Genomic DNA, 72,089 nt, shown 5'->3' with positions numbered 1-72,089 from the left:
TCAGTCTAGGGTGTTTAGCACCATTCACCCTTAATTTGATTGATTATTAGCTAATAATCCCCATGCACATAAATTCCTTTTGATCCTAATATCTTTAAAATTTGTAGCCCTAAGATTAGTGCTTCATATTCAGCTATGTTATTAGTGCACTGAAAATTAAGTTTGTAACCATGTCCTTTTTCCATATTTGTGGATGAGTTTACAATGAAAACACCTGCCCCTGCTCCATCCTTACTAAAAACTCCATCGAAATTCATATTCCAAAGAGCCTCTCACTCTACATATTTTTCTTTAGTATCCAATTTTATTCCCACTGTATCAATGGTTTTAGCTTCTAAGGGTGAAACTTCATTTTCTACACATTCATTATTATACAAAATAAATGAATCTATGTTTGAATGTACTGAATAGAAGGGGTAATTATTGGGTTTGTCTTCAATACTAACCATGTACTACATTAGTGTTTCCTTGTATAATCTTCTTGGCTGACCAAGTACTGGAATTTTAGCATAAGTCATATCCATTTGTAAAGTACCTTGTAATTTTTCTCCCCAGGATCTAGAGAGAAACATTCCATACTTAGGAGGTATGTCTGCTACTACAATGTCCATGACCAAGCTCTTTGCTAGTATTTATTAGAGTAACACATAAATATTTGATTAATCCTAAGCATTTGACATTACTTGATTCAAATGAATATAAATCTTTGTAAGGCCTAGTTATGTATAAAACTAATTTCTCCATAATAGCTCTAGGCATTAGCTTATGTGAGGCTCCAGAATCAAGCATAAGATTGTGTAGAATTTTATCATGAATGTTTAAGCTAATGTAGAAAGGGGGTACACTTCCATCTTGAGATTTTCCTTCAACCTTAGGACCAAACAATAACTTAGGTCGATCATAAGCCAATTTGACTGTGTCAGTCCCTTCCCCTATCTTCAAGGCTTTTATGACTTGTGATATTTATGCATTTTTATTGATTAATTCAGTAAGAGGAATTGAAATTTTTACTTTAGCTAGTTCATTTTAAATGCTAAAAGATGTAGGAGGTTTTTCTGTTTCTTTAGTGGTTGCATCATGTTTCTTAGAGGTTTCCTTCTGAGAATCATCTTTAGAATGACTAATACAAGGGATATCATTTTGGTTCCTTTTGGGAGGAGTGTCAAAAGTATTTTTGGGAGGAGTATTAGGAGTCTTTTTACTCCTAAAGTTATATTGTGTATGCACTTCCTTAATTGCATTATGATATCATTGTTTGTAGTCTTCAGAGTCTAATGGAATGGTTTCTAGTTGTGAGGGTAGGAAAATGTCTTGCTCTTCCTTAGTTTGGAAAATGTGGTCAAATTCGGCTTCCTCAAACAAATTTATTTGATTTTCCTCAAGATCTTCAAGTATGCCAGCTTCCTCATCTACGTAGTTTTCTTGAAATGGAGGCCTGATCTATTGCTGATCATTTTGGCCTCTCTACTCTTGTTGTTTAATCTGAGGTTGGCTTTTCCTGAAATTTGGATTTCTAGTTTGGGAACCACCTTGGTTTTCCCTTGGAGGAGTTCTAGCAGATATAGAAATTCTCTCCATCATTTTCTCCATTGTTCTTAATAAAGTGTCCAACTTAACATCAGAGGAAGAAGAAGCTTGTTCTTCTTTTATAGTAACTCTCCTTTTAGTTTCCATTCTAGCACTCTTTGCTAACAGATTGGATTCAACACTAACTGCATTTCTTTGTATTTCCTTAAGGGTTGCATGGCTTCTTTCTCATAATTGGTAAGACATATCAGGGTCCAAACCATTTAGGAATTTAATCAGGGCTAGCCTTGAAGGAGGTTGTATTGTTGTACAGATAGAGTTATAAATAATTTTTAAATATGATACAATAGTCTTGGACTAACTCACCTGGGGCTCTTTTGATACTTTCAGACTCTACTAAAATTTGTAAAGGGTTCTTTTTTACTTCCCATGTTCTGAGGAAGGTATCATGAAATTGAGAAAGGCCCGAGATAGAGTTGGATGGTAACCCTTTAAACCATTTTTAACCTCACCAGTGAGACTTTGAGCAAACAATCTCATTTTCACATCAGCATCATCTATCTCTTGGAGGTCTAAGTAGTCATTCATTTTATCAATATGCTGCTGAGTAGTTATGGGCCCAGTGCTATCAAATTGAGGAATCCTACTTTGGTAATATTGAGGCATTGCATTGAGTTATGGAGGTAGGACCAAGGGGGCATATCAAGCTGCCATGATTGGTGTTTGAGATGTAGATGGGACTATAATAGGTGTGGGTATGGAAGGTATGAAAGGGGTGTAATTACACTTTGTTGTGTTGATATAGAAGTGGTAGTGGTTGAAGATGAAATGGGTGTAGTAAAAATGGGGGTGATTATTAAAGGTGCAGTAGGAATAGAAGGAATTTTTATAGGAATAGAAACAACAGGAAACTCTAAAGGGGTAGAAATAACAGGAATCCGTAAAGGAGTAGTATGAACAACTAGAATTTAACATGGAATAGAAAAACTAGGTGGAATTAATGGTGGAGTTGTGGATGAAGTAGTAGAAGAAGAATGTGAGGATTTTGGTGATTCGAGAGATTTCTATATAACTTGATCTAGTTCAGACACTAACACTTCAAGTTTGTTAATTTTTTTGATGACATCATCCTTAGAGTCTGATTTCAAAATTTTATGCTTTGAAATGTAGGTTTTTAAGATGTTTTCATAAAAAACAGTTTCAACTACAAAATGTCAGATTTAGTTCGGAAGAGACTATGTTCAAATGGTAAATCAAATTCTATGTCTTCTACTATTTCAAAACCTTCAAGCAGAGAATTAACCCTAGGGAGAGGATTATTACTTGCCTGACTCTCAGCTAAACTTTTCTTTCTAAGATTTTTTTCTGGATTATCTACAATTTTCGGTGGATTTGGATATGGATTAGCTCTAGTATAAATTATTTTAGGAGCTAGATCTACTATTAAGTATTCACAGATAAGATATATACAAATTTTGAAGTGGAATAGAACCTTAAATCAAAATCTATTTCTAAGCCACAAAACCTAGAAATAGCTTTAAGTATTGAAACAAAAATTTACCGGGGAAAAATTCAACACAATTGATTTGTTTGAATTTCCCAGTATGGTTGCCCTGATGTTAGCACTCCGTAATCTCTTAATGTTGTAAAAGAAATTGCAAATGAAACCACAAAACCACTTTAAAGTTTAGAAGCTAGCCCTTCTAAACTAAGAGAGGGATCTCTCTATCAGATTTAGCTTTGTTTGCTTTGTAGGATTTTAGGTTAGATATTAAAGTCCAGAGTTTGGTTTTTAAAATGATTTGGTTGGAACAACAAGGAAAGCCATTGGGAAAAGGAGTCAAAGGGGCTTTGAGTGATCAATTTGCAGAAATATCAAGCTAAGTGTAACATGTTAAGATAGGCATGCTACTGGATCTTTGTAGTTTACCAAATGGAGAAGGAAGAAAAGATTAGGAATCGCTTCAAATATAGAGCATTGTTACCTAAATTCTATATTTAAACTTCAGCGGAAAACATTGATTATTGCTTTAAACCAAAACATAGTGTGTTGAAACAAATTTTGTACTTAATCTTTTTAAAACAATAAAGAAAATAATGACATATGAAAACAAAGAAAAGACAAGATTACAATAAGAACTTCACCACACTTTTATGACACATGGATCATGTAACAAATTTCTTGTATTGATGCAAATGGCCACTTGAGTTCAGTACACAAATTTACAATGAATGGTAGTCTTTCTTAGTATGAATCCCAACATCAATACTTCGAATTTTGAAGTATTTATACAAATTCTATCTAAATATCTTGACATAAAATATCAAGATTTATTACAAAATATCTTAAAGTTTTTTTACAAAAATATAGGAAATCTGAAACCACTGAAGCTGTTGGCACTATTCTTGAGGGTGGTTGTTGATGATTGGGCCTGAAGAAGTGTTGTCCTGCTGTCTTATTGTTGGAGGTGAAACTGTTTTACTCCATCAGTTCACATAATTTATCCCAATGCTCTTCAGTTGGGATAGAAAACTTTATTAACTTCCTAAAAGTCTCATCTACCTCAATATACATTTGAAAAGTAGGCTTGATGGGAAATAGGTGCTTTATCTACCAACACTAAAGAATACTTAAAAGTACCCTCAATAGAGAACTTGAGGAGATGGTCATGAATTGACTCATCAATGAATTCACTGTAATTGAAAATAGGGGGTTTCTCACTAGTTGTAAATACTGATAGGAAACCTACAATGGCATCATCAACCCACTGATAGGATTGATAGCCAAGTATGCATGAAATAATTGCAATTACTTTGTTAGTCATCTCAGGGAACATATAGAATGAGTAGGGGGGGATTTTTCTTAGGTAATTCGGCATCCTCTGGGACAAAAATCTCAAAAATCTTAGCTCTCTGTGGGAAGGTTAGGTTTTTGTAGAATTCCATGAAGGAATCTACTGAAAATGGCTTTAGGGATTCAAAATTTGGCAATTGTAGCGTCTGAGAGATAACTTATGCAGTAATGGTGAAAAGGATGTCACCATTATGGTCCACAATTGCCCTTTGGCTCCGAATGTGACGAAATTGGAACTAGGACATGATTTATGGGAAGTGATAGGTCTGTGGGAAGATGAATTAGGGCAGGGAAGATTCCCACAAGGCCAGTTCATCACTGAGATCAAGATAATTTTGCTTCAACCAACTATGAAGCTCATACATGTCAAATCACAATTTGTTTCAACAATCTTATATTGTTGGTCCACTAATGGTTGGTGATCTAGGTCTATGGTAGGGGGAAACATAGGGTTGTCATCATAGGATTTATATTTTTTAGGTGCCATGATAGAAGAGGAAAGAGCAGGGAATTCAAAATTACCTGGGAAAAATAGGTGAACCTAGTGTCAAGATGCAAATTGAAGACTAGGTACTCGGTTGTAACTGGTTACGGAGAAGCCATGGATCACTGGCTGAGCGCTAGAAGGAGGGAAGACTTGGATCGGTCGACTGTGCACTACAAATTATTGATTACCTATTATCATAAAATGAAGAAAGGGGGTGATGTAACAAGTTTTGGTGGGTTATACATAAAAACGAATTTATCCTTGTGTTTTAACCATTTAAACGAAGCAGGTCCATTGTCGCAAGAAACAACTAGACATTAATTAACAACATTCTGCTGATGTGGTGGCAGGAGTACCAGATGGCATCATCAAATTGGGGAAGAAGTAATGACAAGAGGTCGTTCTGGTGGAAGGGATGTGGGGTCTGCTAGTGTAGCGTGGCAGACATGTAGTGCATTAGAGGAAGTTTGAGGTCTAAAATGGGCCTCCTAAGAAAAATGTAAAACCAAAATAAAATTTATAAGAACCAATATGATTCAAGATGATTATTTCAACCATGGGGGATGATTCACCATTTTTGGAGTAAAAAAGTAAAATATTAAAAAATAATAAAATAATAAAACTACTTTTTCAACTCGTATTTTCAACTTATCTCCCTAAGGTTTTACTCAAATTTCGAGCGGGAGTACTTGTTGGATGCAAAATTTAATTCCTCATCCAAGGAGTACCCATATTACATACTTTTGATGGAGCTTGCTACACAAAAAATGAGAAATACATGAAAAAGTGTGATTGCAATCATGTTTTTCATGTATTTCACATTTTTCGTGTAATAGGCTCCATCAAAAGTATGCAACATGGGTACTCCTTGGATGATGAATCAAATTTTGCATCCAAAGAGAGTTTCCACTCAAAATTTGAGTAAACCCATAGGGAGATAAGTTGAGAATAAGAGTTGAAAAACTATTTTCTTTTTTTCTTTTTTTCCCTCTAAACTTTTATGATGTAATCTAATGTTATTTTATTATTTCCACTATTATTGTATAATTTCCTTAGGAGGCCCATTTTAGACCTCAAAAATCCCCTAATGAAGGGAAAAGATGATGCATGAGTGAATGATGGGAACGAGGGAGTCCACATGGTGAGAGGTCAGTGGAGCGGGAGCAAAGGGGTGTCAACACTTAGCGCGAGTAGGGAGTGTGATGACAGTTTTTTGAGGGGGGTCGGAACGGTAAGCGAGAATATGCGATGGGGGTGTGAAGTGCTCTGTGTTGTCCATGTTGCTAAAAGATACCACCTTTTTAGACCCTCTCCTCCGATTAAACCTTGGAGGGGCTTGAGGGGGCCGAAGACAATCCCCCACCATTGATCTAGGTGGGGTGGATCATAACTATTAGAACATGTGCCTGCTTTATTATGTGGCAATAAAATATGTCGCATCAAAAACACTTTATTTACAAACTAAGTTACGATTAAACTTTAGCAATCAAACTTAACATAAAAACTTAATTAACCATGATTAAACACCGTGGTTTAATTAATTTTATTCTCCTTAATCTAATTCAACCACGATTAAATAGCGTGACTGATTTATTCACTAAATTAAGCTAATTTTATTTAATCTATCTTAATCATGTTTAAACAATGTGATTAAAACAACTAACCTACTTCTTTGTTGCATTTAAACAAGCTACACACTTTATTGAAAATTTTATAAGGTGCTTATAATGCAATTTTATTTTTTATTTTTGAGTGGCACTTTAACTTCACTTGCATCCATATATTTTTATGGGGTATTTTCATTTTTTTTCTTTTTGTTTTCATATTTTGATTTTTTTATTCTTTTCACTTATATATATTTTTTGTATCCTCTTTCTTTTCTTTTCTTTTCTTTTTCTTTGGAAGTAAATTTGCAGGATGGAAGATTATTTACAACATCTCATATACAAAATTACAGCTACAATCAAGTCATCCTATGAAATATAGGACCCTTACAAACACAATTGATTCAATTTATTTTGTTTGGATTCTTGTTGGTTACAGATGTTGCAGTAGCAACAACAACAATGACAAGAATTGCATGCAAAACATACCAAAGGTACCAAGTCAGGATAGCGTTGAATTCCTTTCTTGTTCAGAGTGGGTGTTGAAAATAGAAGCACTTTTTTTTCAAAATAACATCAAGAAAGAAAATACTAATTTAATTTTTCCTTGAATTAAATTGTAATTCTAATTCTCATAACAACTTGTAATAGTTAACTAAGTTAATTTGACTTTGTTGGCTTATTTAATTTGAGTTGGGAGTCTATCTAGAGTCATGTAGAGTGGTTCCTAAATTTTAGGGGCCCATTTTGAATTATTTTGAGTTGTAATTATTTAATTTAGTTTAACTGAGTTAAATTCAGTTAAACTAGTTCCAACTGATGGAGGAATTAGTGGGAGATCTAGCAATGGGGTGTAACCAGCACTGCTCAACTAGTAAACTAAATATTAACTCATAATTAACTCTTGCATATCAAATTAGAGAAAGATACGGTTGAGATTTGAGTTCAGGGACAATGTACTATTAGTTTTATAATCATTCGAATTGTACAGGTAGCGCATGTAATCAGAGGAAAGCCTATGAGGATTGTGCAATTCATAATTAAGGAATTTCCCAATTAAATATGGGCAATTCCCAAGGAAACTGAGCAAGGAAGTAGGAGCTTGGAAGGCTAGGAATTTGGCTAAGTATTAGCCAAAGGTAACTAGTCGTGCAGAGGATAGAAAATACTTGTGCAGGTTGAATCAAGGTTGAGTAGAGCATATTGTATTCATCCAAGTTTGTCTAGGAAGTAGTGAGATAGATAGAGATAATGCAGAGGTTTCTCGGGCTTGATCAAAGCATTGTAATCTTCTCATATTTTCTGATTAATACAATATATAGATAGTAGGGGGTTTTCGCTGTGGCTTTCCCCAGGAAATCATTGTGTAATGTGCTAATTGAATTCTTTCTCTTGTATGCTTCATGATTTCCTGATCTTTTTTTATTTCTACTGATGAGTAGTGTAGATTCAAGTCAATTGATTTAGCATATTACAATATGCAGTTTGAATCTAAGAGGAATTTCTATGGTATTAGAGCTGAAATGACTATAGAAGAGGAGAATATGAGTTTGTATTTTATAGGAGAAATCAAATAATGGAATTTGCAGTATCGTTCTACGAATTGAGACTCGAATATTATGTTGGAAATGATACTGAGAGGGGGGGGTGAATCAGTATTATCAAACTCTTTTTCAATTTATACAAAGATTTGCAGATTTGACTAATGAAACTTGCGTATACCTCCCAGACTTATAATTTAATTTATTCTTCAGACGTTGATCATTAATCTGTGTGTTAGAATCATATAACAGTAAGTAAGAACATAAAAGTAGAGCAGACAGTCACACAAAAGAACACAAGATATAAGGTGTAAACCCAATGTGGGTGAAAACCACCTGCTGCAATATGTCTCTATCTTCTTTCAATTAGAAACTTCTTTTTACAATGATTCTATACTGGTGCAGTCTTATACCAGTACACAGGCTTGAACCTGCAGAAGGCTACAACCTTATCTCGTTCTCCAGATTCTTCTGGAAGGGAGATACAACCCCCTTGGCTCTTGTACTAGCTGAGGTACTAGTACATATGTGCTGACCTACAGAAGACTTCTCTTTTCTTCCAGGGACCACGTTTCATAAATTTTCAAATTGGATCCATGAATATCAATCAAACATCAAATAGATTTGCAATCAACCAACTTCCTTGTACAAATACTGAATCAATAACTTCTCAGAACACCAATTCAGAACCCTAAACACTGCAGTAATAGACAAAAGCAGCTAAAACATATTTCAAGATAAAGTCCGCAACTTCACCAATAGAAACCTGTGTACGTCTGCAGCATTCACTTCTTTAACTTGTGGGCATCCGCACCTCCGATGTGTCTAACCTGCGGGTATCTGCACCTATGCTTTGTCAAGCCTACGGGTATACGCACCTGCGCTATGTCGAGCCTGCGGGTATCCACGCTTGCGCTGTGTCAAACCTATGGGTATCCACGCCTGCGCTGTGTCAAACCTGCAAGTATCCACGCCTGCGCTGTGTCAAACCTCTGGGTATAGATAATTTATCGGACTTCAAGTATACCCCAGATTATCAGATTTACAGATCTGATCATGTGCAAAAGAGATCTCGACCCATCAGTAGATCCGTCTTGTAATGCTCAGGTTTCTCCTTGATTCAGGTCCAACTATAACTCACCAACCGATCACTAGTATTTCAGATCTTGCTCATCTCAAGATATTCAACTCATTAGTTGCCCAACCAAATGATCTCCTTTCCTTTTTATAGTCTAGGCCTTACTCAAACCATGGTTTAAAACCATAGAGATCCAATACTAGGGATCCAAAACCTGGGTTCAATACTTTAGATGCAAAACCACAGACCAAAACCATAGGATCAAAAATGTCAAACTAAATACCATGGACCAACCATAAGATTTCCCACGTGCGCGATTTTCTCTGCATGAAAGTGCATGTACTTTACGTCCGTACTTTTGGTTCGGAGAACCTGCGTACATGTCCGCAGCTTTTTTTCGGCGCACCTACGTATGTCCACGGCTTTGTGAACAGGAACCTGCGGGTATCTCATTTTCTACTATTTTGAGAGCCTGAACTTGTGATCTGCACTTTGAGTGAGTTGCCATCAAGGACAACACTTATGCCATCGAGCTAAACCTGTGTCATAATGCCAACAATCTCCCCCTTCGGACTTGATGGCAACCCAAAGTCACTCAAAGTCTTTTCTCCCCCTTTGACATCAAGGGCAAAGGGTTATGCTCCCCCTGAGTACAAGCTGAAATTTCTGCTCTGCTGTGCTGTCCAAGCTCCCCCTGACATATAGGCAAGATCTACAAGAAGATGTTCTACAAAGGAAATATGACTTTATACATTATAACTAACCTTCCTATCACCAAAGACTCATACATACGACTCCCAACCAAGTGGGGATACATGATAGAATAAGTATATTACATTATCCATCCCAAGCATAGTGGGGCAACCAAGATAGGCCGTTACATGACCTTGAAAAAAGAAATATAGAGACAAAATATCAGCAACATCTGTCAATCATTATTCAAATTAGTATCCATGTTCTCCTTCTGCACTTGATTCTCCTGATAATGCCAACAATGCATTATTAGAAGAATATATGCTCCCTCTGAACTTGTGCCAGATGGTCTCTGATGGACCCATATCGGACTCTTCTCATCCTTTCTCTTCTTCAAGTCGACTGCACCCACATAAACCAACGTATGTACGCGTATACCCCATATGAAACTCACGTACAGCCAACAACCTCTGAAGCAGACAAGATTCAACAGCAGGATGATGCATCAACTACCCCCAGCTTTTGTCTGAGGTATTCAAAGGTCTCCCTAGGCAATGGTTTGGTGAGAATATCAACAACTTGTTCCTTAGAGGGAACATACTCCAATTTGACCTTTTGTTCAAGCACTTGTTCTCGGAGAAAGTGATACTTGATCGGTATGTGCTTAGTCTTTGAATGCATGATAGGATTCTTTGAAATACTGATTGCACTTTTATTGTCACAAATGATGGAGATAGGTGGAGTACAAGTAATTTGAAGATCTTGCAATGTTTGCATCATCCAAAGGAGTTGTGTGCAACAAGATGTAGCAGCTACATATTCTGCCTTAGCTGTAGATAATGCAATAGAGCTTTGTTTCATGCTGAATCAAGATACTAATCTAGGACCCATGAAGAATGCACCACCTCTAGTGCTTTTCCTGTCATCCACGCTTCCTGCCCAATCCACATCAATGTATTCATGGAGTGTGAGATCTGTACCTCTAGGATACCATAAACCATAGTTTTGAGTTCCTTGAAGATACTTGAAGATTCTATTAATTGCCTGTAGATGAGTTTCCTTTGGATTTGCCTGAAACCTTCCAACTATTCCCACTGCATGCATAATGTCTGGTCGGGTTCCTGTTAGATAGAGCAGACTACTAATCATGGATCTATAGGTTGGTTGATGTACAACTTCCGATTCATCATTTGCACTGAGACTGCATCCTGTCACCATAGGGGTACATACTGGTTTCGAATCCTCCATCCCATATTTCTTCAAGATCTGCTTGAGATATTTGGTTTGTGATAGAAAAATTCCATCTTTGTTTTGTTGGACTTGTAAACCAAGAAAATATGTGAGCTCACCAAGCATGGACATTTCAAACTCTTTCTGCATCACCAAGGCAAAATTTTGACTCATGTCTTCTTCATTGCTACCAAAGATGATATCATCAACATACACAACCAGTATCAGCAACTTATCATTGTCAATTTTTATATATAGATTGCTATTAGTTGATCCTTTTATAAAACCTTGTTGATGGAGGTACTTATCCAACCGATAATACCACGCCCTTGGAGCTTGTTTAAGGCCATAGAGAGAATTTTTGAGTCTGCATACAAGTTTTGGATCATTTCCAAGAATAAACCCATCTGGTTGTTCAATATATACTTCTTCATTTAAGTCTCCATTCAGAAAGGCAGATTTTACGTCCATCTGAAATACTTTGAACTTTTGAAAGATAGAGAGAGCAAGAAAAATTCCTATGGCCTCAAGTCTGGCAACTGGAGAAAAAGTTTCTTCAAAGTCTATTCCTTCTTGTTGCGCATATCCTTTACAAATAAGTCTTGCCTTGTTTCTAAACACATCCCCATTTTCATTTAGCTTATTTTTGAAAATCCATTTTGTCCCTATGACATTCTTATCTTTTGGTCTAGGAAACAACTCCCAAGTGTTATTATTTTCAATATACTCAATTTCTTCTTCCATGGCCTTGACCCAGCATTCATCTTTGCAAACCTCTCTTACATTCTGTGGTTCAGTGGAGGAGAGCAATGCTAGAAATCTTGAAGCTTCTGAAATGGTTCTTCTTGTTTGTACACCTGCCTCTTTCTGCCCCAAAATTTTAGATTCTAGATTCTTCTTCTGAATGTATCTGGATGGAGTCTTTTCTTCTATCCTTACCTGTTCTTCTGGTGCATCATGGGTTTCTTCTTCGTCATGAATCTGATTTGATGTTGACGGATAGTCTTTGCCATCTTCGAGATCTTCAGATTTTACCTATCTAGGAGTGTTTCCTTATTCATCAACCACTACATCAATAATTTCAATAATTTTACCAAGTCTTTTATTGTAACATTTGTAAGCTTTGCTGTGGGGAGAGTAGCCAAGTAAAATGCCTTCATCTGCTCTAGGTTCAAACTTGCCAAGATTTTCATCAATCCTTTTAATGTAGCATTTGCTTCCAAATATTTTGAAGTATTTTACCATGGGAGTCTTATCATACCAAAGTTCATGAGGAGTCTGAGTGCTGTTTACCCGGACATTTGTCTTGTTGACAATAGTAACAGTAGCAAATGCGACTTCACCCCAGAAAGTTGTGGGAGTTCCAGACTCATCAAGCATAGCACAAGCCATTTGTTGAACCGTTCTATTCATCCTTTCCACTACTCCATTTTGCTGAGGAGTCCTTGCAACATAAAATTCCCTTCTTTTTCCATGTTCTTCACCAAAGTCGAAAAATTCATCTGAGGTAAATTCCCATCCTCGATCAGATCTGAGGCATTTGATTCTGCGATCTGATTCGTTTTCAACCAAGGCTTTGAATGACTTGAACTTTTCGAAAGCTTCATTTTTATACTTCATGAGTCCTATCCAACACATCCTTGAAAAGTCGTCAATGAACAATATGAAATACTCTTCTCCTCGAGGTGACCTCTTCCTAGTTGGACCACATATATCGGTGTGAACAAGTTCAAGTGGCCTGCTAGCTGATCCTTCCTTCTCAGGGAAATTAGTTCTGGTTTGCTTACCAAATTGACATGACTTCCATATTGTATTGTCTGGAATTCTGATGTCAGGAAGATCACGAACTACCTGATATTTGCATGCTTTCCTTATCTGAGCGATGCTAAGATGCCCCAGTATTATGTGCCATAGCCAGTGTTCATCATTCTTGCTTAAATAGCATTGTTGTTGTTCTCCCTTGAGTACGCATAAGTTATTTGGAGTTCTTATGCCTTTGATCACTGTTTTTCCTGTATCAAGATCACGAAAAATACATCCATTTGATCGAAATATTACCTCAGTTCCTTGATCACACATCTAACTAACACTCAATAGATTATGCTTTAAGCCATCAACATACATAACATTTCCAGCCTTGACCTTTTCTTTCAAACGAACAGAGCCTTTACCTTTTATGAATGCAGGGGTGTCATTTCCAAATGAGACCTTCTTTTCCTTTTCTAAGGCACTATATGACTGAAGTTTTTCTTTATTACCTGTCATATGTTTCGAGCATCCACTGTCGATGTATCATTGATTTTATTGTCCTTCCGCATATAAGGCTATCCCACATCTTTCCGATTGCGTTTCTTTCTTTTTCCATGTTTTGGAACTCAATGAAGCTTGCTCCTTTTGAGTTGTTTGCCGAAACTTGCTTCTGCATTCAGAATATTCATGACCGAAGTTGTTACAGATAGAACATTCTATTTCATTTTCAAGGGCAGAGAAGTTATTGTAGGTTCTTTTCATGATTCCTGTCATACTCCTTTGTTTTCGAGCTTCCCTAGTCATAATGGTCTTGTAGGCAACACATTGAGCAACTTTATGACCAAAGTTATGACAAGAGAAACATTGGCCACTGAAGAAATTCCTGTGATTATCAAATCTACCAACCATATGATTGTAGTTTCCATCCATTCTTGAGCCAAATTGAGAATTATTTACCTATGGTCAGTTGAGGCTTCTATTCATCCTTGACGTAGATTGCCCCCGATTTACTTGATAATATTTGATCATTCTTGAAGAAAATTGTCCCTGATTTACCTGGTGGTCTTCATTATGCTTTTGCTGTCAATTGTCTACTTGTTCACTTCTCCTCTCTGCATCAAGATAACTTTTGGAGTTGGATGGCTTCTGCGCTTTCTTCTGAGCTTGAGATGCTTCTTCGGAATATCCGAGACCAGTCTTGATTAGAGGAGAATGCTACACATTGATAATCTCATCTAGAGTTTCAGATCCTTTAGAAAATCTGAGATTAAGGGCTTTTGTTTTCTCAATTTCTTTTCTAAGTCCCACAATTTCACATTCTAACTCTTCATTGTGTTTATCCTTTTCAGCAAGTTGGAATGTTAGAGTATCTATAATCATATTCTTTTCCTCTAAACAAATTTTAAGTTTAGAAATTTCTTCATAAAGACCTTCTTCATTTATAGCATCCAAGAAATCATCATCTTCAAAACCCATCAAAAGTCTATCATCATTACCTTGTTCATCCCCATCACTATTTGACAGTCCATCACTGTCTTCATGCGTGTAATAGCTCTTCTTATTTACATTCTGTTTTTTGTTCCATCTAACAGGTTCCTTACCTTTGTCTAGTTTATCTTTATGAGGACATTTTGTAGCATAATGACCGACTCTTCCACAAGCAAAGCATTTGAAAGGTAGCTTACCTCTGAATCTTCTAGTTCCCCATTGAAGGTTCTTGACAAAATTTGATTCTTCCTCTTCTTCTGACATAAATTCTGACTCATAGTAATCTCCTTTTTGAAGCCTTGAATGCAACTTCTCTCTTGTCTGATGGTCCTCCTTTTCTCATTTTGTAAGCAGTTAGAATTTCGTGCAGCTGTGACATGGTAAGGCTCTATAGATTCTTCTTTTCTTCTATGGTAGAAACTTTTGAATCAAACTTAGGAGACAAAGATCTTAGAACCTTTTCAACCAAAACAACTTATTTTATTTCTTCACCCAAGTTTTTCATACAATTTACGATCTCATCTATACGTAGGAAATAGCTAGCCACACTTTCATCATTATGCATTCCGAGACTTTCATATTAAATTCTAAGAGTTTGTATTTTTTCTCGTTTTACCTGTTCATCTCCATCATAGCTCAGAACGATCTTGTCCCATATTTCTTTTGTGCTTTTGAGCTGCATAACCTTGACGAATTCTGATTGAGATAGACTTCTCAATAGAGTATTGACAGCTTTTGCATTTGTTTCATACTGCTTCTTACCAGCTACATCTGTAGGAGTTGCTGATGGAAATGTGTATCCTGTTTCCACAATATCCCGAACTTCTGTACCAAGAGATTGAAGATAGGCAGTGATTCTTACCTTCCAATAGACGAAGTTGCTCCCATAAAAAATCGGTGGCCTAATAGATGCTTCCTTTTCGTAGTTGCTCATGATGATAGATATTCCTTCAAGTGATCAAGCTTTTCCTAAAGGACCTGCTCTAATACCAATTGTTGGAAATAATACTGAGAGGGGGGGGTGAATCAGTATTATCAAACTCTTTTTCAATTTATACAAAGATTTGTAGATCTGACTAATGAAACTTGCGTATACCTCCCAGACTTATAATTTAATTTATTCTTCAGATGTTAATGATTAATCTGTGTGTCAAAATCATATAACAGTAAGGAGGAACAGAAAAGTAAAGGAGACAGTCACACAAAAGAACACAAGATATAAGGTGGAAACCCAATGTGGGTGAAAACCACCTGTTGCAATATGTCTCTATCTTCTTTCAATTAGAAACTTCTTTTTACAATGATTCTGTACTGGTGTAGTCTTATACCAGTACGCAGGCTTCAACTTGCAGAAGGCTACAACCTTCTCTCGTTCTCCAGATTCTCCTGGAAGGGAGCTACAACCCCCTTAGCTCTTGTACTAGCTGAAGTACTAGTACGTAGGTGCTGACCTATTTCTTCCAGGGACCATGTTTCATAAATTTTCAAACTAGATCCATGAATATCAATCAAACATCAAATAGATCTACAATCAACCAACTTCCTTAGAAAAATACTAAATCAATAACTTCTCAGAACACCAATTCAGAACCATGAACACTGCAGTCATAGACAAAAGAAGCTAAAACATATTTCAAGGAAAAGTCCGCAAATTCACTAATAGAAACCTGCGTATGTCTGCAGTATTCACTTCTTTAACTTGCAGGCATCCGCACCTCCGATGTGTCGAACCTACAGGTATCCGCACCTGCGCTCTGTCAAGCCTGCGGGTATATGCACCTGTGCTGTGTCAAGCCTGCGGGTATCTGCGCCTGCGCTGTGTCAAACCTGCGGGTATCCGCGCCTGCGCTATGTTAAACCTACGGATATCCGCGCCTGCGCTGTGTCAAACCTGCGAGTATATATAATTTATCAGACTTCAATTATACCCCAGATTATCATATTTATAGATCTGATCATGTGCCAAAGAGATCTCGACCCATCAGTAGATCCATCTTGTAATGCTCAGGTTTCTCCTTGATTCATGTCTAGCTATAACTCACCAACCGATCACCAGTATTTCAGATCTTGCTCATCTCAAGATATTCAACTCATTAGTTGCCCAACCAAATGATATCCTTTCCTTTTTATAGTCTAGGCCTTACTCAAACCATGGTCCAAAACCATAGAGATCCAATAATAGGGACCCAAAACCTGGGTTCAATACTTTAGATGCAAAACCACAGACCAAAACCATAGGATCAAAAATGTCAGACTAAATACCATGGACCAACCATAATATTTCCCACGTGCGCGGTTTTCTCTGAATGAAAGTGTGTGTACTTTACGTCCGCACTTTTTGTTCGGAGAACTTGCATACATGTCCGCAGCTTTTGTTCGGCGCACCTAAGTATGTCCGCAGCTTTGTGAACAGGAACCTACGGGTATCTCATTTTCTACTACTTTGAGAGCCTGAACTTGTGATCTGCACTTTGAGTGAGTTGCCATCAAGGACAACACTTATGTCATCGAACCAAACCTGTGTCATAATGCTAACATATTACCTTGAGGGTTGTTCGAACTATATTGCTTGGAAGAACATGATGGAGGCAGTGTTGGAATACAACAAGCCTAAGGAATTCATAGACAAAGATATTCCTAAGTCAGTTTATGTTCAAGATTTGGCAGGGTGGAGAAAATGTGTGGCAAAGGTGAGAAGGATTATCCTAGGAGTTTGAGATCATATTATCTCGAACCTCCACAGTAAGGAAACTCCATTTGCAATGTGAAAGGCCTTGAAAAAACTATTTCAAAACATCAATGACCACAGGAAGCTAGCACTGAAGGACAAGCTTAAAAAGATCAATATGGAGAATGATGACATAATATTGAAGTACTTGACTAAGTTCACCAAATGCGAGGATGAGCTTGGAAGTGTCAGTGTTATAGTTGCTGAAGATGATATGGTGAGCCTAGCACTTCTAGGCCTTTCCAAGAGACGGCATAGCTTCCAAGTCTCTGTTAATGAGAGGGAGAAGCTACCAGAGTGGGAGCATTTGTTCTATTTCATATAGTTCTATGTTGAAGTTTGGATTTGTTCGTCCCAATGGTGCAAGAAATTTCTTCCCTTAATGTTCCATTGGATGAGGAAGCTTTGGACCATGAAAAATATTTTTCTAGAGAATAGCTTGGTTTGCAGGTTTCGTGGGTTCTGTCTGCGGCTGGATGATCTGCATAATTGGATATCTGAGACATGGAATCCCCTTTTGATGGACAAGCTAAATATTTACCCTATGGCACAAGTTTTCTTCAATGTGGTTTTTGAAAATATTGAAGACAAGAAGGTTATATGTGAAGATGGGTTGTGGTTTTGGGGGAGCACTGGCCTCTGCATGCAGTGCTGGTTTCCCACTTTTTATCCAGTAATGAAATCAATTTTGTTAAGCCCTAGTTTGGGTAAGATTGCTGAATCTTCCCTTCCATTTTTGGAATAAAACATCACTTTCCTCCATTAGGAACACGTTGGAAAAATTATGTCGAAGTTATTTTGAAACATAATTTTTTTCCAAGACTACTTATGCTTGGATTTGTGTGGAGATGGAATTCAGCAAGGGTTTTTCCGTGAAGATTAATTTGATGGCTCCAAACTATGTTTGGGTTGAAAATCTTGGCTATGAGAATCTCTCATTTCGATGTGGAGCATGCTATGAAATAGGGAATGTAATTAAAATTTTCCCCAAACGTCCTCATAATAGAAACTATTGGAAGAAAACCTAAAGGCCCAAATGGTGGGAAGGTGCACAAGATGATCATTATACGATATTCAATGAAGAAGAGATTCAGGGCAATAAGTAATTAGAAAACAAGAAGGAAGTAGATTTAGTCAAAGAAACCATAGTCGTGGCAATGGAAACTAAGAAAGAAAATTTGATTTCCAATGTGGATCTTCCGGTTGCCAGTATGGCAATAGAAACTAAGCAAGAAAATTTGATTTCCAATGTGGATCTTTTGGTTGCCAGTAAAGATCACCCGAATGAAATGTTAGTAGAAAAGCGACAAACCCTTGTGGAAAATAAATTATCTTTGGAAATCATAAGGAATCTTGTTGAAAAGGAAATTTATTAGGAAGATTAGGCAGACGAGGAAGATTTCAAGGAAAATGTAATGCAGTTGTCAAAGAATGATCCACCAGAATTTGCAAAAAATGCGGGTTAGATTCAAGTTGGGAAGAAAGGAAAAAGTTATTCACCAAGAAAAACAAGAAGTCAAACTAGATCTAATTTAAAAGTCGAATGTAAAGGTGTTTGTATTTTGGGAGTTTTTTGGAAAATATTTAGTTGGAAATGGATTGAAGCATTTGTGTCATGGGGAATTCATTTGAGCATTTGGACTGAGCCTTTGTGCTTAATCTAAAACAATCAGAGATTGGAATATATAAAGGTTCTAGGCTTGCAATCCAGATTTTTTTAATACAAACTTCTATTCGTTTCATTTAAAAAAAATCAACTTCTAATTTTATATTATTTAAATTTAATATTTTAAAAAATAATAAAATTTTTATTATTTAATTGATTTAAATATTAATAATTAATCCCCAAAACTAAATGTAATAATAATAACTTTTTTGGGGTGCTAGGAGGGGGAGGGATTCTCATTAATCTTGAAGGAATCATTGAAGACATATATGCTTGGGGCCTGGGTAGGAAGACAAACAACCAAGTTGAAGCTTATGGTTTGTTTTTCGGTCTAACATTGGCTCAAAAAAAGGGCATTAGAAAGATCCAGGTCTTAGGAGACTCAATGTTGATCATAAAGCATATGAACCATAGTTCATCAACAAAAAATATGAACCTAAATCAAATAATTAAGAGATCCCAAGGGTTGATTCCCTTATTTGAGTTTGTGTCATATTTTCATATCCTAAGAGTGAATAACTAGGAAGCAGATAAGCAAGCAAATTTGGCTTGCCAGTTGAAGGCAGAAAAAAGTATAGTGAACAAGGTTGAGGAAACGGTATGCATTCCCTAATATTTTTCATGGGTTTTGAATATTGGTATAAGGATGTCATTATTGCCTCACCCAAGAGGTTAGAAAGTATCAACAAATTGGATTTTGCAAGGTTCATTGGTCTTAAGCTTTCCTCCCCCCCCCCCTTCATCTCTCTCCTTTTGTGCTCCCTCCTGCCCCTTCCTCCCCCTCCCTTCTTCTCCATTATTACCTCTCCTCCCTATCCTTCATCACCTCTCTTCCTCTCACCCCGCTATTCCTCTCACCCCGCTATTCCTCTCACTCTTATTTCTCCACTGCTTTTCCATTTTGTTATGAACCTTCCCCCTTTTCTTTCAGTCTCCCGCTTCTTGGTACCTGTTGCATCAACCCTTTCTTGGAAAATCCTATCCTTGTTCCTCATGGCAAAGGTTATCTTAGTCTGCTGCAGCAATGTGTTTGTGTCCTTTATGAAGGTACTACACTTGGGCTTGGGCGATCACATATCATGAGAATCTAGTCCCCACGTCATGATTTCTGTTGCAAAGGCCGACGTTCTAGTAAATTCGAAGGAAGGTTAATGGGAGATTGGGAGAAAAAATTATTTCCTCTACTCAGATTTACTTTGGCCATTCGTGGGAAATTAAGGAGGACTGTGGGGATCCCAACTCCATGAGTACTGATTTTTAGTACAACATCAATAACTAGTCCCGCACCTTATACTTATACATATATTTAAAGAGTAATGGTTTATTCTGCTATTAAGGGTTAAGGCTTATCTTTGCTTAGGTGGCCTCTACAAAACCTGACGGCTAAAGCTCAGGACTTTGAGCATCTGTTGTGGGTTCTAGGTTAAAGCGCCAACATTCAGTGGTGTATTTGGAGGAGTTTGCTATCGCAAAGGGAATCTGAGTGTCAATTTAACTCTGTGTATCGATTTACAGAGTGTTGGTTTCCTAGAGCAGAACTTCGTTAGCATTCTTGAGTTGGGGGTATGTGGTATATTGGAATTATGGGACTGTGGCATTCGGGACAACACCACAAGCATGCATACTATTGAGGAAAATTCTCTGATTGGATCCTAGGTTGCTGCACACCTAGGACTGGGAGGTTGAGGGATGGAAAATCTAGGGAAGGTGATAGCAGTAGGAAGGCCTGCAATGACTATGTGCAGGAGCATTTGATAATCCAGGAAGGTTTGGCAATTCTCCAGCAATGTATCCAACATCAGAAATTTGAGGCTTTGACTATGCAAGAGTAGAAATTGGAAAAGAAGGAGCACATTCGATAGTTGGAAGATGAGGTGGATGTGTTGCATCATCAAATTGAACTATTGAAGCTCAAGATGGAGGAGAGCAACAAGAGAAAGGAAGAAGAATTCACTTGCCTGGATCTGAACAATCCAGCACCAATGGAAGAATAGTTTGTTCACTTGCTTAGTTTTTGAAAAATGTTTTTGAATGGCACACTATAAATGTATATATTTACTATGTAATTTCTGTCAATTGTATAACCATAGGATACCAAAAATGAGAATTTTTTGTAACAAACATCGGAAAAATCTTTGGGAAGGGATGGGGAACAATGGATGTATTAGAAGCCCTTAGCAGACTCGAAAATATGATGTAAAATCTTGATTATGCACGCAAACATACGCGATTTATATATATAAAAAAAACTACTCATTCTGGTTAAAAGAAAAAAAAAAACAATAATTTTTTTTTAGAAAATATAAATTTAACAAATGAATATTATAAATTCAAATCTCAATTCAATTTTAAAACTATAAGTATCAACGGCGTTAACAAAATTCTATGTTCAACCTATATTGAAACATCGATTAGCTTCATCTTCAATAAAGAAAACATTTTGGACTTTTCCTATAAGAATAAAACTGGATGTTGCAATGAAGTAATGTTCAAGAACAACCTCACTAGAAAACCTAAAGGAGGTATTGGAAGTGATATTTAAAGATATCCATAAGTCAATACAAAAGTTGAATTCTAGAAAAAAAATTGACAAGGAAATTGTAATTTTATTTATATTAAACAAAATAACATAGTCATATACTACCTAACAATAAAATAAGTGCTATCAATAATCATTTATGGCAATAACTATCTTCCTACATTCCTTTCTTTTACTACAAATAGCAAGTTGTCACTTTGTCTAAAAAATTACATAACCAATTACAATATCAATGTTAAATGTTTTTCAAAAAGGTTACAAGAACACCTACATCCTTTAAAAAGTAAAGGTATGGCTAATTCACAATCATGATAATTATCAACATTTCTTTAATAATATCTAAGGTGCATGTGTAAAATATATAGAGTTACCATCCTGTAGGATGGAAGTGATCCAAGAATCTCGATCCATGTCCAATTTAGTTTTGGAAATACCATCTACTATGTTTTTCCTTTCCTTTTAGATGACAAACAATGATACATGTGAGAAAACTATTAATTATTGTCTTCATAAATAAGTTGTAAGGTGAAGTTTTTAACTTGAGATTCCTTTCTAATCCATTTGATTACCAATAGGGATTCATCAAATATTTTTATTTTTTGAACCCCATGTTCTTGGGCTAGCTAAAGAAGTAATTTAAGTGTAATCAATTCATGAAAATTGTTAGATTCTTACCTAATACCTACTTTGAATGACATACAATGTATGGAAGAGAGATGCAAGGTTACCCCTAAACCTCATTTAGAATGGTTTCCTTGTGATGCTCCATAAAAGTATGCCTAGGGGATATTCATATTTAATATCTCTTCAATAGTTTCATGTTTATAATGGTTTTCCTCCTTGTGGGTGAGAATTTAAGATGTTTAAAGACAAAATTGCACATTTGAGAGTGACGCAAGGCTACTCGAAACAACGTTACCTACGTGTATTAGTCTTCAAACCTTTACAGTTAAGGCCCCTTTAAATAAGCCCTGGCGGAATAAATTCATTACAATAGCCCAGTTTTATAAACCCTCATAAACCTTCCACTAACCCTTATGCCGCATATATAATCAGTTCCCACATTATCTTATGATAAGGTTGGACTTACACATAAAAATCATGTATTGGCGCTTTATTTCATTATAAACCCTTTATAAGGGAAATACACATAAAACACATCTTTTATGCCTTCTTCCACCTATTTCATGGCTCTTGCACAATTCTCGAGGCTCCTTTATCGCTAATTGCAGTTGCCGTCTCTCGCGGGTTTCTTTAACACATTCCTTTATCGCATCTGATATGTGATAACGCAATAACGGATTTCAAATCCCATTAAACTGCGTCTATATATTATCGGGTTCATCTTATCATTTGCATCATTACTCCTCCACCGAAAAAACACCATTAAATTTTGTGATGCAATCACTCTGATGATCGCATTGGAATTTGCTGTCGCACTTCTTTAAGGCATGGTATATTCACTCCCTGAATTAATATCACAATTAAATCCCTGTCGTTGATCCTCCCCATAGACCCAACGGTCCTTGCTCTATCGCTTGATTGCAATCGGAGATCACCGAGGTCGGGGTTATTCAAACCCTTTTGTTTTCCTCCAATGCGGTAGTTAAAACTTTGCTCATTCTCTGCGATCAGATCTTAACAGTTGATCTGTTACATCCAATGGTCCTTGAGCACCACTTCCTCAATCTTTCGTTCCTCTATTATTTGGGTCTTATAACACTTTCCGCTATGCCGCGTGCAATTCTTCTCTATGTATTCAATCTCCTCTTTGAGTCTGCCGAAATCACTTGCACACACACACACACACACATATATATATATATATATATATATATATATATATATGGTACAGAAACTCTGATTCACATTGAATTCATCATTCAATCATTTGAACCACACATTTATATTGATTTGAATTTATCTTTGCACATAACAAATAAACAATGGATACATATTGAGACTCTGTCTCTCTCTATGGCCTACTCTTCTAATACCAGTGGCCTCTTTTGCATTCTTCCCATAGGCTTAAAATCATACTCTAATTCGGCTAACTCTCTACTCTTCTCTCCTGTTTCCTTTTCAATACATCATTAGTAGTTTCTTTTATAGTTCGAGGAACAGTTCCTCAGTTATGAAATAGTTTCTTCAAACTAGTTCCTATCTAATCCTATTTTGTCTAATTCAAAAACTAACAATGGCTGATTCAACCTTAATTTAAAATGAAACAAAATGAAACTAAATGAAATAGAAACTTGAAGTGTTTTCCTCTCTATTTGTCAAAATAAAACGAAAATAAAAATAACAGGAAACATCTCCCAGATGTCGCCTCTTCATTCAGATGCTCCTGCATCAAGCTCCTGGGGTAAATTAAAATCATGGATCCTATCCATGAGGTCTTCAATAGAGTACTCAGCACTTTGAATCTGGCCAACATCTAACCAAGAACTATCTTCAATAGGATGACCCTTCCACTTGACTAGGTACTACAAATATTCCTTCCTTCAAGTCCATCTAGCCACCTGGGTATCTAGGATCTGTTCGATCTCTAGAGGCTTTGCTGGGGGCATTTGTTTAATCCATGAATCATTCTCTTTCTAGGTGTTCCATTTTCGTCTTTTCGAATTGTCTTCGTCCTCTGCTGCAATGTAGGGCTACAGGTCTGCTACATTCAAAATGGGTGAAATTCCAATACCTGGGGGTAACTGCAATTCGTAAGCTTTCGCAAAAAAATTCTGAAGAATCTTGCAAGGCCCATTCTTTTTCCATTTCAGCTTATTGTACGCACCTTTAGGAAACCTCTCTTTGTGTGGGTGTGCCAATACCAGGTCTCCTACATTGAATTGTACCTCCAACCTTTTCAAATATGCCTTCTGCTTGTATCTTTGGCTGCTGTCTTGTAATTTTAATTTCACATGTTCATGAAGATAGCTGATTACCTTTGCGAAATCTTCACCATCAGCACTCCTATGATCCAATTGTCACCAATCCTGTAACTCATGTACTCCCGATGGATGCATTCTGTATAGGATCTGGAAAGGACTATTGCCTATGCTCTGGTTGGGTGAATCGTTATAAGCAAATTCCGCTTGTGCAAGCACACGATCCCACTGTCAAGAATTTTCTCCAACCAAACTCCTCAATAAATTCCCTAGACTTTGGTTCACCACTTCAGTTTGACCATCAGTCTGCGGATGATAATTTGCGCTGAATTTTAGTTTGGTGTCTAATTTATTCCATAAGGTTAGTCAAAAATGTCTTGTAAACTTAACGTCTTGGTCCGGAACAATAGACTTCGGCAAGCCATGCAATCTAACTATCTCGGTAAAGAACAAATGTGCTACATGTGTGTCGTCACTGGTTTTCCTGCATAGAATGAAATGTGCCATTTTGGTGAAATGATCCACCACCACCATGATAGAATCAAATCCCATTGTGTCTTCGGCAAACCTAAGACAAAGTCTAAATTGACTGAGTCCCATGGTCTGTTCGAAATGGGTAAGGGCGTATACAACCCTGTGTTTGGGTTGTGTCCCTTTGCAAGCTGACACACTTTACATCTAGTCACAAACCTTTGTACATCTCTGTGCATCTTCGGCCAATAGTAAAAGTGGCTTAACTGATCCAAGGTTTTGTCTATGCCAAAATGCCTAGCTAAACCTCCACTATGCTTTTCCTGGATTAAGTTCTCTCTCATAGAACATTCTAGAATACACAACTGCCCTCCTTTGAACAATAATCCTTCTTGCATATTATAGTCTAGCCATGGACTGTTATCCCTCAACAATGGATTTTGGCAAGCTTCATAAGCTTCCTTAAAATCTGCATCTGTCTCATATAATTCCTTAAGATATTCAAAGCCTAATACTTGTATTGTAGTCTCCTGTAGGATCAAATTCCTCCTGCTTAATGCATCTGCAACTTTATTGGCTTGATCATTGATGTGTTTCAACACAAACGTGAAACTTTGCAAGTACTCCACCTACTTCGCATGTTTATGGTTCATCTTATGCTATTGCATAATATACTGCAAAGCAGAATTGTCTAAAAATAAGACAAATTCATTGGCCAACAGATAATGTCTCCAATGCTTTAGCGCTTGAACCACTGCATAAAATTATTTGTCATAAGACATGTATTTTTGCCTAGTTTCATTTAGTTTCTCACTGAAATAGGCTACTGGCTTGTCTTCTTGACTGAGTACTGCACCAATGGCTGTCCCACTAGCATCACAACGAACTTGGAAAAGTTTGTTAAAATATGGTAATCTCAAAATCGGTTTTTCGGTAATCTTTCTTTTGAGTAACTGAAAGCTCTTCTCTGCCATATTTGTCCAATGGAAAGTCTGCTTTGTCTTCTTAATGGCGTCCAACATGGGTGCACAAATCCCACTGAAAATTTTAATAAATTTCCAATAAAAACTCGCCAATCCATGAAAACTCCGTAGCTCAAACAAACTTTTGGGAGATGGCCAACTAACTATAGCTGCAACCTTTTCCGGATCCATTTTTAGTTCATTCTCAGAAATCACAAATCCCAAATAAATTAACTCTTTCTTAAAAAAAGAACATTTCTTCAAATTTATCAGTAATTTATTCTGCTACAACTTTTCCAATACATACCTCACGTGTCGAAAATGTTCTTCCTTTTCCTTGTTGAATATAAGTATATCATCCAGATACACAATCAAAAATTTACTAATGATTTCCTTCAACATCTCATTCATTAATCACATGAATGTGCTAGGGGCGTTACTCAATCCAAACGACATAACTAGCCATTCGTACAAGCCTTCATTAGTCTTGAAAGTTGTCTTCCACTTGTCACCTTCTCAAATTCTGATTTGGTGGTAGTCACTTTTTAGGTCTATCTATGAAAAGTACGTTGCTCCACTCAAACAATCCATCATATCATCCATCCGAGGTAAAGGAAACTATACCTAATGGTGATCTTGTTAATGGCCCGAGAACCTGTGCACATTCTCCACTCACCTCCTTTCTTGGGAGCTAAAACAATTGGAACTGTAAAAGGGCTTAAACTCTCCCAAATCAGTGCTTTATCCAACAAATCCTGCACCTACTTCTGGATTTCTTCATTATCCTTCAGACTCATCCAATAAGAAGCCTTGTTTGGAAAACTGGCTCCTGGAATAAAATCAATATGGTGACTAATGCTCCGCTTTGGTGGTAATTGTCTAGAAGATCATCTACCACAATATCACTAAATTCTTGCAGCATGCTCTGTATCTCTTCAGGTAAGTTAATGACTTTAGTATGGATCAATACTAGTTTTGGCCTTCGCACAACTGCATACTTCACTTCATCATCCTCCATTTGTCATAGAAATTCCTTTCCACCTAACAGTAGTACTTTTGTTCTACTATTTTCTGCAGCATCCTCTTCCTTCATAGGGACTAGGGTATGCTTAATCCCATCTTTAACAAACTTGTAACAATTTGTTGTCCCATCATGGATGACCTTCCTATCATATTGCCATGGTCTGCTCAACAGAATATGGCACACGTCCATAGGCATGATATCGCAAGTCACCTTGTCTTTGTACTTGCCAATATGAAACTCTACTTCACACTGCTCATCAACCATTAGTTGGTGACCTTTCTACGACCAAGACACCCTATATGGAGTTGGGTGCTTCAACTTATTCAAACCCAATTTCTCCACCATTTCATTAGCTATCAGATTATCAGTACTTCCACTATATATAATCAACTTGCAACATTTCCCATGCGACTTGCATATAGTTCGGAACAATGATTTTCTTTGTGTCTACTCAGCTACTTCCTTGGCTGGTTTTAATAATACCTTGTTCAACACTAAGGACTCTCCAGTTTCTGGCATATTTTCTACCTCTTGTGGCGGTGCATCTGCTTCATCGGGCTGAGCAACATATGCTCCCCTCTGCCCAATTGGTTCATTTTCAGGACATTCAAAGGACTTGTGTCCCCACTTGTGACATTTGTAACACTGATAGGAATTTCCTTTGCCTTTGCCATTACCTCTTCCTCGCTGGTATGGCCTTCCTCCTTTGGTGTTACCTTCCCTTTCACTCTGTCTCGAAGTCTTCGAACTACTACCTTCTTCATTTTTGTTGGTAGTCCTACCTCTGCCAAAGGTCTATCCTCGACCTCTACCTAAACCGCATCCTCTTCTGGCATTTTGCTTCCTAGCAATCTTTTCCTTCGCCTTCAAAGCACTCTGATAAGCTTCCTCCATGGTCTAAGAGGAAATAATGCTAATTTTGTCTAGGATCTCCATCCATAGACCATTCACAAGCCTCGCTGTTTTCTCAGAGGTATCTTCTACATAGCCAGCTCTTAGGTTAACTTTATAAAATTCTTCAGTATATTCCTTCATAGTCATCATTCTCTACTTCAGGTTCTGTACTTGCTTATAAAGGGAAATTTGATAATCTTTAGGCAGAAACTTATTCTTCATTCTTGCAACCATCCTATCCAATTTTTTAATCAAGGGTTTGTTTAACCTCCTCCTCTTTGCCTGTACACTATCCCACCATAATGCTGCATGTCCCTTCAATTTGGTGATAGCAAACCTGATCCTCTTGTCTTCACTGATTTCTTCATACTCAAAATATTTATCTAGCTCACTTATCCAGTCTAATAATGCCTCTATGGATAGACTGCCATCATAATTTGAGAGCTTCGGTTTTTGCTTACTGCTAGTCAACAAAACTGACCTCAATAGCCTAATTTTTGGTCCATAGTCATCTGTCCCATCTGTCATGGCTATGTTTTCCTCCTCACTATCATCCCCACTTTCCGGATCTCTACACCTCCCTGCTTCCACCGCTACCAAACGTGTAGTTAAATTTCTAATCCCTTCCCTTAACCCTTCATCTGCTGCTCTTCTGACAGCTCTTCCTCGTCCCCTTCTTCCTACCTCCATCTTTACTAAGAGAAGGAAAACCTGCTTTGATACAAAAATCACGCAAGGCTACCTGAAGCAGGGTTACCTGCGTGTATTAGTCTTCAAACCTTTACGGTTAAGGCCCCTTTAAATAAACCCCGACGGAATGAATTCATTACAATAGCCCAGTTTTATAAACCCTCATAAACATTCCAATAACCCTTATGCCACATATATAATCAGTTCCCACATTATCTTATGATAAGGTTGGACTTAGACATAAAAACCACGTATCAGTGCTTTATTTCATTATAAACCCTTTATAAGGGAAATACACATAAAACACGTCTTTTATGCCCTCTTCTGCCTATTTCATGGCTCTTGCACAATTATTGAGGCTCCTTTATTGCTAATCACAGTCACCGTCTCTCGTGGGTTTCTTTAACACATGCCTCTATCTCATCCGATATGCGATAACGCAATAATGGATTTCAAATCCCATTAAACTGCATCTATATATTATCGGGTTCGCCTTATCACTTGCATCAATACTCCTCCGCTGACAAAACACCATTAAATGTTGCAATGCGATCACTCCAGTGATCGCATTGGCATTCGCTGTCGCACTTCTTTAAGGCATGGTATATTCACTCCCCGAATTAATATCACGATTAAATCCCCACCGTTGATCCTCCCCACAGATCCAACGGTCCTCACTCTATCGCTTTATCACAATCGACGATCACTGAGGTTGGGGTTATTGACACCCTTTTGTTTTCCTCCAATGCGACAGTTAAAAATCCACTCATTCTCCATGATCAGATCTCAACCGTTGATCTGTTAGATCCAACGGTCCTTGAGCACCACTTCCTCAATCTTTTGCTCCTATATTATTTGGGTCTTATAACACTTTATACTATGCCGCGTGTAATTCTTCTCTGTGTATTCAATCTCCTCTTTGAGTCTACTGAATTCACCTACACACACACACACACATATATATATAGATATATATATATGGTACATAAACTCTGATTCACATTGAATTCATCATTTAATCATTCAAAACACACATTTATATTGATTTGAATTTATCTTTGCACATAAAAAATAAACAAAGGATACATATTGAGACTTTGTCTCTCTCTATGGCCTACTCTTCTAATACCAGTGGCCTCATTTACATTCTGCCTATAGGCTTACAATCATACTCTAATTCGGCTAACTCTCTACTCTTCTCTCCTATTTCCTTTTCAATACATCATTAGAAGTTTATTTTACAGTTCGAGGAATTGTTCCTCGGTTATGAAACAGTTTCTGCAAACTAGTTCCTATCTAATCCTATTTTGTCTAATTCAAAAACTAACAATGGCTAATTCAGCCTTAATTTAAAATGACACAAAATGAAACTAAATGAAAATGAAACTTGAAGTGTTTTCCTCTCTATTTGTCAAAATAAACGATAATAAAATAACAAGCAACATCTCCTAGCTGTCGCCTCTTCATTCGGATGCTCCTACATCAGAGAGGGAGGGTCTTTTCTTTCAATAAGCTCATATTTCTCGTAAGCAATAACCCCCCAAGCTATATTCAGGGAAAGGGATTTGATCTTCTTTGTATTCTTTCTAGAGTACCAAGATCTAAATAATTCTTTTATTTTTCTTTCTTTCTATAATTCCCTTGAGATAGTTTTTGGCTAGAAAACTATGTCAGTAGTAGTGATTTCATTTCATTTCATTTATATTTTTAATGAGGTTATGATCCAAAGTGGTCATTTCTTAATGAATGGTAGGAAAATACCTTTTAGGTATTTAATCAGAAGGCTAGATTCCAACTAAGGTAGATGAAAAATTGATTTAATTGAAGTGAAAGGAGGAAAATGAGAGGATTTAAATATATTAAACAACATTCACCAAATTCTCTGAGACTTGTTATTGCAAAAAACAAAGAGGAATAATATTCCTAATGTTTTAAAACAAAAAATCACTTCAAATATATGACATATCGATAATATTCTAACCATTCATTCAAAGGTATGATAAAAACAAACTGATCCTATCCTAAATCTCTATGCATAACATAACCTTGCCATAAGTTAGGGAAATTGATTCTCGATTAAGCCTCTTAGGGATATTTCACATAACCTGAAATAATTGCAAAAATGAAAAATAGAGTGTAAATGCACAAGGAAAAGTGATACAAAAGAGATACACCACCAATAGTTAAAAGAAGAACCTTTTGATTAAAGTTGTAGGAATATCATCCTCAAATACTAAATATGCCTTAACTCTTAGAGTTTGAATCCTTCTTCTTCAATTTTTTTAGAAAAATATTACAACAGATTATGGTTGCAAAAAGAAACTTTCTAGTAACAAACTTATAAAAATAAAATTAGATTACAAAGGTATAAAAATAGGAGTATATCACAAAGGTTCAATAACATTCCTTCAATTTTCCTCTTTCCAACTAGTTTTTGTTGTTAGAATCAAGAATATATAGGGGTGAATTTAGCCAACCAATCTTAATTTTTCCCGACTGGATATCTGTATGAAATCATCTTTCTATAGGAAATATCCAAATCTTGCATTTTTTATATGTGAGAGTAGTTGGAAATATGATTATTACTTGACAATGAATGTACAAATCATTCATCAACTTGTCTGCTATGGTTGGAGCCTTCAGCATTCTAGTCATGTCTCAAAATTTGGTGGAAAATACTTGGGTTTTTAATAAAGTCTCCATGTATGCATCCAAATACATCAAACTTCCATTTTGATCCCAATATGAAGGTAAACCCATTTCAATCAAAACATTATATGTGGAATCAAATGAATTGAAATCCTTTTTAACAAGTCTACATTTAGAATTGATGTCGAGAGTTGTTGCGGAGAGAATTATTCTTGGTTGGATGACGACGAAGAAAAGTTGATGCTGTACCAATGGCTCCCTTTGCAAACCCTCGACTCAACTTGCAAGATGCCGGGCAAGCCCTTACGCGCCCACTTCTGGGAAGTACCTTGGCTATGGAGGATGGGATGTTCTGAATCGAGGATTAACTAAAGTTGACGTAGTGTCCATGCCCATTGCAAGAGGGGCTAGGGCAAGACACCTCCAGAAATACACAGAAAAGTCGGTTTCTCTGAGCAACAACAAATGGGAGAAAAGGGATGGGGTTTTCGGTGTTGTTAGTATTGGATCTGCAACTCTATTCACCGGATCTGCAACTGTAGGCCATGGAAGGTTGCTGCAGGAGTTGGGTTGTTCCCTCCCACTGTGGAAAGGCACAAATACCCCAGATCAGCCCTTTATCTAACCGATCCAGCTCACAATCGACAGACGAGCCAAGATCCAAAAGCTCTAGAACTTTGGACTGAGAAATGCTGACGGAACAGGGATGAGCTAGGGTTTGTTCTAAAAAACATCCCGACCTATTGTGGATACATTATCTTGCATCAAATGGTAGTTGTAAAGACGCACGCCTAGGAATACCATACCGATCCGTGTCCCCTGGTCCCTGAGGGGGCCATAAGGCACGAGGACAGCGTGTACGTAAAGCCGGAGAGTACAGTTCCTACTGCCTCCGCGGCGACCACTGAACCAAGTGGAGTTGAAGACACTTTAGTGGTGGGGAAAGACTCTCAGATAGATTCTGGTTCCAAAGGGTTAAAACCTAACCGATTCCAAATCCTTATAAAACCCCCCTCGGGGAAAGCAACCCTGATCTGGGTTCATGCTTCAGATAGTGTGACAAATCTGAAGAATAACATTGTCAATCATATCGGCTACCCGGATGGACAACAACATCTACTATCTGAGGGCTAGATGCTATAGGACCACAAAGCTATCAAGGATTACAACATCGAGCCAGGATCTACTATAATACTCAATATGAGGCTACGAGGAGGTGCAAAAGCCAACAACTCACCTAGACAAACAGAAGGAGGCAATGGATCCAAAACAAAACCCCAAGATTCACATCAACAGCACAAAATTGAAGGAATATCTTTCAAGAATGTTTTACAAAGGGGAAAATCTTCTACAGTAGCTCCAAAGCAGGTTGGAACATAACCCAACCCATACATAGTGGAGCAACTGCACTATACACCCGAACTAACAATAGATACATCAGAAATAGAGGAGGTACGTAATAGTTATGAAAAGAAAGCCATCATCTGTCCTTTCAATGGTTTTTGGCCAAAACCCATGGATCTATTCCATTGGATCCTCACAAAATGGTCTCTGAATAGTGAGATTTTTCTCTGCTCCAAAGGGTTTTTTATAGTCAAATTTCAATCAATAAAGCTCAGGGATCTAGTGATTTAGGAGGGACCGTGGTTCTGGGGATCTTTAGGCCTCTTTATCACTCCTTGGTTCCTGGAGTTTGATGCCAACTCCTTCATTATTTCCAGGATGTCAGTATGGGTGCGTCTACATAACCTCCCTGTACATTTCTGGGACCAAAAGGTTCTTCCATGCGTAGGAAATTCCAATGGTATATATACTAAAATGGATACACAACGAGTGGAGGATAGAATTTTTACTTTCGCATGAATTTGTGTGGAATTTGACCTTAGTAAAGGATTACCGGATTACATACAGCTGAAGCATAAAGATTGCAGCTGGATGCAAACAATAGATTATGAAAATACAACATTTCGGTGCAGAATATGTCAACAAATTGGGCACCTTCAAAATGCTTGCCTAGAATACAAAAATGACCGACAAAGAAGGAAGAAATCCAGTAAACAACAAAATGGCTAGACATTCCCCCCGGCAGACCCTAAAGAGGAGGGAGATGATGAGGAGGTAGAGCCCATCCCAAATGAGAACAGCCAAGCAAAAACTGAGAAGCAATCTCCAGAAGTGCCTATGGAACTGCAACCGGAAAAGACTTCAAATACAATGGAAATCAGTGGAACCAAAAGGCAACATATATCAGACACCTCTGACTCTGATAAGGAAAACCCTCGACCTGGCGATGAAAATCCACTTCAACTTGTTCCCACGATACCGTCCCAAGGAGAGTGGCGCAAGGTAGAGAAGAAAAAGGGGAGGAAAACATGATCCCCCCCTTCAGTTCTCCTGGTGTGGATCACATTTTCTCAGTTTATTTTGTTGTTGTTGTTTTGGCATTGGTGCCAACCAACTTTTTGTCAGGATACATTGCCCCACATATGCATATGCTTCGACATCTACAAAATGTAATTTTCAAAATTTAATGGAAATTGAGACTTTTTCTGCGGGAAAGAAAAACAAGTCTACATTTATCTTAATCCTATTATATGAAGTTCCTCTTAGTCAACACTTAATGAGCTTCCATTATTACATATGTTTTTTCATCTACACCTAGAGTCATCAAATTTTCTCCATTTTTTTTATTTTAAGCAACTTTAGTATTTTAGTAGCAATGTGGGGTTTGTCTCCTAATTCCCTTTGAGTCCCAATAATAGCACGATCAATTTTATAAGACTAGTTATGCCTCCTCTCCAATGATCCTAATGGATCCCCACATCTATGAAATATTGGTCATTGTGTCTCCCCACTAAATTTTCCTTACCTCAAATAGGGACTGTGTTCCCATTAGATAATTCTTTAACCAATATATTTCTTTTGGTAATCTTTCCTTTAAATCTTGATTGGTGTGAATGGTTGAAATTATATTAGCTAGTTCCTCCTTGAGTTTTTTTATCTCATAATTATTCATCATGAATATTTGCTTGTGGTTTTCAATTTCAATATCCTTAATACTCAACACTGACATTATCTCAACAAGCTTTTCTAAAGGATTAACCTCTTTTGCTGATGGTGTTGAAGGTGTGAAAGAAGTTGTTGCACAAACATGTTCAAACTTTTCCTTTGCGATAATTTCAATCTTTTGTGCATAGTTTTCAAGTTGCTTATTCTTTTCAATTATTAGGGATAATAATAGTTATTTTTTCTTTCTCAGTAGCTTCTAATTTAGAATTCTAAACATGCTCAGTTACTGGCATCTTGATATTTATTTTTAGTACTTGAATATGAGTGTCACTGGATTTAATCCAGCCTTTTATAGTAGTGGAGTCATTTAGATATACTCACAGTCCGATAATATTCTTCTCCAAGACTTCAATCCTCATCTCTTTGGTTCTAGTTGCAATATTTTCATGCTTCAACTGATTAGTAACCTTATTGAGGATTGTTTCTAACTTAGGGGTGTTTAAATTAGCACCGATCAAGCTTCTAGAGATCATTTCTCTAGTATGTCTATATGAATCAATCCAGTCCTCTAGATGAATCTTCTTTAGATCAATGGAAAACTTTGCTACCTTGTAATCCTCTGTATTTTTGACAGTTTGAGCTTTTGGTTCCAAAAATGCCACATTAAATTGTCCCTTTCCATAATCCAAGGCATAAAATAACCTCATTTGTGAATAAATTGAACCTTGCTTCCACAATTCTGTGTATGAATTTTGTTTCATCTTCAAATTATTGTTTTTAATATATATAAACTGAGAATATAGATTTTGTTGCTTTCTTGTTGAAGGAGATACACTAGAAGATGATTTATCTTGTACCAAAATGACTATTGGCAAGATCTCTGTTATGAAACCAGCTCAAGAAAAGATAGAAAAGAGAGATCAACACCTTAGAATTCAGCCTCTTCGAGGGGGAAACCTCCTTTACATTACATAAATGAACAATTCTTGGATGATACAAATGACAAAACCTCCTTTCTATATATAGGAGTCTAAGGAGTCACAATATAATCCAGCCGACCTAACAGTAATAATATAAAGCCACAAAAATAACAATAGAGGGATTCTATGGGGCACAGAAATAACAATATGGGGGTAATAGGGGCACAACAATATAAATAAGGGGTATAACTACAATAGTAATGGGGTAATTACTAGTATTATAGGGACCCAGCATGCCCCTCTCCTTCAAAAAAGTGTTGTCCTCAATGCTTGAGCAGTTCTGGGTACTTCTGCATAAAATTCTCATCCTCCCATGTGGAATCTTCAGCGGATAAGTTCTTCCACTTGATAAGATACTCTGAAATTGATCGATTTCGTAGCTGTCGAGTTCTTGTTTTTGTGACTGCTTCTGGTTCCAATATAATCTTTCCTTCCTCGTCAAGTTCTGGCAATATTGTTTGAACTGGGAGCTTGTCGCCTATGACCTTATTTAAACATGAAACATGGAAAACTGGGTGCAATCGAGAAGCTGCAGGAAGCTCCAATTTGTATGCCATAGTACCAATCTTTTCCAACACCTTGTATGGACCATAATACTTTGGTGATAATTTATTATCCTTCTTAGCTTGCCTTAGGGACATTTGCTTATATGGTTGTAGCCGTAGGAATACCCAATCACCTACATCAAAACTTCTTTCACTGCGATGTTGATTTGCCTGTTGTTTCATTCTATTTTGTGCCAACACGAGGTTATCCTTTAAGAGTTGGAGGACTTGTTGTTGATGTTCGATGTGATGTTCCACTGCCTGAACCTTAGAATTTTCTCTTAAATATGATGTGATTGATGGTGGTTGGTACCCATAAAGTGCCATAAATGGGGTCATTTTTGTTGCTATGGAAGGAAGTGTTATACCACCATTCAGCCAGAGGCAACCATTTGACCCATTGTGTCTGTTTATCAGATACAAAGCAATGAAGATATCCTTCCAAACATTTGTTTACTATCTCAGTTTTCCCATCAGATTGAGGATGATAAGATGAGCTATGAGCTAACTGAGTACCAAGACAAGAGAATAATTCTGTCCAAAAATTTCCAGTGAAAATGGGATCTCTGTCACTTACAATAATCTTTGGGTTTCCATGTAGCTTTTGAACTGTTTCCATAAATGCAGTAGAAACTGTACTGGCTTTAAATGGATGTGATAATGCACAAAAGTGTGCATACTTGGTAAGTCTGTCAACTACCACCATGATGACACTCTTTCCCTCAGACTTGGGTAAACCTGTGATAAAATCCATTGAAACCTCCTCCCAATGTTGGCTTGGAATGGATAAAGGTTGTAATAGACCCGGTGTCTTAATTGTTTCAACTTTATTTTGTTGGAAAACCAAACATTCCGCCACAAAATTTTGAATATCTGATTTAAGGCCATCCCAAAAAAATTCCTTCTTAACCCTGTGGTAAGTTTTTAAAAATCCTGAGTGCCCTCCTAAGGGAGAAGTGTGCAATTCCATAAGAATCTTTTGTTTTAGCTGGGAATTCTTACAGAGGTATAAGCGATCTTTGTACCATAACGAATCATTTTTCCAGCTAAATGTATCAGAAGTACTGGAATCTTGTTGTAGCTTTCGAATAAGTGCCCACACTTCTTCGTCATTCTTCCATTCCTCCTTTGCTTCGTTTATCCAATCTGGTTGGATAATAGAAATGGCACACAACAATGCTTCCATATCCTCATCCTTTCTTGAGAGTGCATCTGCCACCACATTTTGCTTCCCTTTTTTGTAGATGATTTCAAAGTCATAGCCCAACATCTTTGTGACCCACTTTTGTTGCTCTTCAGAGGATAATCTTTGTTCTAAAAAGTATTTAAGGCTATCATGATCCGTTTTTACCTTGAAGTGTCTTCCCATTAGGTAGGGTCGCCATTTCTTAAGTGCATGGAGTATTGCCAACATTTCCTTCTCATAAATAGCTTTGCTTAAAAACTTTCCCTTGATTGGACGACTTTAAAAAGCAATGGGTCTTTCATCTTGCATTAGAACAGCACCAATTCCATTTCCTGAAGCATCACATTCCACAATAAAGGTTTTTTTGAAGTCCGGTGTAGCTAAGACCGGTGCTTGGCACATTGCCTCTTTAAGATGTTTAAAGGCCTTTGTTGCTTCCGGAGTCCATGAAAATGAATCTTTCTTCAATAATGATGTTAGAGGTGCTGCTACTCTCCCATAATTCTTAACGAACTTGCGATAATACCCTGTCAACCCAAGAAATCCTCGCAGATGCTTTATGGATGTGGGGATTTTCCATTCCTTAATGGCTTTAATTTTGCTAGGGTCTACCTTAACTCCTTCATGAGATACAATATGACCCAAATATTCCACCTCCTGGACTCCAAAGAAACATTTGGATCTTTTTGCATATAATTGTTTCTCCTCCAATAGTTGTAGCACCTTGTCAACATGTTCAACATGATCCTTCCAAGACTTGCTGTAGATTAGTATATCATCAAAAAATACCAACACAAATTTTCTAAGGAATGGTTTGAAAATTGAATTCATCAAACCTTGAAATGTTGAAGGTGCATTGGTAAGGCCAAAAGGCATGACCAAAAATTCGTAATGACCCTCATGAGTTTTAAATGTCGTTTTCGGAATGTCTTCAATCTTCATTCTGATTTGATGATATCCCGAACGAAGATCCAACTTGGTGAAGTAAATTGATCCATGTAATTCATCCAGTAATTCATCAATGACAGGAATAGGGAACTTATCTTTAATAGTGAGCTTGTTGAGCTCCCTATAATCTAGACACATGCGCCATGATCCATCCTTCTTGTGCACCAATACTACTGGAGCTGAGAAAGAACTTTGACTCGGTTGAATTATACCAGCCTCTAGCATTTCTGCAACTATACGTTCAATTTCACTTTTTTGGACATATGGATATCTGTACGGCCTGATGTTTGGAGGAACACTTCCTGGAATCAGATGAATAGCATGATCATGATCACGCATAGGTGGGAGACCTTTGGGAGTCTCAAATACCTTGGAATGATTGTCCAGGACTTTTTGGAGATCTGGAGAAATAGATGATTCCAATGTGGAAACATCTAGCGAACATAATTGTGCAATTACACCTCTTTGCTCCTTTTTTAGAAGCTTTTTCATGCCATTAGAGCTGATTATCTTTCCTGGTTTCCCTGCAATACCCCTTAATTCAGCTTCCTTTCCTTCCACAGAAAATTTCATGAAAAGTTCTTGAAAATTAAAAGCTATTGTACCCAAGGATTGTAGCCATTGGACTCCTAGTACAACATCAGCACCTCCCATTGGAATGGAAAGTATTGGGCTAGTCAACACATATTCTCCCATGGATAGCTTGATATTATGGCACTTTCCAGAACAATTTATTGTTCCTCCATTTGCAATCATCACTTGACACTCTGGTGCTGGATATAGGAAGCAATTCAATTCTTTTGCTACCCTACAATGAATAAAATTGTGGGTGCTTCCTGAATCAATCAACACTATTACCTTTTTCTTCTTGATTTGTCCTTCTATCTTGATGGTTTGAGGTGTGGTAATTCCCGCCAATGCATTACAAGATATGGTCAGATTTATTTGTTCTTCATCTAGGCTTTGTTCCTGGAATATATTGTCTTCTTTTGACCTTTCTTGCTCCTTTTCTTCTTCCTCTTCACAATCTATGTAGAATAATTTCTTCTCACCACACTTATGACCCTTTGTGTATTTGCTATCACAATTGTAACAAAGCCCTTTTGCTCTTTTTTCTTCCAATTGTTGTGGTGTCAACCTTGTAGGTTGTGGAAGACTAGGGGCAACAACACTTCCGTCTTTATAGTTGTGAATGGTATGCTTCCGAGTTGCCATAATTTTGCTTTCCATTTTTCTTGCTAACCTGAATGCCTTCTCTAATGAATCAGGTTCCCAAAGGTGCACATCATGTTGGATATTATCCTTTAAAGACCCTATGAACACATCAATCCTATGCTCCTCTGGAATATCTTTTACCCTTATGTTCAATTTTTGGAACTCCTCAATGTGCTCCATTATTGAACCCTTTTGTTTGAGACTTATCAATTGGCTAAAAAAAGTGTTGCTTTTTGTATCCTCATAATGTGCTATCAATTCTTCCCTAAAAATTGCCCAAGTGATAAATTGTTTACGAGAACAAAGCCATTGATACCATACAAACTGATTTGGTTCCAAATATAAAGTTTCCATACGTACCTTTTGTGTGTTTTGCACATTATTGAGATCGAAGAATTGCTCCATCTGTAATATCCATGTGGCGGGATCCTTGCCATCAAACTTCCTCATATCGATTTTTGGAACATGGTGAGTCTTCGATCCAACTTTAGAGTCTATGGAATCATGATTAACATTTCTTTTGTTCTCATCATGAGTTTCCTTTAGTACTCTTTCACCCTTAGTGACCATTTCTTGTAGCAACGTATTCATATTTATCTTCAATTCTTCCATCTTATCATCCATGCCATCAATTTTAGCGTCCATGCCATTCACCTGAGCTTCCATGCCCTTTATCTTAAATTCCATGCCGTTTATCTTAGCATCTGTTAGCTTTTGTGAGCGTGACATTTGTTGCACTTGTTCTTGTAATTTTGATATATCATGTAGCATTTCTTCCTCTTCTTCATGAGTCATGCTAGAGCTTTCAGGTTCCTTACTAGGTGTTTGCATTTTCTTTCCTCGGGGCATCAGTTATCGATAATAATGCTTTACTATGCCCTTTGAATTCCTTCAAACCAAGCTTATGCAAAAATTAAAAAAATACTACACACCTTTTTTTTACTTTGTAGAAGCTTGATATTGATTCTGATGTATCTCTGTAATTTCGAATCATCCAGTTCTGAAATTGTGACCTATAGTATCCTTCTATGTCCTCTTTACAATGCCACTAGTCTGATCAAAATTGGATTCTCCAAGAAAGAGTTATGCACAATCTCCCGCAGTGACCTGATTATAGACTAGTTCAGTAGAGTGAACTTGTATGAAGTTCCACATGTCACTGTTTCAACCTTTGACTCTAAAAAATATATAAACGAAAACTACAGTCCATCCTCTTTCTGTACCTTCTTACGAAATTTCAATCCGATGCTCAGAAAGAAAGTTATGACGATTTTTCCCAGGTCACCTATTTTGAGTGCAATTTAGGAGTCTGCAAAAAGACCAACTTCCTCAGATCATATCTCCGAAAATATCGCGCGAAAATATCTGAAATTCGGATCCAAGGTTCAGCGCGATTTCTTCTCAAATGGGTTTTTTTTTGCGACTTCTGAAACGTCACAGAAAAAACGTTATAGCGAAAATTCCACGATGACCTGTTTGGAGCAGCGAAACCCTAGAATCCAAAGCTCCGATACCAAATGTTATGAAACCAGCTCAAGAAAAGATAGAAAAGAGAGATCAACGCCTTAGAATTCAGCCTCTTCGAGGGGGCAACCTCCTTTACATTACATAAATGAACAATTCTTGGATGATACAAATGACAAAACCTCATTTCTATATATAGGAGTCTAAGGAGTCACAATATAATCCAACCGACCTAACAATAATAATATAAAGCCACAAAAATAACAATAGAGGGATTCTATGGGGCACAGAAATAACAATATGGGGGTAATAGGGGCACAACAATATAAATAAGGGGTATAACTACAATAGTAATGGGGTAATTACTAGTATTATAGGGACCCAACAATCTCCCACTGAAATACAAGCTTGGTTGAAGCCAATTACTTTATGTTTGTAACTGTAACTAATCCCTCCCCCTCCTCAACTCTTGGCCTCTTATGTGACCTTTACTCTCCATCTTTTGTACCTAAGACTAAACATGAGAATTATCTCTCTTAAAATCCTCTCTTGAGATATTTCTCTTTTGGTCATGGTGTTTCTAGAATGGTTTGTTGTGAAGTATGTCTAACTTATTGGATGATTTATTTAGTTTTAAATGAATCTTTCTCCCAAACTTCTTTGTTTGCAAATTTCTTAATCTCTAGTCTAGGAATATGTTTATATGGGGCTGATCCTTGTTTTACTCTTCTATTTGATATGATCTTGTGATGATCATATTTCCATATTTCACCTCGAGGAAATTTCATTTATTTCAAGATTTCACCAACATTTTGTACTGATGTTTTTGTGTTAACTAAGAAATTTCCAATCTATTTCTTCACTTTGAACAAGGTTGGGCACTTTTTAGACACAAAATGAATGTGATATAAATTGAGGCTCTATCTGATATATATTCTAATGCAAATATCCTCATAGGAAAGAAAATTGGAAGTCTGTAAGAACGAAATTCACAACAAAAAATTCTGATCTGTGTAAATTATTTAAACAAATACCAGTCACATACCCTAGAATTTGGGATGAGTCGTAGAGTATTTTTAGCTTCTAGAAACATTCTTGGAGGAATATCACCAAATAATAAACCATATGCAACTGACAAGAACTAATTGTCAAAGTCTACAAATCTAGAATCTCGGGAATGCTTTGTCACCATTGGTGTCCAATGAATTACATGGATGAAATTACCACTCTGATTGAATGTGAAAATGAATTGGTAGAAATTTATCCACCTAAAAATATATAAAAATATATCCAAGGACTAACTAATACTTAAAGGACTTAGAGAGACTGTAATGGGCTAATTCATTATTGATAACATTGGCCAAATAATGACTGAAGTGAAACATAATGAAGGAAATTTTCGCTATTGCAAATAAGTTAAGAACCCTAATATAATGTCATCTATAATTTGATCACCATCATACCCTAACACGCAACAAACCATTGATATAATTTTCCTTGACATTTCATGGAACATACTAGAGGGACAAGGGGGGACATTTTTTGGTAACTGATATTTCCTAAGCAACAAAGACTCAAGAACAAGTGTTTTATCTTCAAAAATTAACTCATTATAAGATTTAATTACAGAGTCTTCATTCATAGGTTGGCTTTCATTTGGAAACACTCTTTTAAGCATTTCCTGAATGGCTACATAATTAGTATGAAATAAAATAACTCCATTCTTTGACATAGTGCCTTATTTACTGGAAGGGTAGTTTTCAACACACCTGGAAATGAATTCTAGGTAAGGATGTGTTTGAGGGATGATAAATTGTGCCAAATAAAACTCCCAAGTCAAAGCAATGTCTTGTTTATCCTTGAAGCATTGGAAATCCCACTATCTAAGCTCATAAATATCAAATTCACAATAAGGTTCATGCGAATCTTCCTCCCTGTCTATTAATGGAAAATATTCAAAATTTATGGGGCAAGAAGAATCTATAGTTCGAGGTTTTACAACTTTAACCTTCATTTTTGACTAAATAAGGAAAACCATGAGCTTGAAAAATTACCTAGTAATTAGCTACAGTCGTGTGTACAAGCTCTATAGACTATCAACATTTTCTTTGGCAGATAAACTACTCAATGTGTTGAAGATAATAAAGATAAAACCAATCCTTCTCTTTAACAACTAACCTAGCCATTAATAGACGTATTGAAGGTTTATTGGACAAAAATAATTATATTTTGAAAAACATAATGGGCTCCCACTTATTCATTGTGAAAACATCATCCCCATGCTTTTGACATGTGGACAAGTACTTTTATGCCATTTGGATGCCACCTAGACACTACCTCTATGCCAACTATATGCCATTTGTATGCGATCCAGAACCATCTGTACACCAACACTTGAGATGAAAATTGGTTGATTGACAGAATCCACTAGTCACGTCACAATGGTAGTATGGGGTGGGGGGGAGACATACTTTTCTGACTTATGTGTGTTCCAATGGTAAACTATTCAAGAACAATTTTAGAGCCCCCTCCTTCCATTAAACATCGAATAATATGGGGGGGGGGCAACATAACTCCTATATCACCTATCAAATTGAGCTCCTATATGTGCTCCCAAAGTTGAAGGAGAGTTAAAACTTAGTGGCAAGGTTAAAAAAATAACCATTTATAGATAAAATGTTTATTTAATTAAATAAACCAACTACACACATTGCAAACTATTTTTTGTTACAACAACAACTCCATTTGGGGATCACATCTCCTTGTGGGATGTTGAGAATCACAACAAGTGCCTTCACCTTGCGCTATGGAGTCAAACACTATCATCCAACCATCAAAATGTGCATTGTAACATTAAATCATAACAATATTTACAAGGAAAAATGAAATAAGATCTTCTCCAACCCTTCAAAATTATATTAAATGCTTTAAATAATACCCATTCATAGGCAGTGGTAGGACTTCATCATCTAGATTTTGTAAAATAAATGTATTATTTTCTTTGGTGTAAATGATTTTAATGGTCCCAACAATAGGTTATCAAATTTTCCATGCCTTCCTTTCTCCCATCTTCTGACATCCCACCACATCACTAAATCCCCTTGATTGAATTCTCTCTCCCTAGCCTTCTTGTCATTTTTTTTCATCTTGTCCTGATATTGATACAACTTAACTTACACCTATTATTTGTCGTATTTAGGTTCTATCAGTTGGTGTATGAATCTTGTGAAATCATTGGGCTCTTCATAAGAATTTTGCAGAATTTTCATAATAGGGAAAGCTACCTGAGTGCAAAAAATAACTTCAGTTCCATATACAAATTGGAAAGGGGATTTCCTTGTTGATATTTTTTTAGAAACCCATTAAACCAAAGTGCAAACTTTGGGTGAGCATCCCAATTTTTTTTATATGTTAACATCTTCTTAATCATTCTAGAATTTTTTCTTAGAAGACCCAACTAAACCATTTCCGTATGGATAATAAGTATCATAATGATTATGGAAATATTATATTTTTGAAAAAAATAAAATATTTCTGTTGATTTGGATCTTGGTAATTATCTGTGATGGTTTCCTTTGGACATCCAAATATAAACAATATGTTCTCTTCTAAAACCTTGATTACCACTATATTAGTTATATCCCTGGTTGGAATTGCTTCTACCCACTTAGTGAATTAATTTGTAACTATTAAGATCCACTTATGCTAATTACTTAAATATGGGTGGATCTCTATAATGAAATCAAGGCCCCATTGAACAAAAGGTGCCTCCAAAAGACTGGAATCAAAGGCAATGATGGTAAGTTCTACTTTCCTACAAAAATATGGCACTGTACACAACTCCTGACTTTGGCACCTACCTGAGCAAATAGTTTAGGCCAATAAAATCTTTCTCTAAGAATTGTATGTGTTGTGGCCCTCTAGGCATATTTCCCTCCACATACTCCATTTTGGAAAGCATCAATGACTTGATCAATTTCATCCTCAATAAAACATAGTAAAAACATATCCATAGCGTTCTTCCAATAAAAAATTTCATTCAAAATATAAGATTTAATTTCTTGAAGCTTGAGAGATCTTACTTTGATTTTGTTGAGTTTAGGTGGACACTCAAAATTTTGTAAATAAAAGAAAATGTAGTTGTACCAGTTTGAAGAGGAAAATTTTTCCTTTACCTTCAAAGTAGGTTCTTATGTATTCTTCTCTAAGGGAAAATTTGTAAGTTGCATAACTACATGCCTAATGCCCTGCAATTCAACTCTATTAATATCTTAGCCAATTCTTGTCTCTTAATAAACTTGGTTTGATTTCTATATCAAACTCTTGAATCATAATAATCCACTTGCCTCTCTTGCCATCACCATAAGGTTGGGTCAAAATGGTCTTTATTATACTATTTGGCACTTATGTAGTTATTTTGGAGTTTAAAACATAATTCATAAAAGACTTAAGAGCCTCAAAAAGTGCACACACTTTCTTCTCTATTATATCATATTTCAATTCAATATACCTCATCGTCTTATTGAAAAATGCTATTGGATTTTCAAAATCATCTTGTTTTTTTTGTAGTAAGACTGTTGTAATAGTTGAATCATACGAAAAGGAAAATATACTGAAAGCCTTACCATAATATAGGTTGGCTAGAGCTGGACCTTGAGTGAGTGCCTTTTTTATATGAAGAAAATATATCCTTGCCTGTGGTGTCCATTTGACTTCCTGTTCCTTCTTGAGCATGTTAATGATGTCCTTGTCTAATTCTTACATAGTTAGGAATGAATCTCCTTAGGAAATTAATGTTTCTAAAAAATGATTGTATCTCTCTTTTTTATTTCGAGGCAGAGTGATGACTTTAATTTCTAATACCCTTTAAAGATCTATTTAGAATCCTTCTTGAGAAACAAAATCACCAAAAAATTTCCCTTCTTTCAGGGAAAATATGGATTTCTTATTATTAAGGGAAATCCAAAATTTTCTACACTTCTAAAATGTTTGGTGAAGATATTTCAAGATATATTACAATAGTTTTTTTCTTTTCATCAACAAAGGCAAAAACCATGGTTCTCTTAAAATTTGCACCTGCATTCATTACATCAACAAAAGACATCTTTGCATAGATAAAGGTGCCCTAAGGTGTAGCAAATGATGTTTTACTTTGATCCTCCTCCTAAACAAGTATTTGATTGTATCCTAAAAAACCACCAATCATGGAGATTATGACTGCACTAATGAATTTCTGTAGAATATAATCCATCTGAGGAAGTGGCCAATTATCCTTGAGTGATGCCTTGTTTAGATTTCTGAAATCAAAAAATAGCCTAGTTTGAGAATCATTCTTTGTAACATGAACCAAATTATCTACCCATTTAGAGTATATAAATGGAACTATAATTTTGGTATCCAATAGTTTTTTAACTTCCTTTTCTATAGTTGGCATCATGATTGGATTAATTTTCTTAAGTTTCTTCTTAAAAGGATTGGAACCAAGCTTTAAAGGAATCTTAGATGTAACATAAGTTTTTAGATTTTCATACTTTCAGGAAAATACATCTATATATTATTTGAATATCCTATATACTTTTCCTTTACCTCTTATGGAAATAACTTTGCAATTTTAATAAACTTGGGATATTTTGTTGTTCCAATATCAAGATCTTCTATCTCTTTTGTATGCTGCTTTACACGTGCATTTTTGTGAATATCATTATGATCAATAAGCCTTTCCAATGGCACTAATCCTTTGGGAATAAATTTGTTTTTAAATTAAACAATTTTATGATCAACAATATTATCCTACCATTATGTTTGTGAATTTAATGCCTTGACTCCTTCTTCTTGATTGGATTCTTGATCAATATAGGTCGTAGAGAACTAATTTATGACATCCATAAACCTCTTGATTTGTTAATTGTCATCAAAAACTTGTCAATGTTTGACATTGTAAGGAATATATGAATGATGTCTAACCTTCACTTCATATTGTAATTGAGGAATGGTGTTTTCAAGGTAATAACAGATACAACTAGATAATCTGCTAAATGATTTTCTTCTCTCATAATAGTATTTATATTAAAATCTTGGATTTTTTTATTATTATATCCCATACCTCATTTTTATAAGATTTGAGCCTTCAGATGTTTTTTTTGGCATAGGTTTTTGACTTGCTTGATTACCAGCTCTAAATCACTAAATACTGCAAGATTAGAAATCTTAAGCTTTCTGGCTACTTCAAGCCCTAATATGAGAGCCTCGTACTTTGCTACATTGTTGGTTACTTCAAATTCTAACTTGTAGGACAAAGAGATGACTTATTGACAAGGTGGAACCAACAATACTCTAGTTCTAGACCCTTCCTTTGAAGAGGCCCCATAAAACTCATTTTCTAGACCTTATCTACTAAAGAATTTATAATATTAACAAATTTATGTACAATGACCAAAGAATCAAACTTAAAATGTACATACAATATATAACAACCCAAATTTTGGTTTACATAATATATAGGGAATTTGTTAGGATGCTTCACGTCACTAAAATTAAAGGCAAACTTGGCTTCTCTATATAACCTCATACTCTCTCCACAACATATTGGAACTATTTTATAGGTCATGTTTAGCATAAGACAACCACCCAACTTGACACCCCATGGCCTAGAAAGAAGCATCCTAAAATTGGCTAGAATGTCTACCACTACCACATCCATGACCATATTTTTTATCAGGAATCTATGCTAAAGACACAACTAGGTCTTTGATTAAGCCAATGCATTAGACATTCCTTGAATCAAATTAGTACATGTCATGATGCGACTTTGTATTCCGCAATTCCAATTTTCCATTATAGTTCTAGGAATTAAGTTATGAGGTGCCCCTAAGTCCAACATACAATTATGAAGGAGAAATTCATGAATCTTCAAAGTTACAAAGAAAGGAGCAACTGCCTCATTTCTTTCCTCAACATAAGGACTAAATAACATACAAGGATTTTCATCCTATATATTCAAAGTATCTTAATGACTTGCAGTTTGAGGATATCAAATCACTTTGGCCACCTAATTTTGATACCTAGGATTTTTGGCCAATTCAATTAATGGAACATGAATTTTAACCTTTTCGATTTACTTTTCCAAACTAAACTGAGTAGAAATATTTGATGCCTTTGGCTATTCTTTATGGTGTCTAGGTTTTTATTGAGGAGCTTGTGAAGTAGAATGTTCTTCTTCCTTCTATTTATATTGATAACTAGTAACTATTGTATTTTGATTAGTCTATTTGGCAGGGGCTACTCGAGGCCTTAAATCATATTTCCTGTGAAGCACAACATGAAGAAAATATGAAAATAATCTATATTGAGATAAAAGAGAAGGGTATATACCTTGAAATGTTCCATGCTCATGTTAATGAGAACCTTCACGTGAAACACAACTTTGAGAATCTTGACCTTAGAGACAATTATTTCTTCTTATAACTACTTTGGATCCTCTTCTACATGTTCATTGATGACCAAAGGAGTTTGTATAGGCTATATACATTCCTTCTTTTCCTTTGTAGGATTTTAGGATTGAAAGGTCCTTGAAATTGGTTAGGTGGTCTATTTGTAGGCTCTTGAGCCTATTTAGGATGATTTTTGTTTTCTAGCTCCATTCTGGCTATTTTATTATATAGACTCTTGATCATTATTGTCATTTCCTCCATATTTTTGCCTTGCTTCTCTTTAATTATCCTTAGAGGGCTTGATTCCTCCTTTGTATTTTTTCTTTCCCTTGCATCTACTTTTATTTCCAATTTTCCTGAGGTTGCTAAATTGGCCTCAACCTAAATAACATCATCTACGACATATCAAATATCATTCAAGATTTTTTCTCTCTCAACATTAATGAAAAATTTGGATCAAAAGCACAAGTAAAATAAACTTTTAAAACTATAGAAGAAGGCTTAATATCATCAGGAATCTTATTATATGTTTTATTAAACCTTTTGATAAAATCAACAATGGATTCTCCTACTTTCCTCTTCATGGAATCAAACTTTGCGATCCTTTTTCTCACCCCATGTTTTAAGGAATACATAAATTAAAGATTTCCATGAAGGAATAGATCCAACCTCTAATTCCATAAACCATTTTTGACCTCCCCTTCTTGATATTGCAAAAAAAGTCTCATATATACATCATCTTGCTCAATATTAATATTATCAACAAAGTTTAATAAATTAGTCAGATGCCTATCTGTAGTGATTTCACCATCACCATTATACTTAGGAAAACACTTTAGATAGCCCGTGGAAAATATGCAATTGAGTAGGTAGCCGCAATGGAACATACTTAGCAGCTACTAGCTTAGCTAATCCAACCATTTTCTATTGTAAAATTTATGGAAGACTTTGTTGTTGTGATTGAAAATATTGAGAATATTGTGCTTACAAAACCTATTATAACTCTAGAGCAAGAGGATTAATATATAATTTTATTTTCTTACCTCACTATGACACAGGAAGAGGGATATAATGGGAGAACAATGAAAAGAGTTCCTCAATTTTTACTTCAAGTGACTTTGGTTAAATTAAAGTGGCATATGTTTCTTCAAGGGCTTCTAACCGTTAAATGAGAAAAGTGGTTTGGGGGCTCCTTTTCAAAGAGAGAAAGAAATTTTGGAGTTGATTCAAGGAATTGATCTTTAAGGTTTTCTTTAGAATACCTGAGGAAGAAGACAAGTTCTCTGGAAGCACCTAAAGATGTATATTATTGTCTTCATCTAATATTTTCTTATATAATCAATATTTCAAGATCAAAGAGGGTAGAGATATCTTTAGGATTAGGATCACTCCTTGTAAACTTCCTTTGAGATGCCAAGGTTCACACATTGGAGTTCACTAGGTGAAAAATTGAAACTTTCCAATTCCTTCTTCACCATGAAGGAAAAGATATAGTCATCGTCCTAGGGAAAATATCTTGATTCCTTCATTCCCTTGCTATAATGCCAATTTTACATAGTTCCATTAAGATATATTTTGTCTAGAAACCTATTGCAAGGAAACATTAGTGTTTTTTTTTTGTTAAAGAGGTTTTGATCCAATTTAGTGTCTGCTTAATGAATGAAAAGACAATACCTTTTAGGTATTTAATCAAAATGATAGCTTCCAACTAAGGAAAATGATGAATTGAGTTAATTGAGGTGAAAGGATGAAAATAAGAAGATTTAACAGATGTTATAGCATTCACTTAATGCTCTAAGAACTACTATTGCAAAATATGTAGAGGAATAATATTCCTAAAGTTTTAGAACAAAAAAAAAAACTTTAATTATATGAAATATTGACAATAATCTAACCATTCATTTAGAGGTATGATAAAAACAAATCTATCCTATCATTAATATTTGTGTATAACATAATCTTGTGAGAAGTTAGTGAAATTGATTCTCGATTTAGTCTGTTCGGGATATTTCACATGACTTGAAATAATTGTAAAGATGAAAAACATGTGTAAACCCACAAATAAAATTTACAAAAAGAGATACATTGCAAAGAGTTGAAAGAAGAATATTTTAATTAAAGTTGTAGAAATATTGTCCTCAAATACAAAATATGCTTAATTAACTCTCAGAATTTGAACCCTTTACCTAAGTTCTTATTCAACGTTTATACAAAAATATTACAATAGATTGTTGTTGAGAAAATAAACTTTCTAGGAAAAATATTATAAAAATAGAAATAAATTACAAAGGTCCAATAATTTTTGTTCACTTGTCCTCTTTCAACTAGATTTCATTGTTGGATTCAAGAATATATAGGGGTGAATTTAGCCAAAAAATCCCAATCTAACCTGACTAGATAATTGTATGACATCATCTTTCTGTAGGCAATATCCGAGTTTGTGAATTTTTGATATGTGGAAGTAGTTGGAAATATGATTTTTGCTTGAAAATGAATGCAAAAATCATTTAACATCTTGTCCACTACAGTTGGCCCCTTCAACGTTCCACTCATGTTTGCAAATTTGGTGGAATATGTACTAATTTTTAATAAAGTCTCCCTATATGCATCCAGAGACATCAAACTGCCATTTTGATCCCACGAGGAAGGTAAACCCACTTCCTTCAAAACTTTGAACCTGGAAAGAAATGAATCATCCTTTTCAACAAGTATACATTTATATTGAGCTTGGTGTATGAAGTTCCTTTGAGTCAACACTTTATTAACTTCCATTATTATATATTTTCTATCATCTACACCCAGAGTCCAATTGTTCTTGATTTCTATTGTTCAGAAACTTCACTATTTTAGCATAAATATGAGGTTTGTCTTCTAATTCCCTCTTAATCTTTTCAATGGCACATTTTGTTTGTAGACCTGATATTCCTCCTCTCAAATGATGTCCCCATATATCTAAAATACTAGTCACTATGTTCTCCCACATAATTTTCCTTGCCTCAAAAAGGAATTTTGTTCCCACTAGTTGATTCTTCAACTAATCTATTTCTTTCTATAATATTAAGTTTAAATATTGATTAGTGTGAATGGTTGAATTTATGTCAACTAGTTCCTCCTTGATGTGTTTATCTCATAATTCTTCAATGTGAGCATTTGCTTTAGGTTTTCAATTTCAATATCCTTAATACTCAACACTGACATTGTCTTAGCAAACTTTTTTGAAGGATCAAGCTCCGTTGTCGATGGTGTTGTAGAAGTTGTTTCACAAACTTGTTCAAAATTTTCCTTTTTTCATAATTTCAAGATGATATGTATAGTTTTCAAGCTGCTTATTCTATTTAATTATTAGGGATAATAATTGTTCTCTTTCTTTCTATGCAACTCCTAATTCAAAAGTCTAAACATGCTCAATTATTGACATCTTAAGATTTTTTCTGAGTACTTGAGTATCAATGTCCCTAGATTTAATCAAAGGCTATATAACAGTGGAGTCATTTGGATCTACTATCAGTTTGATAATAGTTTGCTCCAAGTCTTCAATCCTCATATGCTTTGTTTTTATTGCAATGTTTTCCCTCTTCAATCTATTAGTAACCTGAGTGAGCATTGTTTCTAACTTAGAGGCATTTAAAGAGACATTTATCAAGCTTCTAAAGATCATTTATCTAGTTTCATGAAAATATACTCATATGCATGAAAATTGGAATCCTGTAAGAAGGAAATTGACAACCATAAATTCTAATCTTTGTAAACTCTTTCAACAAATATAAGTAACTTACCATGGCATCTTGGTTGAGCTGTAGAATATTTTTAACTTTTGGAAACATTCTTGGAGGAAGCTAATCAAATAATAGACCATATGCAACTGTCAAGAAATGATTGAAAAAGTATGCAAATCCAAAACCTTGGGAATATTTTCTCACCATTGGTGTCCAATCAATTACAAAAATGACATTTCCATTATGATATTGAGTATGCAAATGAAAAGATGGAAATTTATCCACCTGAAAATACAATAAAATATATACAAAGATTGAATGATACATGAATGATACCTAGAGAAATCAACGATACTTTAATGGGCTAATTGAACATTGATAACATTGGCCAGATTTTGACTGAAGTTAAACCTAATGAAAGAATTTTTGGCTAGTGACAGAGAAGTTAAGAACCCTAAGATAATTTCATCTACAATTTGATCATCATCATACTCCAAAAAACAAAAAACCTTTGATATATTTTTCCTTGAAATTTTAGGGAACATAGTAGAGGGGTAAGGGGAAACATTTTCTCGTAACTGAGAATCCAAAGGTAAGAAATACTCTAGAATAAGGGCTTTATCTTTAGAAATTAATTCATTGTAAGATTGAATTAGAAAGCGTTCATTCAAAGGTCGAGATTCAATTGGAAACACTATTTTAAGCATTTCTTGAATGGCTACAAAATTAATATTAAATAAAATAACTCCATTCTTTGACATAATGGCTTGATTACTACAAACGTAACTTTCAGCACAATAGGGAATGAATTCTATCTAAGGATGTGTTTAAGGGAAGATAAATTGTACCAAATAAGTCTCCCAGGTTAAAGAAATGTCGTGTTCATCCTTGAAGCTTTGGAAGGCCGGCTCTCTAAGCTCATAAAGATGAGATTCACAGTTGCTTTCATGTGAATCTGCATCCTTATCTATTAATGACAAAGCTTCAAAATTCATAGGGTGGGAAGAATCTGTAGTTTGAGGTTTTGTGACTTAATAAGGAAAAAGATGAACTTGAAAATTTACTTGGTATTTAACTGCAATCACATATACGAGCTCTATAAATTGTCAATGTTTTCTTCAATCGAAAAATTTCTTAATGTGTTGAAGATAATAATGATAAAACCCATCCTTCTCTTTAACCCTAATCACAACCATTAATAACTGTGTCTATGCTTTATTTGATCCAGGTGGATCTCCGGACAACAGTGGCATGGAAAAGGCTCAAAATTAAAAGTGGCGGAAAGATGATTAACTTGACATTAGATCAAAGTGCTAGTCACCCTGATTCCAACGGTGTGAACGACACTCCAATCCAAGTTCAGATGAAGGAGATAGAGGCAGTCAAAGTTGGGTTGACTTTTTGCTCACTGGGTAGGTTTAACAAAGACATAAATTAGATTTTTTCCGGTGGATGAAATCTAGCTAACTCTAGCGAGATTTTGGGAAAAATTGTTGCCTTGTTAAAATGTCTCCTTCGGTCCAAATTATGAATTTTCGAAAATGGCTCATATTATATACATTTAAAAAAAATATAAGGGGAGGTGGTGGGCCACCACCTCCACCACATGACCCTCACATAAATACCACAACATAATTAAAAGGGGCTAGTGGGATTTGACCGACAGCTGGTGAGAGGGCCAGACCCACACACGTGGCGGCCCCACGTTGAATCCATATCAAATCACACATCCAACCACCATTAAATGAACCATGAATGACCCATATGCCATATGATGTACCAGCCAACAATTATTGCGTCAAAACTCCGAGGATTATGACGAGTATGGGGTGGGCTGCCCAATGCGGACCGACCCCCAGCCAAAACAAAAATATATGTGGCTTTTAAAAAACCATAATGCACTAAAAAAAGGGAGTGGCAAGGTTTGACCACCTGACCCCTCCTCAACAAACGCTTATTTTTACCCATTTCGCCAACCAGCCCCACATGGGTTAATCCGTTAGAGAAATAATATAAACCCGACATTTGCTCAGTGCGCCGGGGGAGGCAGATGGAGGAACTAGGAGCGGGCATGGAAAACGAGGAAGATTTTTTTATTAATTTTTTAATGCAGGTGGAAACATGAAGGAGCAAAATTACCAGGAGGGTGAAATTTTTGCAGTGTCCAAATTGGAAAAATTTTATGTCGATCTTACACCTCTCAGTGACACGAACCTGATGGCGTAGTTAGTTTCCTAATTTGAGGAGCAGATTTGCAGAGGACCGAGAGGAGGGAATCTTTGAGGAATTTAGGGGGAATCTAAAAGATTCCTTGAGCCCCAGATTTTCACTTTCTCAGAATTCAAAAATTTGACAGTCGATTTTTCACTACTCGACGCCACAAATTTGATGGTGCGTTCAGATTTTTCATTTGCTCATTCTATTCTTTGGCCACTTTTCTAAGTGGAGTGCAGGTGTCCGTATTGATATGCGAACATCCATTTTCATGCGATTCGATGTCATAAGATCGATGGTATGAACAACTTCAGCAGTTTGACATCCTTTTCTTCAGATGGCCCAAGGATTTGAGGTATATGCAGTGCGTTCATGTACTTCTTTTGCTATGTGTTATGCTGCACAGATCACTGTTTGATGTTTGATGTGGGATCCTATTTCCTCTTGTCTCATGATTCCTGCTTGATGTGATGCAGAATCATTTGTATGATGTACTTGTTGTCATGATTCATCATGTTGTGTTTTGAGATCCCTTTGTTGTATGTTGATGGGATACTCATGTTGTCGTCATGCATGTTTACATTGAGATCCATTTTATGCCATGTTGGCAAGATGCTCATCATGCATGAGTTTATGTCATACTGATAGGAGTCTTTTTGACTGAGAGTTCCTATAGCAAAACATCTCTTAGAGCCACTTCTGTGTGAGGAAATTTTCCTTGTAAGATAGCGATGTCAACACCTATGTATATCATCACTATTGACAACACTTAATGTAGCGACCTACACCATCTTGACACTGAGGTCCGGAGACGTAGTCCCTCCTGGAAAAACTCCGTTATCAACAGCTTAGGTTTTCATGTGTTGATGTTCCTCTTCTTTACAACATGTAGATGTATTCATTAATGTTCTTTTAAAAATGCAATTTAACACATCAAGAAAGTAAAATGTCTTGGAAGGGTCCTTTGTCACACCCGGACCTAGTATCCGATTGGTCTTTGCGTGGATGTGAATTGCAGTGTGAACAATGGAACGTGTAGTGACAGAGGATGAAAAAGTGATGTACGAGATCATGCTCAAAACTTCCAAAAGGGTGGAAATAATGTATAAAACTCTACAAAAAGAGACAGAGGAAAAGGAGCGATTGCAGCTTTAGTTGTAACCACGGAAGAGGCCCTTGAAGAACTGAAGCACAACAAACATAATCTTCAAACAAAGAACAATGAATTGAAGAGGCTTCTACATGAAGAGAAAGAGGAGAAACATAGTTTGCTACAATAGCTGCAAGCAAAGGACGAGGCCTTGGAAAAGCTGCAGCGCGACCCATGTGAGGTAAAAAGTAGTTCTTCATCTTCATGTATGTTTCCTGATGATGATTTCGTTGTTTTTGAAAATCATACCACATGAATTGGCTCTAAACTATTGAAGAAAATGGGGTATGAAGGAAAAGGCTTGGGCGTTAATGGCCAAGGCATTGTCAACCCCATCAAAGTGGAGGAATTACCTCGTCAGATAGGACTTAGGTATGTCAGAAAGGAAATTGGGGAATGCACCAAGACAACTAGCAAACCACCAACAACAGATGATGAGAAGCCCTCATTAGTTCTTTCCAAATTGACAGAGGAGGTAAAAGATGTTGATTTCCTTTTGATTTCATCTTCAAATAGTATGATTTCTATTAGAGATGTGGAGATAACAATTATAGGGATGAACATGAGGCTCCTTACCAGGATGAGGCACGAGGAGGAAAAATAACTTGGTGTTAATAACCAAGACATAATTCAACCATTGGAGGTTGTGCAGAGACCTCAATTTTGAGGCTTGAGAAACACCAAAGGAGAATGCTCAAAGGTGTCATATTCTTCCGAGACATCGTCGAAATTTTCGAGGAAAGGGAATGATGGGAACACATCCCCATCATCCCATGATAGTTTCCATTGCAAGGAAAGAGCTAAGGCAAGCTTTTCTCACCATACTTACACCAGAGACGACAAGGAAAGGTATAACCAATTTCGATTTTCGAATGTTGATTTCAATTATATTCATGTTTTTAGTGATGAGCTTAAAACATGGCATCGAAAAACATGTAACTTTTGTGGATTACATAAACATAAATTTTCTAAGTGTTGGAAAAAAATGGAAACACACAAAAGGATGAGGTGTGAAAGACCCTCTCAACAACAGGTTAAACAGATATGGAGAACGAAGATGTATTGCAGTCATTGTGGCAGAAGTGGCCATCAAAGAGCCACTTGTTGGAGGCTCCATCCAGAGCAGTGCCTTAAAGACAAAGTGTCAATGCATGAACCTGATGAAGCAGTTGTTTGACAAGAAAAACTACCACAAGGAGGCGACCCATTCACCTTGATAAGTGAAAAATGGTTTCTAGATATGTTAGTGTTTCATGGTCGTGCTTTTGTAAATCATTTGTTGCATTTTAAAATGTAAAAGTGGTGATGTGTTTTTCATCACTTGTTCAACAACAATGATGTCTGGTCTTATTTTATGTTGCATGATAAACTGTGAAAGTGATGTCATGTTTCCATCACTTGTCAAAGCAAATAATGTTTGGCCTGATCTTTATAAATCATGTGTTGCAGCGATGATGTTTTTTTCCATGACTTGTTGAAGCAACAATGATATGTTGGCCTTGTTTTCTTGGCTGGGGTATTGTTTCCATCTTGACCACCGAGTATGTGTTATAAACTCGTGGCAAGTGTGGGATGCTTGGGTCATTAGTTGGTCATGTAAGACAAGCATGTAATTTGCAAAATAATGTACTGTAGGTTGCAGAGGTTGCAGGTGTCGGCTCATCGCTTAAGGCTTCGAAGAACAAAGGTGAATGAGATGGAAGTGAGACCTTTCAGGATGCTTGTGATGCAGATAAGGTACAAAGAAGTTGCAGATTATTTTTCATGCTTTTGGAGGACCAAAAGCTCCTCAGTGGGGAGGATTGATCCAGGTGGATCTCTAGACACTAGTGGCATGGAAAAGCCTCAAAATTCAAAGTGGTGGAAATATGATTAACTTGACATCAAATCGAAGTGCTTGTCGCCATGATTCCAATGGTGTGAATGACACTCCAATCCGAGTCTGGATGAAGGACATAGAGGCAGTCAAAGTTAGGTTGACTTTTTGCTGACTCGGCAGGATTAATAAAGACACAAATTGGATTTTTTCTGGCAGACGGAATCAAGTGAACTCCAGCCAGATTCCGAGCAAAATTGTTTCCTTGTTAAAATGTCTCCTCCGGTCCTGATTTCGCATTTTAAAAAACGACCCATATTAATATATAAATTTAAAAAAATATATAAGGGGAGGTGGTGGGCCACCACCTCACCCTCACATAAATACCACGATATAATTAAAAGGGGCTAGTGGGAGTTGAACCCACGACTGGTGGGAGGGCTGGCCCCATCCACATGGCGGCCCCACGTTGAATCCGTATCAAATCACACACCCAACCACCATTAAATGAACCATCAATGACCCATACACCATATGATGTACCAGCCAACAATTAATGTGCCAACAATCCGAGGATTACGACGAGTATGGGACAAGCTGCCCAATGCCGACCCGACCCCCAACCAAAAAAAATGTATATGTAGTTTTTAAAAGACCATAATGCATTAAAAAAAGGGAGGGGCGGGGTTTGACCACCCGATCCCTCCTCAACAAACACTTTTTGTTAACCATTTCGTCAACCAACCCCACATGGGTTAATCTGCTCGGGAAATAATATAAACCTAGAATTTGCTCAGTGCGCCGAGGTAGGCAGTGGAGGAAACAGGAGTGGGCACGGAAAACAAGGCATATTTTTTAATTAATTTTTTAATGCAGGTGGAACCATGAATGAGCAAAATTTCCAGGAGGGTGAAATTTTTGCAGTGTCCAAATTGGACAAATTTTATGTCGATCTTACACCTCTCGGCGACACGAACCTGATGGCGTAGTCAGTTTCCTAATCTAAGTAGAATATTTCCAGAGGACCCAGAGGAGGGAATCTTTGAGGAATCTAGGGGGAATCTAAAAGATTCCTTGAGCCCTAATTTTTCACTTGCTCAGAATTTAGAAATTTGACAGTCGATTTTTCACTATTCGACGCCAAAAATCTAATGGTGCATTTAGATTTTTCATTTGCTCATTCTATTATTCAACCAATTTTCTAAGTGGAGTGCAGGTGTCAGCGTTCATGTGCGAGTAGCCATTTTCATGTGATTCGATGCCACGAGATCGATGGTACGAACAACTTCAGCAGTTTGACATCATTTTCTTCAGATGGCCCCAGGATGTGAGGTATATGCAATGTGTTCATGTACTTATTTTGTTATGCAATGTGCTGCACAAAACTGTGTTTGATGTTTGATGCGGGATCATGTTTCTTACTTGTCTCATGATTCTTGCTTGATATGATGCAGAATCATTTGTGTGATGTACTTGTTGTCATGATTCGTCATGTTGTGTTTTGATATACTTTTGTTGCATGTTGATGGGATACTCATGTTGTCGTCATGCATGTTTGCATTGAGATCCCTTTTATTCCATGTTGGCAGGATGCTCATCATGCATGATTTTATGTCATACTAATAAGAGTCTTTTTGACTAAGAGTTCCTATAGTGGAACATCTCTTGGAGACACTCCTGCGTGAGGGAATTTTCCTTGTATGAACGTCACCACCTATGTACATAATCACTATTGAAAACACTTAATGCAGTGGCCTACACCATCTTGACACTGAGGCACGAAGACGTAGTCCCTCCTCGACGAACTCCGTTATCAACAACTTATGTTTTCATGTGTTGATGAATGTCATGTTCCTCTTATTTACATCATGCAGTTGTATTCATTAATGTTCTTTTAAAAATGCAATTTAACACATCACAAAAGTAAAAGGCCTTGGAAGGGTCCTTTGTCGCACCTGGACCTGGATCATTATTGTACATAATGTTAGGGTAGATCAAAGAAACTTGACTTAGTCAAGTTACTGATGGTTTTCTGGTTCCAGGTATATGAGAACCTGTGGTCTTGTCCATGGTATTGATGTAAAATGTAGCCTATTTATAGGCCAAAAAGCTCCATGATAAATCACCTTGCTCACCAGTGGGATCAAGAAATGGTGTCTTTAAACACCACCACTTGTCTTGGTGCTTTGTGATCCCAACATCTAGTATCAAATTCAAAGTGGTAAAATTTAAGAGCCGAAGTTCGATAGAGAGATCTAGATGCAAAGCTAGGTGAATATCAGAGGTAGTGTGATAAGCCACTGGTGAAAGTGCACACTCGAAGAAGAAAAAGTGGTTGTGTGTGCACTACAGTTGTATTGAATTATTGAAGTGATGTGTGGTAAGAGATTTGTTGATTTAGTGCATGAGAAGAGTTGGAGGATGAGGATAATGAAATAAATGAGAAGTACACGTCGATCTTTTGGGAGAAGAAAATGGGACTGACAGGTAGAGAAGATAGAAAAAAAAATTTGAGAGAGAAGTGGCAATGGTAAGGTGGCGTCATTGGCTTTGAAGAAATAAAAGTCACATGGAATGAGGAAAACAAAAAACCCAAGATCTAGATGTGTTTCAAAGAATTTATGGCATGCAAGGACATTTATTATATCACTGGCAAGAGTAAGAAGCCACCCAAAGAGGAGCGACTAGTGCGTGTGGAGAAACCAACATAAGGAAGAAGCCACCATGTCAACAAACATGTAAGGTAGATTCTAGTAAAAATGGAGGTGTCTGCGAAGAAGAGAAAGGTTGGAGTGAAAAGTTGTGGCTGATCTAGTTAGCTAAAATCTGAGGAGACATGCTTGCATGAGGAGTGTGTTGAAGATTTGCTGATTATTAATCTTGGGGACTAGGGCCAATGCTAATATTTGTTGATTATGAAGGTGTTGTAGGGCCAATAGGGGCCAAGCATAGGTGAGGCCAAACTATAACTAATGAGGGTCACTAGAGAAGAGAGTACAACCACCAAGAGAGAACAGTCTCAATTTCATACAACTTAGTTCCACCATCAACATTTAGAAGAATTCAAAGCAGATCCCGGTACATTAAAAAAATATGAGGTGAAAAAAATGAAAGAGATCACGGTGAAGTAAGGCATAGTCCAGTAGTGGACCGCGCTATAGAGAAAGCTGCTGAGGAAATTATTGAAAGGTGGTGCTTCTATAAAAAGAGGGTGTGTTTAATATCATGTAAAAATAGAATTTAAATTTGAGAGAAGCCATGGATAAGTTGAAAAACGTTAAATAAAAGGCGCATGAAACAAGAGGAGGAGCACATGAAAAATATTTCCATGTTTGCGGAATAGAGATGCATCTCTAGAATGAGATTTGTTGTAGGTGATAAAGGAATAAGCGAATTAAGTGAGTAGAAGAATTCGACGAACTCAACAAGTTTAGGGAGATCGAAATAATTTTTAAATGTTTGCATTTAGTTCATAGAATAATAGGTGGCGACTGGTTTGAACGCCATACAAGGAACTTGTTTAGTCGTTGTCAAAGGTTTAGAGGTGATCATGGAAAATAAGGAGCCGAGGTTTGAGTCCATTCAGGAATGATGACCGTGGGAACAAGAGTGTGTACAATGATCGAGATTATAGAAGAAACAAATGAGACAAGTGGCAAGGCAATGTTAAAAGTACATGTAGTTGCATCCATAAGTGAAATGGAAAGGCTCATAAAAGTATGGATTGAGCTATATAAATAAGTTGACAGAGTGGTCGTATGGATGAAAACAATGAGATGGAGTAAATGGTGCTATGGGTTAATGAAGGAGTCAGTATGTGATGTCTAAACGCCCTAAGGGTTTTCATCTAATTCATTTCCCTAGGAAGTTGTAAGACCTAATATTCAAGCAAACATGTTGCGCGGGAGCACACATAGTTGTAAGGCATTAAGAGCTTGCTCATATATACATGCAATGTAGTGGTGTATGAAGTCATTAAGCTATGGAATGGACCACTTGGATAGATACCAGGGTGGCAGGTGTACTAGTATCCTAGCTTGAGGAGTGGAATGTGAAAACTCAAATGAGATGGTTAATGATTAGGACTTGGTCAATCTTCCGAAGTCAAGTTTAAGGGGAAGATTGTTAGGGTGGGTTAGGTAAAATTGACTGAGTCAAGTTACTAGTGGTTTTCTAGCTCCAGGTGTAGGAGCACCCATGGTTTTTCCCATGGCATTGATGTGAAATGTAGTGTATTTATATGTGAAAAATCTCCATGGTAAATCGTTCTATTGGCTAGTGGGATCAAGAAACAGTGTCTTTAGACACCACCACTTCTATCGGTGCTTTGTGATCCCAACACATCCTTATTTTTTGAAAAATATCCTACCTATTCATTATGCTAACTTTTATCCCATCTGGATGCCACAATGACACCAACTCTATACCGGTTGTATCCAATCTATATGCCATTAGGCACCCCGTGCATGCCAACAATTGACATGAGAATTTTTTGATTGGAAAGGTACATTGGTCTTGTCACAAAGGCGATATCGTGGGAGGGAATAACTATTTTGAAAACCATCAGAGTGTGGAGTGAGATACTTTCCTGAATGATGCATGTCCTAGCAGTAAATTGCTCAGGCATGATTTTAGACTCCCTCTCGTTAAGCTTTGGACAATTGGGTGCCTTGACATAACTATTCACTGCATATGATTGAGCTCCTACTCATGCTCCCAAATCTGCCCATGACTTAAAACACGACAGAAAGGTTAAACAAATAACCATTTATTCAAAAATTGTTTTAATTAATTAAATGAACCAACTATATACATTTCAAACCGGTTTCTATTACAACACTTCCCATATAGATTTTAGCCCTAACAAGCCTTCCACTCCTTTCCAAACCTCTTTAGTGAAGGAACATAACATAAGTAAATGTTCTATGGTTTCTTCTATTTGTTTGCATAAACTACACCACCCTAGATCATGAAATTATAACAGCTCACAGCGCCATTTCTGGTTTTCATTGTGAGATTTGTTTCAAAATTTCCTATAGTAAAAATCACAATTATAGTTTTTAAAACCTATTATAGTCTACAACACCGTTATTAGTTTTCATTGTAATTTTTTTTTTTTTTTTAAGGAATGTGTATTTACAGGAATTAGGAAATTCATGGCCTATAACCCGCTATGATATTCAAATCTTGGTGTTGGAACACTTTTTTAGTAAACTTCTTGGATTCAAGTTTCTTGTATAGGTTTAATCTATGTCCATTTACCAGCAGTGACAACTTTTCTTCATCATTTTTTCTCAAATTTACAACTCCATTTTCATAAGATGCTCAACTTCTTGGGGTCGCAACCATCTAGTTTAAAATCTTGAATCATATGATAGTTCCCAATCACCTTGATGAAATGATTTATCTTTAATGCATTGGTCGTGCCAAAGAACTCTTTGCTACTGAACTATTTCCAAGTGCTGCAGAGCTTGTTGTTTGTATTTATCTAATTAATTAACTTGCACAATTCTTTCTTTTGGTGCTATGGAAAGATTCATCCCAAGCTCCATTAGTCCTCAAGGTTTTAATTTCAAATTCAATGGGAAACAACATATTTTTATCGAACACTAATTCATAAGGTGCAAATCCAGTTGAAGTTCTCCATGTGGTCTAGTAGGCCCATAGTGCTTCCAAAAATATGTTTGCCCAATTTTTTTGTATGCAATTGAATTTTTTTGTGAGTATATTCACTATTTGTTTGTTAGTTACTTCAACTTTCCCATTAGCTTGAGGATGGTATGGTGTAGTATTTAGGTTCTTTATCTTGTACAAATTCATGAGATTTTCCACTAGATTAGAAGTGAACTGTGTCCCTCTATCTAATACAAATTATCTGGGCACTCCATATCTAGAGAAGATGTTAGCATACATGAATTATGCTACTTCCTTTTATTTTATATTTTTCAATGGTTGTTCTTCCACCCATTTGGTTAGATAGTGTGTACATACTAATATGTACTTATACTATTTTGAAGGTGGATTGAATGATCCTACAAAGTCAATTTCCCATTGTTCAAATGGTACCAATGAAATTAGGGGTTACAAGGCATTTCTTATATATTATTAGTTTGTTCCATTCTTTTATAGGTAGAACAATGTCTCACATAATCCTTTGCATCTCTATGCATTTTTTACTAATAATATATTGTGGAGAGCACTTTCCTTGCAGTTCTTGTGGTTGCGAAATGGCCAACACATGGCTGGTCATGACAAACTTTAAGGATGTCATACACCTCATCTTCTCCAATGAACCTTCTAAGACTTTGATATAGTTCCATCTTGAATACAAATACTTTTATCCAAATGTAAGGCACAATCTTTTGAATCAAAGCATTATTTTGCCTGGTTGAAAAATGTTGAGGCAACTTGTGTGCCACTAGATAGTGCTATGTATGAAAACCAAGGTGTCACCACTAAAACTACAAATAAATTTTCATCTACAAAGGAAACATCTAATGTTTCATCTGCTTTGTCACTAGTAGTCCTTGATAAGAAATCTACAACCACATTCTCATGAATAGGTTTATCAAGTATAGTTATATCAAATTCTTGAAGCAATAAAAGCAAACAAATTATTCTAACACTAATGATAGGTTTATTAATATATATTTAATGGTTGAATGATTTTTTTGTACAAAAGTAGGATATTTTGTTATGTAGTGTCTAAATTTATCAATTGCATATACTATCACAAATAATTTTTTTTCTATCGTAGTGTAAGTTAACTCTGCATGCACAAGATTTTTGTTGATTAAATAAATTGCATGCATTGCTACATCCTATTTTTGTCATAAAACAACACCAAAATTTTATTAGAAACATAAAAAATAGATATCAAGTGCTAATTTCCAATTTGGTCCTTGTAAAATAGGGGTAGTGGTCAATTTTTATTTTAAGGTTTCAAAGGCTTGTTGGCAGGTCATTGTACAAACAAATTTAGAATCTTTAGTAAGCAAGACAAACAATGGTGAAGCTATTTTGCTGAAATTTTCTACAAACCTTTGATAATATCCAACATGACCTAAGAAAATTTTCACGTCCCTTTACTTCGTAGGAACGGGTATAATTTTAATCACAATTATTTTTGTAGGATTTACCTTTATTCCTTGAGGGAAACGTGATGTCTTAATACAATCCCTTCATTCCTCATCAAACAATTTTTTGATCACTTAATGAAATATGATATTCAATGCATGTTTGTAGTACTTTTTATAATCTAGCTAAATCTTCTTCAAACTCATCTCCAAAAGTGGTGAAATCATCCATGAAAACTTCAACATTTTCTGGAATAAGACTAGAAAAGATACCAAGAACAACTTTTATGTAGTGTCTAAATTTATCCTTTTTTTGCTAATGCAAGAGTCAAACCTTTCAATTCATTAATAAAAACATAAAGTACATAGGTTACATCAAAACTCTCATGGTCATTGACTATGGAGATATCCCAACAGAACTATTCCTTACCCCCTGCCTCCAACTTTACCTATCTCAAAAGAGAAATACATAAGTTTGGACTTGGATACAAAAAAGCACATGGCACATGGTTGTTAGCCAAAAAAGGTAGCATGACCGCCATGTTTCTCAAACTTAGGAACAGTCCCTCGGAAAGAACTTTTCATGCCTTCCTATTTGATCTCAATCTTTGAGCCTTATCATTTGATCCAACGGCTATAGACCAAGTCAGACTGACGAGTTGTTCCCCATTTACCTCGTGGGTCTGTTATAGACATTTTTGGGCACTGAAACCCCAAGAATAAATTTCCATAAACCAAGGGCTCCTAAGTCCCTAAAGGTGTTGTTTCAACCCCTAAAAGAATAAGGTCAATTGATTACAACATCTCCCAGAAGTTCTCCATGAAAAACTACTCAGAACTGGTCAAAACTGGACCATTTCACCTTCTCCATAGGCAAAGTGCATTGCATCCCACCTGAATACGCACAGTAGGTGCGATGCATGTCAAAAAACCCTTCTATGGGGTGCGATGGGCGAGAATGGACAAATGGCAGGGTCAATTCGCAAGGTGGAGGAGCATGGAATCTTCCAGAAACCTCTCCTGTGACACTTGCCTTTATGAATTCGATGAGGGATGAGTAAGAGATCATCAATCTCCAAGTGGAATCAAGAACTATCAGAGAGAAGACACTAATCAAATCTCAAAATTTGACTCACCTCCCTTGCAGACATCTATATATGGATCCCTCATCCTAGAGATCCAGAGGCTGGAATTTTGTATCTTGTAAGGAAGTGCTGTTGGTTTCTGGGTGCAATATCATAGTATTGGGTGATATAAGCTTTTCATGAGGTGAAGAAGGGCTTTCTTGCTGAGAGGATGGTGCTAGGTCAGAACAATTGGTTGTAATCCTCTTTTCTCTTTCTTGATTATCAATAAAGCTATTCAAGTTTTCCTCCACATTCTTGTATGGTTGATGATTTATGCATTTGTGTGGTCAATGTACATCTGATCCTATATTGTTTATGATAATAGATCTATTTTCTTGGATAGTGTTATGCTGCTCTCATTCTACAGGTACTCTTTGAAGCTGGGTAGACAAGGGAGAGAGTGGCAAAGACCTACCAGAAGAGAGAGGAATCGAGCAAGGAACCAAGCGCAAGACATAGGTTGGTCTCCTTATTCTTCTCTTATCTATTTCTCATAAAGGAAAACGAAAGTAGTTTTTAGTGTGTTTGTTTCTGAGGTAGCTACCAGCCTTAGTGGGACTAGAAGCTCTGTATAGACACTAGTTTTCCCGATAACAAAATGGCGACTCCATTGGGGAGCGAGTAGATTTTTTGTTCATCTACATTTTTTTACTTTATAAACTTACAGACGGAGCCTGATGTCAAGCCAGCTCGCCTTCGAACTGCATTTGCTATGCAAGTGCAAAGTAGATCAACGCTGCTTCAGTCTATCTTCAGGTTTTGTTTATGAATTAAATGATTGATTTACAAGCTCTCTAATTGCCCTCGTGGTGGCTCTAGTAACCTCCTTAGATCTACCCCTATGATTGATTTACTGATTACCACTTGCTCGGCCTAAATACCTGAACTGAACTGCAAACTGTGACCTGGAATCTAATCAAAGTCTCGTCCCTGGTCCAGCGCACCGTTTATTCTGTGAACTTCAAATGAATCGCACTTCCCGAGTGTAGTAGGTGCGTTGCATTTCAGTTTCATTGTGTTACAGGTGCACTGATTAGACAAGGCCTTGTTCCTAAATTTTGGTTTCTGTGTTCACTCTTTTTAGCTCTATTTAGGAGTTTTGCTGCCTGTAGTCAGTACACCTCTATTTGAAACCCCCTTCCTTGTTGTTATTCTGCCTCCATTGTGCAAAGAACTGTAAATGTTTTATGTATTTTTGAGTCATTTTCAGTTCTCCTTTACAAAGAAGTAGCGTAATTGTACTGTCGTTTCTTGATTTGAAAGTCTCGCAAGTGTCGTTTTCAGTCATAGAAGAGAATCTGATTGTTCTTGATAGCCGATTACATTGTTACTCTTGTATTTGATTTGACTTAGTAGTTTTTCAAGTGTCGAAAGAAAGTTTTCAATTCCAAATAACAAAGTGTCATCATTGTCCTCATTTTGTTTTGAAAAGAAACTTGTTAGTAATTGTCGCTTTGGAAAATAATTCAGATTTGCACTTAGCTTTCTTTTTATCATTCACACATTAAGAAGGTTAAAAACAAATACATGCATGTGCATTTGCATTTAGACTGTTTGTTGGTTTGATTTTGGACAGTGCATATAGTGTGTGCTCTCTACTCTTTGTTGAAAGAATGCCATCTCTCTTTCCTTAGTAGCTAGGATTTTCATTGCAAAAAGAGGATTAAACGACTGTTTATCATCTTAGATTGCATTTTAGGAATTGTACATCTACATCACACGGTGAACCTGAAAGGCAAATTTCTTAAGCAAGATCAACCATAAAATAAATTTAATGGATCTAAAAACGCTTTGGAACCTAATGCACAACATCTAGAAGTCTAGGCCAGAGACATATTCCGACGTCGTAAAGCCTGGTAACTGTTGTTTTCGCTGTTGGTTGGGTGATTCCTCCACTTTGAGATGATAAGTGCCAGTATAGACTTGTGCTCCCACGTACCGTCGAGTATATTTTTCAAGACCACAATAGGCTTTATCCTTTATCCATAGGAAGCCGTGTCTTCCGCCCTATCGATCGCAATGCACTAAACACAACATTCGGGAAGATTGACTGTCGTACCGTAAAAAGTATTCTGCAGTTTTGCGATTGGTTTGGTAATCCATCTGTCTAGATTTCCAGATCAGTCCCTTTCATTCCTTTTCAGACACCTTAACGGAAAAGGTCCATATGAGCACTTGTCACTTCAGGCTCATTAAAAATCGAAGGCGACTAGAGTCATATTTTGTTTCTTCTCGACTCTTAAAAATTGAAAAAACAAGTTGTGTCAAAGCGTCTAAAATTTATTTTAAACGGAATAATCATCACCTTTCCTATGTTGATCTTATGTTGAGAAAAATGGAGTCCACCAACCAAGGAGTTCCCCTTGGAGGAAATCCTAGTCCCTTCTCCTCTTGGGGAGATGTTGGTGCACCCCATATGGCCACATTGTCTCTTCCAGGATTGACAATCGGCTTGCCTGTATGGCTCTTCTAAACTTCTGTCGTTCAGAACACCGTGATTCCTAAACAATCAAGTCAGCAACTAAATGATATTAGAGTTACCCCCCAACCCTCTACTTCGTCCAATTATTCCTCTCCTCCTTCCTCTTCGCTTGATGAAGCTGGTAAAGCCCAAAATCAAGTAACTGAGAAGAAGAAGGAGAAGAAGAAGAAAGAGAAGAAGAAGAAGGAGCCAAAGGCGAAAAGGGGCAACCAAGCATCGTCTAGCAAAAATCCACACACTGCACCGACCAGGCCTAAATCGCCATGTGTCATTTGCAAAGGAGACCACTATCATCGAGATTGTCCTTGCATCCCTCGGATCTTAAGGGACTGGTCTCCTCGTTTGCACAATCTGGTGTCATCAACCTCTGACGATCATGTTGAGAATACACCGTCAACTAGTGAAAGTGAAGCCCCTGGACAAAAAGGAAAATATAAATTTCGTTGTAAATTGTGTGAAGGCGATCACGCCATCCACTGTTGTCCCTTCTTAGACGAAGCTAAAAGAGTTTTGGACGACCGTCCGGTTTCACTGTTACGACTTCCTCCTGGATACAAGAAACTCTTGCCGAGTTCGTCACTAGTTGAAAATCCGGCTGACACGCCCTTGTGGTCGGCCAAAGCATCTATAATTGAAGATAAACCATCTGAATCCATACCAGACGAAAGTCAAAAGGTCGAGGCGTTAGTTGACCCAGTCTTGCCTTCAGAAGGTCCATCTTCAGATGATACAGTCACCGAAGAGAATAAGAATGACACCGTTCGAATTCTCTTCGTAAGCACAGACTCCGATGAACATGGGCGCAATCTACCCGTTCGTTTACCGCAGGAAGGAAGTTCGTCAGAGTCGTATCCGGCCGTCTATTCGGTCCCACCTCCAAGCAACCTGGTTGTTTCCTTTGACTGGAATCTACTAGGCAGACCCCGTTTACAGGCTAGTATACCATTCCGAATCATTGCTCAAATATATAGAATGGTCATGGCCGGTACCATCATAGATGAAGGGGCTGCTGTGAGTATCCTTTCCTCAACTGCTTGGAAAGTGCTTGGTTCGCCATCTCTTTTGCCTGAGATGAGAAATCTAACAGGCTTTGACAAAGGAACCAGTCGACCATTAGGGATACTTCCCGATGTGCCGATAACATTGAGAAGGAAAACTGTTTACATGAACGTAATGGTAGTCCAAGGACCCCTGGATTATAATCTACTCCTTGGACAAGACTATATTTATTGCATGGGAGCCATTGTCTCCTCACTCTTTAAAGTAATGTGTTTTCCGCACGAAGGAAGAGTGGTCAAGCTCGTAGACCAACTTTCATTCCCCAGTTCACACATAGAAAATAGTCATATACCAACCTTGAATGGTCTTTTCACACAAGGAATGTCTCATCAATCCCCAGTCTGTCCTCTTAATGAGCGCGAGTGATTTGGAGGGCATGACTGAAACCCAGGGGGCATGCACCCTGACCTATTTTGACAGGAAAACCTTGGGTATAGGGTGGGTTTCTGCGGAGAGTATATGACTGGCCTGACACACTCGTCCATTTTGGAAAATGGGATTAAACCGGAATAAGATACCTCTGTTGAGGTAGGCCTTTCCCGATAAAACAAATGTTTTGTCTGCAAATTGAGGGGTAACCTGGAAACTCTACTTCGCTATACCTGGGGGCATCAAAACCTTTTGGCATGCAAGCAAAGAGCGACCATTTTTTTTTTAAATTTATAGGTCCTCTAACCCTTTAAACTCGTAGGATTGGTCATTTCCTAACTTGCATAAAGAAAGGATGTGGGGCAAAGCTTTGAAATAATGCCGGTTTTATATATGAGACATCCTTATTATGCGACTGGATTAATCGAGCATTTTTAACGCGGAATTCAATCTCGTTAAAAAATAAACATAAGCAATGAGCAAGTGTTTCCCCCAGCGTTTAAGCTCATTAAAAAATGAACCAATTTCTGGTAAATAACCATCGTGAATGTATTACTTCAGCCTTTGAAGCCTTGGTCGTGTTCTCATCATCACCTCCACTCTGTATTGACCGATCATTCACCTCTACTTGATTGTTTACCCCTTTTGAGGAACAACTATGAAGAGTGATCTTGTTAGCCATCCTTGTGACACTGCCATGATTGGAAAATTCCAAACCTTACCTAGAATCAGCTGCTACTCGAATCTATCACTCGTTCCTCAAAAAACGAGTCTACTTTAAGCTCTTTTCAACTGACTCGTAAAATATGAAAATATTGCCGAGCCATTGGCCTCTCCAGCTCGTTAAAGTGATGGAAGTGCTATCCCTCCTTTAGATTTTAATCTTTTTGGACCTGAGGGATTATTACACAAAAAGATTGAGCGCTTGTTTTGTTCGGCTCATTAAAATTACCGAAAATTCATCCCTTTTGTATTATTTTATACTTTTTTGGACTTAAGGGATTAGATGATGAAAAAGGATTTTTGGAGTTTCCTTTACATCCTTTTTTAGACTCTCTAAAATTGAAAAGGACCGAGTTATCTTTGTCGTTAAACTCGTTAAAACCTAATAGCGACAAACTTGTCCATAACAGACAAGAACGAGTTTCACTATCGCTAGGCTCGTTAAAACATAGCGATGGGTTTGCCCGAAGGGAAAATTATAGAACAAGCATATGTTATCCTCCTCAAGCTTGACAAAAATAAAGAGGTACTGGTCAGCAATGACTGGGGAAAAATTGGGAAGAAAACTTGAAGAAACTTTGTTGGTAGCAAGTCGCTCTTGAACATGACACTTTCACTCCGCATCTGAGTCGGGTTGGGTTGTTCCATTCACTGGTCACATCACCATGGTTCCATCACACCATCCACATTTGGGGTTAATGCTACCAATCCATCATGTCAATGTCGCCGATATGTTCAAGAGAAGTTGCTCAGAGAATTCACCTGTGTCTCACCCACTATAATACATTTTCACTCCATTCTTTCATGACCGCCACCTTGAACCGTATATCACCAGATAGTTTTCACCTCCATTAAAATCATTTGCTGCATTCCATGTCATTGATGTGGGATTCACTAAGGCCCTCCTATGGCAGATCGCTTCTTGTTGACATCAGCTCATTATCCAAGAAGTCGATCTAGGAACAACCCTTTCAGTACTTTGAAGCTTGCATGCCTTAATGGCAAGTTTCTCACTTCCGGCGATAGGTTTACATCAACGGCCTTCAACCGAAAGATTTTACGTCATGTTCGACGCCAAGTCCCTTATTCAAACCACATCAATTGTACTGCAGTACCTTGAGGGTCATTATCATTATCGGTGATTCCTCTCGTGCCTGTTAACAGCTTGCATCATTGGCTGGTAATCAGGCGATGTCTTTCCATGTTCGACTCCAGAACATCTCTCACATGGATCAACTTGTACTTTGAGTGAAGATCAAATGATATTGAAGTCCCCGGATCTAGTTTCATCCATCCGGGCTGCAATATATATTCAGGAAAATAAAGACATCAAATGTACATCACTGCTGCACAGATAATCATCCAATCTAAGGGATGATGGCTCTACCAGAATCATCAGTCTACACTCAGACGATTGTCTGTCCTATGTACATGAAAATGAATTTATAAAGCTGAGCATGGGAATGCCCGCCTCAGCTAGATCATGAAAATAGTATGAAGATAATGTATTGTATTTTATCTTATTACAGGTCGCCTTCCAGCTCGAAAAAACTTTGGATCCTCATGATAAAGCATTTCACCCGACATCAAAAGATTAACGACCTCATGCTTTAGGAAGAAACTGTTATAGACATTTTTGGGCATTGCAAACCCAATCATAAATGTCCATAAACCAAGTGCTCCTAAGTCCCTAAAGGTGTTGTTCCATCCCCTAAAAGAAAAAGGTCAACTGATTACAGCATCTCCCAGAAGTTCTCCATGAAAAACTACTCAGAACTGGTCAAAACTGGACCATTTCACCTCCTCCATAGGCAAAGTGTGTTGCATCCCACCTGAATACACACAGTAGGTGTGATGCATGTCAAAAAACCCTTCTATGGGGTGCGATGGGCGAGAAGGGACAAATGGCAGGGTCAATCCGCAAGGTGGAGGAGCATGGAATCTTCCAGAAACCTCTCCTGTGACACTTGCCTCTCTGAATTCGACGAGGGATGAGTAAGAGATCATCAATCTCCAAGTGGAATCAAGAACTATCAGAGAGAAGATACTAATCAAATCTCAAAAGCTGACTTACCTCCCTTGCAGACATCTATATATGGATCCCTCATCCTAGAGATCCAGAGGCTGGAATTTTTTATCTTGTAAGGAAGTGTTGTTGGTTTCTAGGTGCAATATCATAGTATTGGGTGATCTAAGCTTTTCATGAGGTGAAGAATGGATTTCTTGCTGAGAGGATGATGTTGGGTCAGAACAATTGGTTGTAATCCTCTTTTCTCTTTCTTGATTATCAATAAAGTTATTCAAGTTTTCCTCCACATTCTTGTATGATTGATGATTTGTGCATTTGTGTGGTCAATGTACATCTGATCCTATATTGTTTATGATAATAGATCTATGTTCTTGGATAGTTTTATGCTGCTCTGATTCTACAGGTACTCTTTGAAGCTAGGTAGACAAGGGAGCGAGTGGCAAAGACCTACCAGAAGAGAGAGGAATAGAGCAAGGAACCAAGCGCAAGACAGAGGCTGGTCTTCTTATTCTTCTCTTATCTATTTCTCATAAAGGAAAATGAAAGTAGTTTTTAGTGTGTTTGTTTCTAAGGTAGCTACCAGCCTTAGTGGGACTAGCAGCTCTATATAGACACTAGTTTTCTCGATAATAGGGTCTGCCAAGTAGCACGAGCAATCTGAACCATTGAATCTCCATGAACCATCCGACATTGGATATTGAAGTCACGCCAGCCTACAAGCATGGTTGGTAGCATGCAATGAGGGCGGTATTCCCTCTGGCCCCACCGCCACATGGAGCTCAAAGATTGGGATCA

Source organism: Pinus tabuliformis, chromosome 9, assembly GCF_031772625.1.
Source record: "Pinus tabuliformis cultivar Carrire ecotype Pingquan chromosome 9, CPIR1, whole genome shotgun sequence".
Lineage (NCBI taxonomy): Eukaryota > Viridiplantae > Streptophyta > Pinopsida > Pinales > Pinaceae > Pinus > Pinus tabuliformis.
The sequence above is the reverse complement of the archived record's forward strand: the minus strand, read 5'-3'. Positions refer to the sequence as shown.